The 72089-nt window shown below is 37.6% G+C and overlaps 1 long non-coding RNA gene across 1 annotated transcript; it reads right to left on the reverse strand.

The window, feature by feature from the left end:
- Positions 1-27188: 27188 nt before the first annotated feature.
- Positions 27189-40663, reverse strand: LOC128296295 (uncharacterized). Its single transcript, XR_008286855.1, has 3 exons — positions 40401-40663; positions 39442-39483; positions 27189-27241 (listed from the first exon to the last, which is right to left on the reverse strand). It is a non-coding gene; the product is annotated as an uncharacterized LOC128296295 (long non-coding RNA).
- Between the last annotated feature and the right edge of the window lie 31426 nt (positions 40664-72089).

Genomic DNA, 72089 nt, shown 5'->3' on the forward strand with positions numbered 1-72089 from the left:
CTATTGAGTCTCGAGTTTGTAATTCGGTGTCAAACCCCTTGGGTCATTACGTGCTTGTCAACAAAGTGTGTAAGAAAAGTCCCCTAGTGTTCCAAGGTTCTTGTTTTCCGGCGGACTTGATGCTTTTGCCGTTCGATGAATTCGACGTTATTCTTGGTTTGGATTGGTTGACCATGCACGATGCGGTTGTAAATTGCAAAAGCAAGACTATCGATTTGAGGTGCGCGAATAATGAGATAATTTGGGTTGAGTCTACGGACTTAAAGGGGTTGCCAGCTGTAATATCAGCAATGTTGGCCCAGAAATATGTAAGAAAAGGGTGCGAAGTGTACCTTGCATATGTGCTCGATGACAAGGAGTCAGAAAAGAAACCGAATCTGTGCTAGTGGTTTGTGAATACCCGGATGTTTTCCCTCAAGAATTGCGGGTTTACCACTGTCGGAAATAGAATTTGGCATCGAATTGGTACCGGTACCACTCAATTTCGATAGCTCCGTATCGTATGGCACCAACGGAATTAAAGGAGTTGAAAGCTCGATTGCAAGAATTGGTGGATGAGGTTTTGCTCGCCGAGTTTTTTGCCTTGGGGTGCGCCCGGTGTTGTTTGTGAAAAGAAGGATGGAACCATGAGGCTGTGCATCGACTATCGTCAGCTTAATAAATCAACGATAAAGAACAAATATCCGTTACCGTGTATCGACGATTTGTTCGATCAACTGAAAGGAGCCTCAGTGTTCTCGAAAATAGATTTGAGATCGGGCTATTATCAATTGCGAATTCGAGATTCGGACGTACCCAAGACTGCCTTCAGAATGAGATATGGTCACTACGAGTTCCTAGTGATGCCGTTTGGGCTTACTAATGCCCCTGCGGTATTTATGGATTTGATGAATCGGATCTTCAAACCATATTTGGATCGGTTCGTAGTCGTATTCATTGATGACATCTTGGTCTATTCAAGAAATGAGACCGAACATGCTGAACACCTGAGGTTAGTGCTGCAAATTTTATGGGATAAGCGGTTATATGCTAAGTTCAAGAAGTGTGAGTTCGGATAAGAGAGGTTAGCTTCTTGGGGCATGTGGTATCTGCAGACGGTATTCGAGTCGACCGAACAAAATTTCAGCCATACTTAATTGGAAGCCTCGAGAAATATTACCGAGGTTCGAGCTTTTTGGGCTTGCTTAGGTTATTACCGACAATTTGTAAAAGGTTTCTCAATGATAGCCATGCCAATGACGGCTTACTCCAAAAGGATGTTAAGTTCGAATGGACGGAGAAATGTCAGAAAAGTTTCGATCAACTGAAAACTTATTTGACTGAAGCCCCAATTCTAGTGCAACCCGAATCGGGCAAAGAGTTTGTCATTTATAGTGACGCATCCCTACTTGGGTTGGGTTGCGTATTGATGCAAGAAGGGCGAGTTGTGGCCTATGCGTCGAGACAATTAAAGCCACATGAGAAAAATTATCCGACCCATGATATCGAATTGGCTGCCATCGTATTCGCCTTAAAGATATGGCGACATTACTTATTTGGTGAGAAGTGCCATGTGTATTCAGATCACAAAAGTCTCAAATATTTGATGACCCAAAGAGACTTAAATCTGCGACAAAGACGTTGGCTCGAGTTGTTAAAAGATTATGAGCTCGTCATTGATTATCACCTGGGAAAGGCTAATGTGGTTGCGGATGCCTTAAGCTGGAAATCACTGTTTGCTTTACGAGCGATGAATGTACACTTGTCTATCTTACCCGACAATGTGTTAGTAGCCGAATTAAAGGCCAAACCACAGAAAGTTGATGAGGAGTTGCTTGCAAAACGAGCTGAGTGTGTTCTGAACAAGGAATCGGAGTTTCAAATTGATGATGATGATTGTTTGAGGTTCAGAAGTCGTCTGTGTGTTCCAAAGAATTCGGAACTTATTTCGATAATTCTGAACGAAGCCCATTGTAGCCGAATGGCAATCCACCCGGGGAGTACGAAGATGTACAACGATTTGAAACGTCGGTTTTGGTGGCATGGTATGAAACGAGACATCTCCGACTTTGTTTCGAGATGTTTAATATGTCAACAAGTGAAAGCGGAACATCAAGTGCCTTCAGGATTACTTCAGCCGATCACGATACCCGAGTGGAAATGGGATCGAGTCACAATGGACTTTGTATCCGGACTGCCATTGTCAGCAAGTAAGAAGGATGCGATTTGGGTCGTGGTAGATAGACTGACTAAGTCGGCTCACTTTGTCCCCGTGACGTCTGAATTTTTCAATGGACAAACTAGCCGAATTGTACGCGTTTCTCGATTGTGAGATTACACGGGTGCCTATTTCTATCGTGTCGGATAGAGATCCGAGATTTACCTCGCGATTTTGGAAGAAGTTGCAAGAAGCTTTGGGTACCAAGTTGCATTTCAAGACCGCCTTTCACCCCCAAACCGATGGTCAATCCGGCGGATAATTCAGATACTTGAGGATATGTTGAGATGTTGCATCCTCGAGTTCGATGGTTCATGGGAACGGTATTTGTCTTTGATTGAATTCGCTTATAACAATAGTTTTCAATCAAGTATTAGGATGGCACCTTACGAGGCTTTGTACGGTCGTAAATGCCGTACACCATTGTTTTGGACCGAGCTCGGTGAAAGCAAAATTTTCGGGTGGATTTGATTAGAGATCTGAAGAAAGTGAAAGTAATCCGTGAAAGTCGAAGATAGCCTCGATCGTCGAAGTCGTGACGCGGATCTCAAACGTAAAGACATCGAGTATCGTGGGAGATAAAGTGTTTCTCAAGGTTTCACCTTGGAAAAAGATACTCGATTCTACCGTAAGGGCAAGTTGAGCCCGAGGTTCATTGGGCCATATGAGATATCCGAGCGAGTCGGTCCGGTGGCATATCGTCGATTTTGCCCCGAACTCGAAAAGATTCACGACGTCTTTCATGTTTCGATGCTTGACGCTATAGATCGATCCATCGCACGTCATTAGTCCATCGAGGTTGAAATTCAAGCCAATATGAGTTATAAGGAAGAACCGATTCAGTATCCCGCACGTGAAGTGAAAGAGTTGCGAAACAAGCGGGTTCCGCTAGTGAAAGTGTTATGGCTCAAACACGGGATAGAAGAAGCTACTTGGGAAAACGAGAACTCTATGAAAGAGCGATACCCAACCCTATTTACCGGTAAGATTTTCGGGGACGAAAATTTCTTAAGTGGGGGAGAGTTGTGACACCCAAAATTGACCCTAGTCGGAAGTGGTTTGGGACCGCTAAACCGAAGTCACCGAAATGTTTGAATGTAAAATTTATTGTCTAGAATATGTAATTATGAATGTGTGAAAATTTCAAGTTCCGATTTAGCCGATTGCATGTGAATTCAGTTAGTAGGACTTGTGTGACACTTTTGAAAAGTGAAAGGCTAATCTATAAGGACCTAATAGTGCATGTAGTCAAAGGGGAGGACTTGCATGTCAAATTTCCCCCCCCAAGTTGTAGTGGCCGGCCATGACAAGGAATCATGGCTAAACATGTCATGAAACATGTTTTGTTGGGCATTAGGGAGAAATAATAAACAAATAAGCATGGGTAATAAAGAAAGAAAAAAAAATGTGAGTGTGAGTGTGAAACCCCATTGCCGTGTATTGTAGATGAAAAAAAGGAAAAAATTGTTCATCCAACCTTGCATTCTCTCTTGACCGAAAATACTAGAGGAAGGAAGGAATTTTGCTTCATGTTTGTTTTGGAAGAGGATTAGGAAGAGGTTGGCTAAACTTGCTTCAAGATTAAGGTATGTTTGAGATTGTGCCATGAAATTCATGAATGTTTTTAGTTGCTAGCTTGTTGTTCTTGGTAGCCCATGGTTCAAATCTTTGCAATGTCATGGGAATGAAATTCGGCCAAAGTAAATGTGGTGTAAATGCCATTGCATGCTAAATATCAAGCTTGATAATGATACATGTGATGGGGGGGATTGAGGACTCTTAGATTTTCTTTTAGCATTTTCGAATGAAATGCTAAGTTCTTTGTTTAATCATGTCCAAAATTATGGGGTTGTGATGTATTCGGCCATGGTACATCCATAAGTGTGATTTATGCTCATTGCATGGAAAGTAAGATTTGTGTATTGAAATTTTGTTCATGTTTAGTTACAATCAACTTGAGATTCGGCTCTAGCATATATATATGTATATACGTTTGCACACGATGTATTGGTATGACATATATGCTATTCCAAGGTGTATATTTGCTTGCGATGATGTCTCGACTATGAAGTAAATGAGAGATGTGCATTGAGCTACGATAAGTAATGCGTTAGTAGTAAAACGTATGCTGTTTTTGTGTGGTATTAAGTGTATAATTGGCCTCAACATGGACTTGTATATTCGGCCACATGAGAGGAAATTGGTGTGCATGCATTCGGTTAGAGGCAAGCATATTGATGCCTATTCTTGGCTTAGAAAAATTCGACTAAGAGGAATATTAACTAATGTGTTGAGTTCGATTCATGATTTTGTACATATGCGACTTTGATGCCTAATGAGTATATATATATATTGGCTAGGCATCTTGAATTCCTCTTTCGATGCTCAAATGATAAAACCAATTTATTTGTTAAATTAAGCTCAAGAGCAAAGGGGAGCTAAATCCGATAAGGGGAAGGAAAAAGTCGTCGAATAGCCGTCGAAATCGTTCGACCACGTCCGAGGTAAGTTCTTGAGTAATAGAGCTTAAATTCTGAATTGATTAGATCATGTTTAAAGCAAATTAAAATCATGCTCTTTGTGTGTGGCTATTGAGCGAAATTGCAAGTGTAAAAGTGCCTTGTGTTTGAGCTTTGCTATTGAAAATGAAATACTGAATGTGTCATAATTTATTGACAATTGTGCTCAGTTATTGAATGATGTCCGGCTAAGTCCCGAAGGCTTTGTGCTAAGTGACTATATCCGGACTAGGATCCGAAGGCATTCGTATGAAGTTAATAAATCCGGGCTAATCCGAAGGCTTTGTGCAAGTTACTAAACCGGGTTAAGTCCGAAGGCATTCGTGCAAGTCGCTATAACCGGCTTCGTCTCGAAGGCATTTGAGCGAGTCGTTATATCCGGTTAAATTCAAGGTACGTGATTCTAGAATAAGCAATTTTGCTGTAAAATTTCAGTTAATGCGCTTGAGAAAAATTCCAGCAATGAGGTATGTTCATATGAGCTTGAATCGTTGATTCCTTGAATAATATTCGCTCATCGAGTAATGAGTTTCGGTATGTGACTAAGATGATCCCTTATGTATGATCATAGGGGTTGAAATGTGAAATGAGTATGATATTGAGAGTTTGTACATATGAAATTATCCGTTAGCTTTATGAATGCTAAGCTTTTGTTGTGCTGGAATTTCTTGCCCAAACTTACTAAGCATAAATTGCTTACTCCGTTTCCTCTGTTTCTCTGTCTTATAGATTTTGCTCGTTAGCTATCGGATTCGGGATCCTTGAAGTTGAATTCATCCACACTATCAAAGCCTCCATTTTGGTATAATTTTGGTTGAACTTTGAAATGGCATGTATAGGACTACCCTTTTTGTTAAAGGTCATGTACCTTTCGGTTTTGTGTAAACTTGGTTAGCCATGCGAAAATGGCTTATATACGTTTTTAGTATAATGCTATAATCGTTGTATGTTGATCATGATGGGGTATGGAATTGTTTTGGAACGATTAGCCATTGGAATGGTTAATCATGATCACACTTTGTGCTATGTATGCAAAAAGGGCCAATTGAATCAGGGAAATCATGAAATAGGTAAAGCCTACCTTAAAAACAGATACTGCCAGCTGCAGTGATGTGGATGTGAAAAAAATCACCAAAATTTGTAGGAATGGTGTTAAATAGTGAATAAATTATGTGATCGAACCTTGACGAGTCTATTTTCATATGAAAGTAATGAAACGATCATATGAACAGTATACCGAGAGAAATTAAAGTTCTCGTGAGACAGGGCCAGAACGGTTTCTGGGTCCCCTGTCACGACTTTGAAAATTTACCATAAATTATCTAGAAAGAATTAGAAGTCATTCCTTACATGTGTAGGTTCCATTTTGAGTCTAGTTTCATTAGAAACAAACGACACCAGTATTAAAGCCCTGTACAGAGAGATATTCAAGTTGTAACACGCGAAGGTCAGAGCAGTCGACCCCTATAACATGGGTGACTTTAACTAATAAACTGTACCAATTGGCCCGAGCAAAAATTCTAGAAATAAATCCAACGATGGATACATGAGTCTAAATTCAGGGAAAATTTACGGAATCAGTTTCCGAGTTGTGTAACTCGAGATATTATTTTTAAGGCGACAGTGACGCAGATTTCCAACTTGTCTGGAAATGTCAAATTGGTCGGTGCAATATGTGGTTTTGGCTCGTTAACCCCTCGCGTCCGACACCGGCGACGGTCTCGGGTTCGGGGTGTTACACTCAACCTGTAGGCCTGTTCCCTTCCTCCAATGTTATGATCTACTGAGGATGTCTGTAAGACAATCTTTCCTTAAAATTGAATCGTTGGTTTTGTCCATTTTCCTTTTAGACTAGAAGAAAGAAATCCCTCGAGTTCCTTCATCCCTTACTTACGTGAATTTCTCGAACAATTGTCCTATTTTAGTTTCTTGTATTATCTAGAAATTCCAGAGTAATATGCAAAACTTCGTTTATGAACCTATTTAGTTCATCTATCATTATTTCAATGTAACATAATAATAAATCTCTAAGAATAATTGGATTTGAATGAATTATCGAAAAGATACAAAGGAAATTAATTTGAAAGCCTATCTTTAAGAAGAAATAGAATCTAAAGATAGTAAACAGGATAAAAGTTAGATGCCCAAGATATCGTAGGTTGAGTGTCTATACACCAGCTCCATGAAGTCTTTATTGAGTTCAACATGTGTTTAAAAGATCCAAAGTACTTTGTTGATGCCCCAATATGCAACGTTTCTTCATTCTTTGTTGAGCAAGATTACCGGATGCTTCAAAATTTGAGTCGCCCTTTCAGATTTTCAACTCAAAACCCCTTTGGTCACAAGGTGCCCTTTGCGGGTTTTCACCATGGCCTCTCCATTTTTTTTTTGAAAATCAAAAAATCAAAGCGCCCTTTGTGGGTTTTCACCTTGGATTCTCTTCTCCTTTAGACAAAGTATTTTTTAACTGAGTCTGAGTTCACTGGGTTGGGTAAACTTTTCCCATCCATTTCCATTAAGATCAATGCACTGCCAGAGAAAGCTTTCTTCACGACATACGACCCTTCCCAATTCGGCATCCATTTCCCCCTAAAGTCATTTTGAATAGGAAGGATCTTTTTCAGTACAAGGTCTCCCTCGTGGAACTCTCTTAGTCGAACTTTCTTGTCATAAGCTCGCATCATTCGCTTCTGATACATCTGACCATGTCAAATGGCTCTTAGCCTTTTTTCCTCAATCAAGTTCAACTGGTTATATCGGGATTGAACCTATTCAGCTTCATCTAACCTTATCTCTGTCAAAATTCGAAGAGAAGGTATTTCTACTTCAATAGGTAATACCGTTTCCATCCCATAAACTAACGAGAATGGGGTTGCCCCAGTAGAGGTTCTGACAGATGTTCGATAGGCCAGGAGTGCAAACGGTAACTTCTCATGCCAATCTCTATAGGTCTCAGTCATCTTCTCAACTATTTTCTTAATGTTCTTGTTGGCGGCCTCCACTGCCCCATTCATTTTTGGACGATGGGGAGAAGAATTGTGATGCTTGATCTTGAACTGGTCGCAAACCTCTGCTATCGTTTTATTGTTTAAGTTCAATGCATTGTCGGATATGATCCTCTTAGGCATTCCATACCGACAAATGATCTCCTTCTTCAAGAATCGACTCACAGCTGACTTAGTAACATTCGCATAAGAAGCGGCCTCTACCCATTTTGTAAAGTAGTCAATTACCACGAAGATAAACCGATGTCCATTCACAACTTTCGATGATATTGGTCCAATGACATCCATGCCCCACATGGAGAAAGCCCATGGAGAAGTCATAACATGTAAAGGAGAAGGTGGTATATGAATTTTGTCTCCATAGATCTGAAACTTATGGCATTTCTTGGTATAGTTGATACAGTCCCCTTCCATAGTGGCCTAATAATAGCCAAACCTCATGATTTGCCTTGCCATCGTGAACCCATTTGCATGTGTCCCACATACCCCTTCATGAACTTCTTCTAAAATTAGCTTAGCTTCCACAGCATCGACGCATCTCAAAAGTACTTGGTCTTTCCTTCTCTTGTACAGGATATCCCCGTCCAAGACATAGTCGCAAGCTAACATTCCCAAAGTTCGTTTTTCATTTTCATTGGCCTGTTTAGGGTATTTATGATCTCTCACATATCGTAATGTATCCTGATACCAAGGGTTATCATCCTTTTCTTCCTTCTCAATGTTACAACAATAAGCTGGAGCCTCGTAGACACTCATTTGAATTGGTCTTATCTCTTCCTCTTTATTCGCCTTAATCATTGAGGCCAAGGTTGCTAAAGCATCTGCCATCTGATTTTCGTCTCGTGGAAGATAATTGAAGGTGATGTCATCAAACTCCACAAGTAACCCCAAAACTATCTTTCGATAATTGATCAATTTAGGGTCTCTTGTCTCCCATTCACCTCTAAGCTGATAAATTACCAACGCAGAATCTCCATATACTTCTAGGGTTTTTATACCTCGCTCTATAGCTGCTTGAAGTCCCATGATGCATGATTCATACTCAACCATATTATTCGTGCAATCAAAGTCCAACTTGCATGTAAACGGGTAATGATCGCCTTTCGGGGATACCAAGATTGCCCCAAATCCATTTCCGACTGCATTAGAAGCCCCATCAAAATTTAACTTCAAAGGAGAATCTTCGGTCGTTGCTATACACATTAACTCCTCATTTGGAAAATAAAAGTTCAATGGCTCATGATCCTCTAGAGCCCTACTGGCCAAGAAGTCTACTACCGCACTTCCTTTTATAGCCTTCTGACTTATGTAGACTATATCAAATTCTGAAAGCAAAATTTGTCATCTCGCCATTCTTCCATTTAGAGCCGTTGACTCCATCATGTATTTCAATGGATCAAGCTTTGAGATAAGCCAAGTGGTATGGTATAGCATGTACTGTCTTAATCTCTTAGTTGTCCAAATCAGTGCACAGCACAACTTTTCAATTGGTAGATATCTCATTTCATAGTCAGTGAGTTTCTTACTGAGATAATAAATTGCCTTTTCCTTTTTCCCTGATTCGTCATGCTGACCAAGCACACATCCCATAGAATTACTGAACACTAACAAGTACAGTATTAACGGTTTATCTGGGCTAGGTGGAGATAATACCGGAGCATTCAACAAATACTGCTTGACCTTTTCAAAAGCATTCTGGCACTACTCATCCCAAGTACCTTGATTGTGCTTTCTGAGGAGGCGAAAGATAGGATCACATTTCTTAGTTAGTTGTGAAATGAACCTAGAAATGTAATTCAACCTTCCTAGGAATCCTCGAACTTCTTTTTGAGTTTGTGGAGGAGGCAATTCTCATATTGCTCTGACTTTGTCTGAATCAACTTCTGTTCCCTTTTCACTGACTATGAAACCCAATAGCTTTCCTGATCGAGCTCCAAAGGTACACTTTGCTGGATTGAGCTTCAACTGGAATTTTCTCAATCTCAAGAACAATCTTCTCAAGACCTCAATGTGCTCTTTTTCTGTTCGGGACTTAGCAATCATGTTATCAATGTATACGTCAATGTCTCTATGCATCATGTCGTGAAACAAGTTCACCATAGCCCGCTGGTAGGTTGCCCCTGCGTTTTCAGTCCAAACGGCATTACTTTTTAGCAAAAGGTGCCCCACAAGGTTATGAAGGTGGTTTTATCCATGTCCTCTGGATGCATCTTTATCTGATTGTACCCCGAGAAACCATCTATAAATGAAAACAACGAATGTCTCGCCGTGTTGTCTACCAAAGTGTCAATGTGCGGCAAAGGGAAGTTGTCTTTTGGGCTAGATTTATTCAGATCTCTGTAATCAACGTACATTCGTACCTTCCGTCCTTCTTAGGGACTGGCACAATATTAGCTACCCATTAGGAATACTTGACCTCTTGTAAGAATCCTACATCGAACTGCTTCTTAACCTCATCTTTTATTTTTAGAACAATGTCTGGCCGCATTGTCTGCAACTTCTGTTGGACTGGTTTGCAATCTTGTCTTATCGGAAGACGATGTACTACAATGTCAGTACTCAATCCAGGCATATCTTGATATGACCATGCAAAGATATGCTTGACTCTCAGAGCAACTCAACCAGATTATGCCTTGTGTCCTCGGTAATTAGTGTTCTAATTTTCAACTCCTTCCCTTCTTCTAAGGCTACATTTTCTATTGCTTCTTTATCATGCGGCATAATTCATTTTTCCTCATATTTTACCATTCTTAACAGATCAGGAGACACATCACAATCTTGAACATCTTCAGAATGCTGAGATTCCTCTAAACAAATGTCTTGCTCTCAAGAGAAATCAGGAGTTGCAGTATTAGTGCTCATATCATTGATATCCAGAGACCTGTGGGGGTAGGAAAGAATATACAAAGAATGAATGAATGTAAGAATGATTGTTTACGTGCTATGAAAGAATGAAAATTGCAAAAGTTTAACGAAATATTGATTGATAAAAAGAAACCATATTCATCCAAATTGATAATATAGTTATGTTTTATTAAAATAATAATAGATGATCATAAGCCTTTTTCACAAATGTAATCTTACTACTCCTAGGCCCTAGAGTAATAAACATGTTTTGAGAATTACTCTGAAAAATTCCTAAAGACTACAGGAAGGTCCTCCGTAGTCCAATTGTTCAGAGAGCTTCCCGGTTCGTAAAGGCGAATGCCCTCGAAGCTTCCTTGCTCCAATCCCTCATTGTATACAGCATTAATTTGATGACTTTCTTCTACCAGTAACCCTCCTGATTTAAAGGATTTGGATATGGATGAGAATGTCATTGGTTCCCACTGCACTTCTCCTCTATTCAAACGCGCCTTTCTTCTCACTTGGCGCTTCTCAATCTCTTGCCTCTTGTGCTTATAGTCTGGCTTGAAGCCCAAACCAAAGCGATCTTTCTTCTCAATCAATTTTGGGATTTGGACCCCTCCTTGCAACTGTCTTCCTAGTCTTTTTCCTGGCAATGCCCTTTTTCCCCATCATCATTTGCAGGGCCATCCTTGTGGCTCTAGACATTTTGGGTACGGGCACATCACTTCCTTCCATAATGAAGGTTGCATTGATGATTTCTAAAGAGCGGAAAGAACACTTAATAGCCTCTTCATTTGCCTCGACATAAAGGGCCTTACTAGTGACTGCTGCTATAATATCCTCCTCCACATTGATGGTTACTAACCGTCCATCTGTCACTAACTTTAATTTTTGATGCAATGAGGAGGGCACTGCTCCTACCGAGTGTATCCATGGTCTCCCTAATAAACAATTATAGGAGGGCCTTATATCCATCACCAAGAAATCAACTTCATATGTATTTGGCCCAATTTCCAAAGGGATGTCAATTCGTCCCATCACTTTCTTTTCGGTTCCATCGAAGGCTCTTACCATATTGTGACATGTTTTCATATGCGAACTGTCAATGGGTAATCTGTTCAATATGGATAATGGAAGGACGTTCAAAGCCGACCCGTTATCAATGAGTACACTTGGAAGCGTGTATCCCTTACACCGAGTAGTGATGTGCAAGGCCTTGGTTGACCCTATGCCCCCAGGTGGAATTTCATCATCATTGAAGTAGATGAAATTGTTAGCACTGATGTTATTTACCAACCGGTCCAACTTGTTAATGGATATGTCGTGGGTGACATACGTTTCATTAAGTACCTTCAACAATGCATCCCGATGCACCTCAGAACTCAGAAGTAGGGCTAATACTGATATACGATTGGTCGCCTCACGCGAATCGCCGACCACACTATACTCGCTGTGCTTAAGGAACTTTAGAAACTCCTTAGCCTTTTCTTCCTTTACCGGCTCCTTGACAGGTATTTCCACCTCTTTTCTTTTCTCAACGTCAACATTTTTTGTTTTCGTGGGCTCTATTCTGATGCCCTCCTTATCATAACGCTTCCCACTTCATGTATGGGAACCTTCATTTTGCTCGCCCCTAGATGCACTGACTATACTCTTTCCTTCAGGTACTGTTACACTGCAGTTATAGCTCCATGGCACCCTCTTGTCATCCTTGTAAGGGAAAGGAGTGGGTTTATAGATGACGACCTTGGGCCCGGTTTGCGCCCCCACTTCATTATTCCTTGGCAAGGAAATAATAATTCTTGGTCAGCTAGTTCCTTGTCATTCATTTTCCATCACACATATTTGTCTTTTCCAAGAACTATCCTCAAAAATCTGTAGCTCTTTGTTAACCATAAGGCCTTGTACCATGGCCTTGAACTCTTCACAATTTTGGATCATATGACCCACCTCTCCATGGAATTCACAATAGTTCCCCATTCTTTCTCTACCTTTTCCAGAGGTCAACATACCTCTCTTCACCATCTCCTTCCATATTACTTTCATGGATGTTTTCACCTTAGCAACATCTTCCTTGATTCTTTCTTCCCTGGTTTCATTAATGGCATTTACTCCTTGATTGCCATGATTTGGTAATGGATTTTCAGCATTAGTGGTACTGTCAAATTTCACAACCCCCATCGTGATAAGCCTCTTCAGACCTTCTTCAATCTAGTGCAGTTTTCAATCGAATGCCCCGGTATTCCCGTATGATATTCGTATTTAGCATTTGCATCATACCATTTGGGGTACGGTGGCTGTAGTGGTTTCAAGTGAAATGGAGCAATGGCATGCGCATCGTATAAGCTTTGATAAAGCTCACGATACGTCACAGGGATAGGCGTGAATTGCATCCTTTCCGAATTCTGTCTTGTGCCCAATTCCTGTCTTTGAGTACTTTACTGTTCGACCGCGGCTGCTTTGGGTTAACCAGCTGTGATTGCCCTCGAGTTGGTACTATTCATGTTATTCACCTCGTTGTCCTTTCTCATTGGGGCCGATCTTTTAGCCGTTTCCCCCTCAATTTTACCGCCCTTATGGCATTCACAATCATCTGTCCTGCCATAACTATATCCGCGAAACTTTTCGTGGTGCTTCCAATCATGTGAGTGATGAACGGCGCCTTCAAAGTGTTGATAAATAACATGGTGGTCTCCTTTTCTAACAATGGTGGTTGTACTTGCATTGCCACCTCCCTCCATCATTGTGCGTATTGCCTAAAACTTTCATTAGGCTTTTTCTCCATGTTTTGAAGTGTGATCCTATCTGGCGTCATATCAGTCACATGGTTGTACTGTTGCATGAAGGCTTTTGCAAGATCTCTCCATGAACCGATTCTTGCACGGCTCAACTGATTGTACCACCTAGCCGTTGCTCCTATTAAGCTATCTTGAAAACAATAGATCAATAGTTGATCATTGTTCACATACCCAGTCATTCTCCTACAAAACATTGTTATGTGTGCCTCTGGGCAAGTAGTCCCGTTGTACTTTTCAAACTCCGGCATCTTGAATTTGTGAGGAAGTACCAAGTTTGGAACCAAACTTAAGTCTTTGGCATCAATCCCATGATGATTGTCAGCGCCTTCCAAAACCCTAAACTTCTCCTCCAATCACTTGCAACGATCCTCCAACTGTTTTGAGGATTCAGTTGCCATTCTTTCCTTCTCCATCAGATCCAGATCAGGAGTGATAGGGTTGATCGGGCTATCGCCTAAATTATTTCTCGACCCAGATGGGAAATTCACGGGGATTACAGCATCAACCGGCCCATGTTGAGGTCTCACAGTAACAGATGGCCTTCTAGGAGGTGCCTTGGTTTGCAGTGGCACATGAGGCGGAGTAAAACCCGGAGGAGGACCCTCATTCTCCTCTTCAGTGATTGCCATGGGAGTTTTTCCTTTATCAGTAGCCCTTAACAGCTGAGCCATTTCAGCCATCATATTCCTCTAAGCCTCTAGCATTTGCTCCCTCATGTCATTCTGTATTTTGGCCAACTGTTCTTGCAATTGGTCTTGTGTATCCTTTTGCAATTGTTCGAACCTTTGATCCATACTCTTAGTTTTAGTGCGAGTGCCGTAAGGATGTGTGATTTCCAGATTTTCTTTTCTACCTCTCTAGAAGTAAACTTTTAACTAATTAGGGTCTTTCTATAACTTTGAATTTATATGATGTAGTGTAATGCAAATGCATGAATGCAAAAAGGCATCGATTCTGATTCAATTTCATTTATAAAACTTTATTTAAAAAAAGAATATCTTTACATATAAGAGGATTACAAATACGCTTTCGCCCTAGTGCCCAAAGTTTTAACTCTATCTAATAAAAGGGCTAACTCTCGTCCTATATCTGACGATGATCCATACATCAGACTTAATACATCAGCTCGTATTGCCAAGTCTTGCACATATTCAGCAACCTCTCGAATCTGGGCTAAGGCTTTACCAATGACATGATCCCTTTCTTTGACCTGTCCTCTAGACTGATGAAGCTCTCCCTTTAGATAATCTTCTCGCGCCTCGAGTTGCTCAATCCGAAGTTCACCATCATGCAATGCCACTTCCAGATCTTCAACCTTACTTTTTAGCTTTTTTAACTCAATCGTAGGATCATGGTTTCGATGCCAACGAAGGGATCTTCCAAGCTCAGTTACCTTGGTCTTCAACCCTTTATTCTCTTCCTCTAATGCCAAATTCTGTGACCATATCTCTTGGAACTTCCTCTCCCAATACTCGGCTCTAGCTTTTTCCTCTTGGACCTCTTTCTGCAACTGATCTGAAAACCCTCCTACTCTCGCTCTCCTCAAGGATACTTGTGCCTTTTTGTAATGCTCCTTTAGATCATCTCGATCTTCCTCAATCTTCCTCTTTTCTTTTCTCTCTTTCTCGACCTCCATCCTTTGAACGTCGATGTCTAAGCTTAAGTACATCTTTTCTTCTTCAAGCTTTGCTATCCTCTTTTCGAGCTCCAAGTTCTTTCTCTCGAACTCTTGCTTCATAATTTCTAACTCTGAGGGCATCACTTGCAAATATTCCTCTATCGGTCGAGCTCCTTCCACGCTTGGCTTAAGGATGTTATCATTAATTCTTCTGCCTCTCCATTCAACATACTCCGGAGTCGTAGCAGGGCTAATAGCTCCTCCTTTTAATCGAAAAGTTTTATTCCAAGAACTAGAGATCTCACTAACATTCCTCTTGTAGTCAGCTCCTCTATACACGAACTCACTTTGAGCCAGCCCATGAGTTGCTGGTACGAATTGCCTCAATCCAAGCTGCCTCAACACAAGCAAAGGGGTATAACCAATGGCACCCCAAATTCCCAACAGAGGAACCCAATCAAAATTGCCGCATTGGTAAAGAATCTCACCAGGAATCGTCCACGGAGCCTTCCACTCAACATCTTCTGATTGAAGGTTCTGAAGTAGCGCTATCCAATTCTCTTCCGGTACATCCACTTTCCTAGATGAGGCTACTATATCTTTCAACGGTGAGTAATCCTCGAAGAAGACTCGACAAACCACTTTTTCTATCAATCGGAAGTGACTGTAGAACCAAGCTAAAAGTAACTGAGCACAACCAACAAACCTACCTACACTGGCCCTCCTACATGCATTCAAGGACCTGAATGTCTCTGCCAAGATTGCAGGAATAGAAGTGACCTGTTTGCTAAGTCGATGGAAGAGATCCATGGTCGCCTCGTCTACATATCGCAAGGCCCTGGGGAACACTGTCAATCTGTATAAGCTTAAGGCAAAAATGTCTACCCTCTTCGCCTTGTCTAGATGCGTCTGGATCAGTTCTTTCAGAGCCCCCCACGGAATGCACTTTCTCTCACCCTTTTCCTTGATTCTAGCCATGATCCACTGCTCACTCATCCCCGTAATGGTCATCAGCTTCTTACCAAAGGCTAGGACACAAGCAGCTCGAGAATAAATCCTATCACACTGAAATCTAGGACACCAAAGTAAGGCGGTGTACTCCTCCACAGTAGGCACTAAATCCACCTCCCCAAAGGTAAAACAACTATATGGAGGGTTCCAAAACTGAGCGAGAGCTCAAAACAAGTGCTCATCAATCTGGATATCAAGTAAGTGAGGTAAATCTCCGTAATTACCGTAAAATGACTATTTAGTCTCATTGGCCCACTAATCCCAAATCTCTTTAAGCTCTTGCAGATTATTCTGTGTGACACTGATGCGAGTGTAGTCTGACAGCTCCGACATATACCCCACAGCTATACTATCCCCCTTTTCTAGTTGAGTTTGCTCAGACCATCTATGGACGTTAGCATTGCCTTCCACTCTATCAAGAAGTCCGTTCTTCATAATAAAACTTCCTAACTTAGAAACTGACCGTGAATCAATACCTTTGTAAATGCAAAATGACATGCAAACAAAAGAAAAGAAATAGTCAGTATCACATGATATCAATAAATCTCAACGATAGTTTATAAGGGTAATATCTAAAGTTTAACTCTAACTAAGTTGGGCTCTTACGGTTTTTCTATATGAGGTTGTTTCTAAAGTTTGAGGTACCCGAACCAGCAGATTCCTCGATTCTCACCCATTATTGGTTCATTTGAATCGAGTTCAATTCAGGGGAATACATTTTCCTATGGCTAAACGGAGATGAAAATCTCACGAAACCACAGGTACGGATGTATCTCGAAAGTGATCCACTATCCTACACGGAGGCGAAAACCTCACGAAGGCGTAGTTTCTCACTTCCACTTAAGGGTGTGACCACAACGGTCATGCAAATGCAATGCGTATCAGAATATAGCAACACATGCAATAATACAAACACATGTAATGCAAAGAGGATTAAATTTTAAAATTTTTAATTTTCGACATTAAGACAAGAGATAATCAATTACAAAACTTGACTCTCTTAGGATTCCCAATGGAGTTGCCAAGCTATCGAAACCATTTTTAAATCGAGTTTTGGAAAATGAGAATCGACTTTAAGAAAAACGAAAACGGGAGTCGCCACCAATCTTTTTAAGTGTGATTGGATCACCTTTAAAACATTTTTGTTTTAAAATCATTAGTTTTGGTCTACGAAATAACGAGAACGAGTTAGGGAGTCGGTTACGTACGAGGAAGGATTAGCACCCTCGTAACGCCCAAAAATTGGTACCTAATTAATTATCAAATATCTTTAAGGTCAGAAATTAAAAATTTTAAGATGCAATCTTCTTTTAATATTTTTTATTTTTGAAAATTAGGGTTCACTTATATCAAATAAATCGAAATATTACATCCAATAAGTTAGGACACAATATTTTTAAGATATTTGACACTAAGTTAGCCTTTTTGGAAATCCCTATCTCGCTTTTTGGAAATCCCTATCTCGAAACGACAAAACGCCACATCTAGTAAGTTAGGACACAACGCTTTGAAATTTCAAGACAGTTGCTCGTATTTTGAAAATTTTAAAAAACTTAAAAGCGTACTTGACTATTCGAACTCAACGAGAAAAATTGCAACCCAATAAGTTAGGGCACTACTTTTCTCGAAGCTTCCAAGCACCAAGCACTGCCTTTTTATTTTTGAAAACTTTGGAATCTTGTTTTTAATTAATGCATGGGGAATCATATTATCATTATGGAATAGAATATTGCAATAACAAGTGAATAAAACATGCATTTAAACGAAACGATTGCAATAATACAAAGATCATATTCTAGATACATACATATGTAAAAAGAATAATAAATATAGCAAATCTTAACAACATACGTACAAAGATATACATAGCATATATTGAAGATGAATAAACAAATCATACAAACATATAAAGTAATAATTAAAAATGATGCATGATATACAAATTAATATATATATAAAAATAATATAATATCAATGTACATGTTCATAAAATATAACATCAATCATAAAATATAACATCAAATAATAATTATAAAATAACATTAAATACATAAATGATATATACAACATAAAAGTATAAAAGAATTAGTATATAAAAAATAAAATGAGTAATTGTTAACAAAATATACATATAATACAAATAAAAATATGATATTTAATAAATTTTAAAATAGTATTTAATATATAATACACAATATATAATATATAATAACAAAAATTTATAAAAGAATGATAATTATTATATATAAAATAAAGATATATTGGTTTAAAATATATATATATATATATATATAAAATAAGACGTATGTAAAAGAATTTATCAAATAATTATATAATATATAAAAATATTAGTTAAAAATGAAATAACACATAATACATAAATAAATAATTAATAATGAAATATGTATATAATATGAGTTAAAATATAATTTGATAATAATAATTTACAAATTTTAAAATTATAAATAATATAATGAATAGTATAAAACATAAATAATGTAATAGATAATATATGATATACATAACATATAAAAGATAAGTAATATATATATTTATATATATATATATAAAATATAATAAATGTTATATAATAAAATATAATATAAATATATAGGAAAATAATATTTGATAAATAAAATTTTTATATAAACATATAAATAGTATTATTAATAATAATATATGTATATTTTTTAAAATAAATAAATTATATATATAAAAATAAAAAATTTGAAATAATAAAGAGAGGGCTAAAATTGAATTTAAATAAAATTATAAGGCTAATTTGCAAAATAGTAAAAATTCTGGGCCTGATTTGCAAGAATTAAAAAAACGACAAAGGACTCCCTGGGCAATTTGCCCTAATCCTAAACGATGCCATTTTCTGGATATTGTTTTAAAAATCACTTATGGGACCAAATTGAAACAAAATTAGAACACTAGGGCTAAATTAAGAAATAAAATAAAATCAAACTGAAAATTCAGAAAACACAGCAGGTCCAATCGGGCAATTTGCCCATTCTCCAAAAACACGCGGATCCTCCCCGGGTCACGGGTCAACGCGTCGATCCTGTGCTTAGAAACGACGTCGTTTTATGCTTAATGGACTAAGCCAAAACGACACCGTTTCATTTATGCTATATAGGTCAAACTTTTAGTTTTATATTCATTTTGCATTCGGTTCTAAAAAAAGGGAGTGAAATCCTCTGAATGAGGATCTGGGGCCGGCACCGGAGCTCCGTCGGGCCTTCGTTCTCAGGCGTTCACGCGCTCACGCGCCACCGTGAATGTCGCCATACGCGACGGTCGGAAACTAGGAAATTTCCCATTTCAGCGGAGATCAGAAAAGGTTCGTCTCCCTTTCCCCCTTTCCGTTCGCAACATATATGTGCATGTATTTAAAAGAAAATTTCACCTTTGTATATTCAATCGATTGTTATGCTTGCTGTATGTATGCGCAAGAATAAATTCTTTTGCTGAATCTCTATATTTTTTAATGATTCTCTCTGTGTATTTTTAGAACGTAAGTCCCCTTTTACAGATTTGAGAAAAGGCTTTATAGCCTTAATCTACTGCCAATTTTGGAAAGAAATCTATTGATTTCTTTCCTTACCCTGTTCTAATCTATTTGCTGTAGTTTTGCTTTGATTTCTTTCCTTTTCTTGCAGGTGACTGCGAGAATCTCGGTGGTTCAAGGGCTGCTGGTGTAGATGGAGGCATGAAGTCAGGTGGTGAGGATTCGTGGAGACGGTGAGGCGCTGATGGGACGTTGACAGACCCTAAGACAGTTCCTTGAATGGTGACTGTAACACTCCAAACCCGGCCCAGAAGTTATGGCCGGATCCGGCATGCCACATCAAAAACGTAAAAAAAAAAATTTTCATTCTAAGTCCAGAAAATCGTACTTGATGTTCAAAAGATTAATTCATTAAAGGTTAAAGTGAATGGAAGCTGTGCACCAGGTAGGAAATCGAAAAAGAAGTGGTGAGTCCTTCGGATTGCTTAAGTACCAAGCTCCCTTCGGATCCAATCCTAGACATGCATACCGCCATTGCCACACCTTAACATCATGGATATTTCTAGGAAACTGATTTGATTAAGTCATTTTTAGGAAAAGTGATTAATTTTGGAAAATACTTTCATTGCGGAAGCTTTGCTTGTTGTCGTGTTATTTTGAAATCAATTGCTGTTTTTGAAAACGAGCCCTAAAGCTATCCAATTTCAACAGTTAAAATAAGTATTACCTATCTTAGTAATACATATTAAAACCACCAAAAATAATTAAGCGGCCTTATTACATTTAAAAGCCCAAAAACTTCAAACGTAAATAAAAGGATGTCCAGTTCACCAGAAGAAAATCAAACTTTCAGAACGGGTGGCCACTCCGAATTCCCTCACAGCTCCAAGCCCACTATGGTTGGGGATTTCTGCGTGGATGAAAATAAAAGGGTGAGTTTGGGAAACTCGGTGTGTAAGGAAAACCCATTCAAAGCCCAAGTCACTCAAGCCCATTGGGCCTAAGCCCATTTAGGTAACAGTGGTACTAGGCCAGAGCCCTTTTCAGATTACAATAAACTGGGCCTTAGCCCCTTATTCAGATAACCGTATGGCCCATAGGCCCATTTCAAAATACATGAAACATCAGGAATCATACATAAGCCCATTTGGGTAACAGTGGTCTTGGACCGAGCCCTTTTCAGATTACAATAACCGGGCCTTAGCCCTTATTCAGATAATAAAGATGGCCCATAGGCCCATTTCAAAATAAATGCAACATCAAGAAACATATGCAAGCCCATTTGGGAGACTACTCAACCCACCAACCACTACACTCCACCCGTACCAGCCATACACTCCATGTGGGAATAGCTCAACCCACCCCGCCTAACACTCCACAGCTTGCACCTTTGTGCTCGATTATCGAAGAATTGAGGCAAAGCCTCCAGTACGTGGACAAGCCACTTTCAGTACTTCCTCCGTCAATATCCCAGTCCCATGCATTAGATAATAACAACATGGCATGCAGTAAATAACAACAGTCAAACATGCATTTAGGTCAATTTAACCCTAGGGGTATTTCGGTAATTTATCTCTTAGGGGTAAAACTATAAATTTTCCACTTTTAAAGGTATTTCAGTAATTTATCTATTTTAGGGTTTTTCATGCATATTCCTACTTTTCACGTACTAACAGAATCACGTGCCGAGGGTTCTTCTTGAATTGGGCTGTTGGCCCATCATTCCAATTTTGGCCCATTAAGCCCAAAAATATCGAGGGCACAGAAATCATGCACTTTGCAGTCCAAACATTGCAGCTTACCAAAAACATTAATCGATTTACCTCACGAGCATTTGCACACTCGCAAATCTACAAAATACCGGTTTTCGGCATTTCGGCTTTTCGGCTTTTGCCGATCTAGACTAAGAAAGAGGGTGTTAGTTACACACCTGTTTGCAACGATATGCTGACGAGATCCACACACGAACCGCGTACAATTAGATTACTAACACGTTAATCTAACTATTCAAATACAAACTACGTATTAAACCCTTACAATATTCGGCCAACCACACCTACAGATCATAGTAAGCTTATAAGAAAACAATAAGCAACTCATTAACAAATTTTTGTCAATGTTTACCACATAATCATAATTTCACTGCAAGCTGTCTTCCTGAGTAACAGTCACTAAATCATTTATAACTGGAGCTAAGAAACTCCAAATCAAGTTCCGTTAATTTTCCTTGAAAATAGACTCATATATCTTCTTTCCATAAAATTTTCAGAATTTTTGGTTTAGCCAGTAAATACCAGATTTTTCTCAAAATTTCCCATGTTTCACTGTTTGACTAATCTGACAACTCTTCATTACGAATCAAATATATCATTGTAAAGAATTCAAAATATGTTCTTGTTTATTTCATTAGAAACTAGACTCAATAAGCTTTAATTACATAATTTATTCAGCTTCTAATTCATCTCCCACAATTTATGGTGATTTTTAAAAGTCACGTTACTGCTGCTGTCCCAAGCAGATTTATTACCAAATCAACTCTTTCACACATACCTTGCATGCATGTTATTTAAACATGTATATCACTAATCAATCATCACATATCTATGATTTTACTTAAGTATAATCTCCATTTCATCATTTTAAAGCACAACATGTTAGCCGATTTTGCCCTTTAGCATCTAAGGCACATGCATGCTCATTTGTTTGGCTCAACTTCACCTATCTTCCATTTTTCATCAAAAGAACATGAAACAACAACCATTTCCTTCATTTTAATTCATGACTAAATGCTCACAACACAACTAACAACCAAAATATACTTCAAGAGTTAAGGTAGAATCAAGAAGAACTCATGAACCTCAAAATAGAAGCAAAGTACCAAGAACTTACCTTCAATTTTCCTCCTCCTAATGACCAAATACTCAAGAGCTTTCTCCTCTCCTTTCTCTTCTCTAACTTTCAGCTATGATGAACAAAGATGGACAAAACTTTGTTCTTTTCGCCCCTTTTTCTTTTATTAAAACTTCATATTTCTTCCATTTAATTCTTTAATACAAAAGACATGAAATTCTTATCATGAAACATTTACCTAACCCATTATCATGAAACATTTACCTAACCCATTATCATGAAACATTTACCTAACCTATTATCAATTTGTATCAATTTGTACCATAAATTATGGATATCAAGTGCACATTTTGTCTACAACAACATGATGCCTGGCCACTTCATGTAAAATGGGAGGTTTGTCATGCAAATCCTCCTATTTCGCACTCGTATTTATTTGGCCACTTCAATTTAGCCTATAGTATTTTCAAAAATTTTCACATAGGTTCTATTTCATAATTTCACCCCCTTTTTCTTATGGAACAAAAATTAACTAAAATTACCGGGTTCTATCTTAAGCTTGGGCCTTCTAGAGGCCCACTAACATAATTAAACCTATGCCAACATTCACAAGATTCTCGAAAATTGGGACGTTACAACTCTACCCCCCTTAAAGAAATTTCGACCTCGAAATTTACTTGATCCAAATAGTTGAGTGTATTTTTGACGCATAGTCTCTTCTGATTCCCAAGTAGCTTCTTCCCTTCCATGATTTCGCCATAGTACTTTTACCAACGGAACAGACTTCCTTCTTAGAACTTTAACCTCTCGATCTAAAATTTGTATGGTTTCTTCCTCAAAGGTCAAATCAGTCTGAACTTCAATTTCTGCAACTGGCAGGACATGAGCAGGGTCAGAACGATAATGCTTTAACATGGAGACGTGAAAAACATCGTGAATCCTGTCAACTTTGAAGGCAATTCCAACTGATAAGCCACTGGGCCTATTCGCTTCAAAACCCGATAAGGCCCAATGAACCGCGGACTCAACTTGCCCTTCTTACCGAACCTTAATATCTTCTTCCAAGGAGAAACCTTTAAGAAGACCATATCACCCATCGAGTACTCAATCTCCTTACGCTTCAAATCGCATATGACTTTTGCCTATCGATGCTTCTTTAACCGGTCCCTAATTATTCTGACCTTATCCTTAGTATCAGCTACCAACTCGGTCCAAGAATTTGTCGCTCTCCTAGTTCGGTCTAACAACTAGGTGTACGACACCTTCGTCCATCTGATGCTTCATACGGTGCCATTCGAATACTACCGGTAAGCTGTTATTGTATGCAAATTCTGCCAACGGCAAGTAATCCTCCCAACTACCTCGAAAGTCAATCACGCATCCCCTCAACATGTCCTCCAGAATTTGAATAACCCTTTCTGATTGACCATCAGTCTAGGGATGGAAAGCCGTACTAAAATTCAATCATGTCCCCAACGCCTCATGCAACCTTTGCCAAAATCGAGATGTAAATCTAGGATCCCGATTAGAAATAATTGAAACTGGGACTCCATGAAGTCGTACAATCTTCGCCATATACAGCTTGGCTAACTTTTGAAGTGAAAAGTCAGTACGAACAGGTATGAAATGGGCCGATTTGGTCAACCTATCCACAATCACCCACACCGACTCTTTCTTTGATGGTGTCAAGGGCAGCCCACTCACAAAGTCCATGGTTACCCTCTCCCACTTCCAAAGTGGTATCTTCACCGACCGTAATGATCCGGAGGGTAATTGATGCTCACTTTCACTTGCTAGCATGTCAGACATTTCCCTACAAACTCCGTTACTTCTTGTTTAAGTCCAGGCCACCAGTACAATTCTCGCAAGTCGCGATACAACTTATTCCCTCCAGGATGCATGGCACATAGTCCCCCATGAGCTTCCTTTAATATTGTCTGCCTTAAATCAGAGTCCTTCGGAACACAAATTCTTCCTCGGAAACACAGAACTCCATCACCATTTAAACCGAACTCAGAAGTTTCCCCTTCCTTAACTTGTTGAAAACGAGCAACCAAAGACTCATCTTCCAACTGCTTTTTCTTAATATGGTCCACCCAGGTTGGCCTTACTTGCAATTCAGCCAACAAATTGCCATCATCATACAGACTCAAACGAGCAAACATTGCTCTCAGATCAGATACGGTTCTACGACTTAAAGCATCGGCTACCACATTAGCCTTGCCTGGGTGATACTCGATCGAACAGTCATAATCCTTAAGCAAATCAATCCATCTCCTTTGCCTAAGGTTCAACTCCTTCTGAGTCAACAAATACTTAAGACTCTTATGGTCTGTGTATATAATACACCATTCTCCGTACAAGTAATGTCTCCAAATCTTAAGTGCAAATATCACTGCTGCCAACTCTAAATCATGAGTCGGATAGTTCCCCCCATGAGGCTTAAGCTGTCGTGATGCATATGCAACCACCTTACCCTCTTGCATTAACACGCAGCCCAAACCCACATGTGATGCGTCACTATACACACTAAAATCCTTCCCAGACTCCGGCTGAATTAACACAGGTGCTTTAGTTAGAACTTTCTGCAACTTCTCAAAAGCTTCCTACTGCTTCTCAGTCCATACAAACGATACTCCTTTCCTTATGAGTTTTGTCAGAGGTGCTGCCATCACAGAAAAACCTTCCACAAACCTTCTGTAGTATCCTGATTCAGACTTGCTGAACTTCACAAAGAGTTTCTTCTCCCTTAACTGATGATATCCAGATCGAAGGTCGATCTTGGAAAATACAGAAGCTCCTCTAAGCTGGTCGAACAGATCATCAATCCTTGGCAGTGGATACTTATTCTTTATCGTCAGTTTGTTCAACTGGCGGTAATCGATGCACATGCGTATTGTCCCGTCCTTTTTCTTCACAAATAGCACCGGTGCTCCCCATAGAGACACGCTTGGCCTAATGAAGCCCCTATCCAATAACTCTTGAATTTGAGCCTTTAACTTCACTAACTCCTTCGGTGCCATCCTATACGGTGCGATGGACACAGGTGCCATTCCAGGCAACAAATCTATTCCAAACTCAACTTCTCGGTTAGGAGGCAATCCTGGAAGCTCCTCCGAAAAAAACATCTTGGAACTCTTTTATGGTCCTAACCTTATCCACTGTCAGTCCCTCCTCTTCTGACTGACTTACAAATGCCAAATAGACCTCACAACCTTTCCGAATCCACTTTTCGGCTCTTAATACCGACACCACATTGGACAAATAATCCCTTCGCTCACCTATCACCATAACCTCCTCATCCTTTGTGGTCCTTAACACCATTCGTTTAGCAGCACAATCCGAGTCGCTTTATGCTTAACAAGCCGGTCCATTCCCAAAATGAGATCAAACTCTCCGAACAGTAACTCCATCGATCTCCGGGAAAATCTTACCTTGAGTTTCCAAGGGTACATCCCTATCTGCTTTGTCTACCCTAACCGAGTGACCCAAAGGACTTAGTACAGATACCCCACTCACAATCTCCTCAGAGCAGTCCAAGTTGTCTATAATCCGTTCTGTGGCCTCCAATCAATATTCTGCCACATTCGAGGCAATACCAGACACGTCCCTAAAGATCTCCGCTCCGTTAGCCCGAAGTCGTTCAGAAATAGATCCCCGAACTCCATTGCCCGTACTTGCCCCGACAACCCTTTCCAGAACACGAAGCATTGTCTGTGACAGGGCATCATCCCCGGTACTGCGGTCATGAGACTCTACCTCTGTTGCCGGTGGTATCGGTGCATCCACCGCCGGTATATGTCTCGAAGACGAAGATCTCGCTCGAGCACTTCCTCGGCTTCGTCCACGACCTCTTGTACTCATATCGCATTATCTTGATTACTTAATTTTTATGCATCAATTAATATTCCAAAGTGTTTATTACGGATGTTTTATAAATCGCATGATGAGTTCGGAGTTTGTTTTCGCAGAATCAAGTCTAGCTACGATTTGATCTCTTATCGATTTTCCTATGGTTTCAGTATCATCCTATCTAGAGTATCCTAGTAGGATTTGATCTGAACAGATAAGTCGGAAAAATATTGGAAGAGTTCGAGTAATACTTACAGACTTGGAGGAGATTTGGAATGCCACCTTCTAAAGATCTAAATTTTGAAAATCGAGTTTTTCGCATTCTTTATAAAATTTTCGTTTTCGAAAATTTTTGTTTTTGTAAACTCATTCCACAGCCGAGTTGTTGCAACCTAGGCTCTGATACCACTAAATGTAACACCCCAAACCCAGCCCAGAAGTTATGGCCAGATCCAGCATGCCACATCAAAAACGTAAAAAAAAAATTTCCATTCTAAGTCCAGAAAATCGTACTTGATGTTCAAAAGATTAATTCATTAAAGGTTAAAGTGAATGGAAGCTATGCACCAAGTAGGAAACCGGAAAAGAGGTGGTGAGTCCATCTGATTGCTAATACCAAGCTCCTTCGGATCCAATCCTAGACATGCATACCGCCATTGCCACACCTTAACATCATGGATATTTCTAGGAAACCGATTTGATTAAGTCATTTTAGGAAAAGTGATTAATTTTGGAAAATACTTTCATTCGGAAGCTTTGCTTGTTGTCGTGTTATTTTGAAATCAATTGTTGTTTTTGAAAACGAGCCCTAAAGCTATCCAATTTCAGCAGTTAAAATAAGTATTACCTATCTTAGTAATACATATTAAAACCATCAAAAATAATTAAGCGGCCTTATTACATTTAAAAGCCCAAAACTTCAAACGTAAATAAAAGATGTCCAGTTCACGGAAGAAAATCAAACTTTCGAGCGGGTGGCCACTCCGAATTCCCTCACAGCTCCAAGCCCACTATGGTTGGGGATTTCCTGCGTGGATGAAAATAAAAGGGGTGAGTTTGAGGAAACTCAGTGTGTAAGGAAAACCCATTCAAAGCCCAAGTCAGCTCAAGCCCATTGGGCCTAAGCCCATTGGGCCTAAGCCCATTGGGCCTAAGCCCATTTAGGTAACAGTGGTACTAGGCAAGAGCCCTTTTCAGATTACAATAAACTGGGCCTTAGCCCCTTATTCAGATAACAGTATGGCCCATAGGCCCATTTCAAAATACATGCAACATCAGTAAACATACACAAGCCCATTTGGGTAACAGTGGTACTAGACCAGAGCCCTTTTCAGATTACAATAAACTGGGACTTAGCCCCTTATTCAGATAACAATATGGCCCATAGGCCCATTTCAAAATACATGCAACATAAGTAAACATATGCAAGCCCATTTGGGGAGACTACTCAACCCACCAACCATTACACTCCACCCGTACCAGCCATACACTCCATGTGGGGAATAGCTCAACCCACCCAACCCAACACTCCACAGATTTGCAGCCTTGCTGCTCAGTTATCGATAGAATTGAGGCAAAGCCTCCGAAGACGTGGACAAGCCACTTTCAGTACTTCCTCCGTCAATATCCCGGTCCATGCATCGATATAATAACAACATGGCATGCGATAAATAACAACAGTCAAACATGCATTTAGGTCAATTTAACCCTAGGGGTATTTTGGTAATTTATCTCTTAGGGGTAAAACTGTAAATTTTTCACTTTTAAAGGTATTTCAGTAATTTATCTTGTAACACCCCGAACCCGAGACCATCGCCGGTGTCGGACACGAGGGGTTAACAAGCCAAGTTCACTTGTTTTGCCCATCCATTTGACATTTTCAGTCAGGCTGGAAAACTGCGTCACCGTAGCCTTAAAAATCATATCTCGAGTTTCAAAACTCGGAAACTGGTTTCGTAAATTTCCCCTGAATTTAGACTCATATATCCATCCATGGATTTATTTCTAGAATTTTTGGTTGGGCCAATTGGTACAGTTTATTAGTTAAAGTCACCCATGTTACAGGGATCGACTGCTCTGACCTTCGCGTGGTATAACTTGAATATCTCTCTGTACAGGGCTTTAATGCTGGTGCCGTTTGTTTCTAATGAAACTAGACTCAAAATGGAATCTGTAAATATAAGGTATGTCTCCTAGTTATTTTTGGATAATTTATAGTGAATTTTTAAAGTTTCGACAGGGAACCCAGAAACCATTCTGGCCCTGTCTCACAATAGCTTTAATATCTCTTAACATGTAACTCCTATGACCATTTCGCTTCTTCCATATGAAAATAGACTCATCAAGGTTCATTTACATAGCTTATTCACTATTTAATTCCATTCCTACGAATTTTGGTGATTTTTCACATTCACGTCACTGCAGCTGGCAGCATCTGTTTTTAAGGTAGGTCTTACCTATTTGGTAGTCTCCATGAACCAACTAGTCTTGCCATACATAGGTTCATATATGATCATTTTAACCATGCCAATGGCTGATCATATGACCAACATTCCCATTTCAAGCCATAGCCACATCATGACACCAAATATAAACATACAAACCACAATTATTCTAAGTTCATGTTTCCCTTTTGAGCCATTTTCGCATGGCCGTACATACTTACATCACAACATATTTAACAAACAAGGGTAGTCCTATACATGCCATCTCAAGTTCAACCAAAATTTATACCAAAATGGAGGCTTGATAGTGTGGATGACCTCGACTTCAACGATCCCAAATCCGATTGCTTGAGCAAAATCTAGAAAACCGAGAGCCAAAGCAACGGGTAAGCATTTTTTATGCTTAGTAAGTCTCAAGGAATATAATCAACTCTAATTACAGCAATACATTCACATAGCCAAATGCATCATTTCATTAATACACATTCTTACTTCACACTTCATCATTATATAATTTCACAAAATATCAATCAATTCACTAACTGAAATTCATTAGTCGATTGAGCGAATGTTGCTCAAACATGTCGACTTTCAATGCACATATAACGTACCTTATCCTTTGGGCTTTTCGAGTGTACTAATTGAATTCATTACAGCAACCAACACTCACCTCCAGCCCAAGATTCTTGAATATAACCGGATATAATCACGTGCACAAATGCCTTGGTCTTAGCACGGATAGAATATCTCGCACGAATGCCTTGGTCTTAGCCGGATGTAGCCACTAGCACAATTGCCTTGGTCTTAACCGGATATAATTTCAGCATAATTGTCTTGATTTAGCCGGATATCATTCAATTTCCATGAACACATACATCAATTATCATTGGACATACATAATTCATTTTAGTTACTAAGGCTCAAACGCAATTATAGTCACAAGCATATTCGCCCGGGACTTAGCCGGGTAGAATTCAAATACTCATGCATACATAATCAATAATCAATACACATCCATACTTTATTTCACACAATTCAAGTAGGGTCACTTCTTGAGGACTTACCTTGGATGTTGTCGAACGGCTTTTTCGGCTATTCGATCACCTTTTCCTTCCCCTTGTCCAATTGTGGCCCTCTTAGCTCTTGAGCTAATTCAAACAAATTCAATTTATTAAAACCTCATTGTGCTAGCTTATGGCGAATATGACAAGGAGTTTAAATGGTCATATGGCCACCCTTTAGCTTGAATACACAATGGTCATGCACATTTTATACTACATCAAGCAATTCAATACAATTTATTCGAGCATCAAGGAAATGCTAAGGCCTTCAATAGGCTACCCAAGGCCGAATATTCATGTACATGTTGAGGTCAATTTTGCACTTAATACCTCACAAAACAGCATGCAATTTACTAATTAATGCTTTGCACATTGTATTTAAAACTTATAATATAGCATCAAGCACTTATATGTGTGCTAGGCGAATTGTGCTTGCAATTTCACAAGCATTCTTCACATCTTCTTCTTTAAACCAATATATTCATCACTTAGTTCATAACCAAAACATAATGTGCAATCATATATATGCATATATGAGCATGGCAATTTCAAGGTGTCCATAGCCATCCAAAACACAAATTTTAACTAACATGCAAGAAGCATGAATCATGCTCAAGAATGCATCATGGCCGAATATGACAATCATGCTCCTTTTCAACTTCAATCATGATAAAACAAAAAAAAGCTCAAAATCTTACTCATGAGTAGAAAATCCATCATTGCATGCATCATCATCAAGCTTCACACTTAGCATGCAATGGCTTTATCACCATAACAACTTTGGCCAAATGCCATTTCCATGGCATAACAAAGATTTGAGCCATGGCTAACATGCACATCAAATTAGCAACCAAAACATGCATGAAACTCCCAACACAACCTCATACATACCTTACTCTTGATGCAAATTTAGCCAAATCACCTTCTAGATCTCTTCTAAACAAAGGAAATGAAGCAAAAATCCCTTCTTCCTCTTAGTATTTTTTTTTGGCCAAAAAGGGAGAGAGCAAGCATGAACAAATTTTTTTTTTTGTTTTTGTTTTTTCTTCTTGGTTGCACTAAGCAATGGGGTATGCTACTCTCTCACACACATTTTTTTTCATTCTTTTCTTACCCATGCCTATTTGTTTACTATTTCTCCCTAATGCCCAACTTCATGACATGTTTAACCCATATCTCTTTGTCATGGCCGGCCATCACTTGTAAAAAGGGGGAATTTGACATGCAAGTCCATTATTTTGCATGTATGCTTTAATTAGTCATCACCCCTTTCCCTATCGTATTTTCAAAGTTCACTACTAAGTCCTTTCTAGTGGAATTCACCTTTATAACACTAAATCAATCATCAAAAATGTCATACATGAATACTCACATATTATAGGCATCGAAATAAATTTTAAATTATTGTTATGCCTCGGTTTTGTGGTCCCGAAACCACATTCTGGCTAGGGTCTATTTTGGGCTGTCACAACTCCCCCCCTCTTAAGGAATTTTCGTCCCCGAAAATCTTACCGGTAAATAGTTTTGGATACCGTTCTTTCATAGAGTTCTCAGTCTCCCAAGTAGCTTCTTCTATCCCGTGCTTGAGCCATAACACTTTCACTAGCGGAACCCGCTTGTTTCGCAACTCTTTCACTTCTCGTGATAGGATACGAATCGGTTCTTCCTCATAACTCATATTAGCTTGAATTTCAATTTCTGATGGACTAATCACGTGCGATGGATCGGATCTATAGCGTCGAAGCATCGAAACGTGAAAGACATCGTGAACCTTTTGAGTTCGGGGGCAAAATCAGCGATATGCCTTTGGACCGACTCGCTCGATATCTCATATGGTCCAATGAACCTCGGGCTCAACTTGCCCTTACGGTACGAACACGAGTATCTTTTTCCAAGGCGATACCTTGAGAAACACTTTATCACCCACGATACTCGATATCCTTACGCTTCAGATCCGCGCACGACTTTCGACGATCGGAGGCTATCTTGAGACTTTCACGGATTACTTTCACTTTCGCTCAGCATCCCTAATCAAATCCACCCGAAAATCTTGCTTTCACCGAGCTCGGTCCAAAACAATGGCGCACGGCATTTACGACCGTACAAGGCCTCGTAGGGTGCCATCTTAATACTTGATTGAAAGTTGTTGTTGTAAGCGAATTCAATCAACGGCAAATACCGTTCCCATGAACCACTAAACTCGAGGACGCAACATCTTAACATATCCTCAAGTATCCGAATTATCCGCTTGGATTGACCATCGGTTTGGGGGTGAAAGGCGGTTTGAAATGCAACTTGGTACCCAAAGCTTCTTGCAACTTTTTCCAAAATCGCGAGGTAAATCTCGGATCTCTATCCGACACGATAGAAATAGGCACCCGTGTAATCTCACAATCGAGAAACGTACAATTCCGCTAATTTGTCCATTGAAAATCCGACGACGGGGACAAAGTGGGCCGACTTAGTCAATCGATCTACCACGACCCAAACCGCATCCTTCTTACTTGCTGACAATGGCAGTCCGGATACAAAGTCCATTGTGACTCGATCCCATTTCCACTCGGGTATCGTAATTGGCTGAAGTAATCCTGAAGGCACCTGATGTTCCGCTTTCACTTGTTGACATATTAGACATCTCGAAACAAAGTCGGAGATGTCTCGCTTCATACCATGCCACCAAAACCGACGTTTCAATTCATTGTACATCTTCGTACTCCCCGGGTGGATTGCCATTCGGCTACAATGGGCTTCATTCAGAATTATCGAAATGAGTTTCGAATTCTTTGGGACACACAGACGACCTTTGAACCTCAAACAATCGTCATCGTCGATTTGAAACTCCGAGTCCTTGTTCGGAACACACGCAGCCCGTTTTGCAACCAACTCGTCATCGACTTTCTAAGCTTCTCGAATTTGGTGTGTCAATAATGGTTTGGCTTTCAATTCAGCCACTAACACACTGTCGGATCGGATAGACAAGTGCACATTCATCGCTCGTAAAGTGAATAACGATTTACGACTCAAGGCATCCGCAACCACATTCGCCTTTCGGGTGATAGTCAATGATCACTCATAATCCTTTAATGACTCAAGCCAACGTCTTTGTCGCAGATTTAAGTCTCTTTGGGTCATCAAATATTTGAGACTTTTGTGATCCGAGTATACATGGCACCTTTCACCAAATAAGTAATGTCGCCAAATCTTTAAGGCGAATACGATGGCTGCCAATTCGAGATCATGAGTCGGATAATTTTTCTCATGTGGCTTTAATTGCCTCGACGATAGGCCACAACTCGACCTTCTTGCATTAATACGCAACCTAACCCAAGTAGAGAGGCGTCGCTATAGATGACAAACTCCTTGGGACTCGGGTTGCACTAGAATTGGGGCTTCATCAAATAAGTTTTCATTGATCGAAACTTTTTGGCATTTCTCAAATCCATTCGAACTTAACATCCTTTTGGAGTAAGCCGTCATCGGCGTGGCTATCGTTGAGAAGCCTTTACAAATCGTCGGTAATAACCAGTAAGCCCCAAAAAGCTCGAACCTCAAGTAATATTTCTGAGGCTTCTAATTAAGTATGGCTGAAATTTTATTGAATTCGACTCGAATACCGATGCAAATACCACATGACCCAAGAAGCTAACCTCTCTTAACCGAACTCACACTTGCTGAACTTAGCATATAATTGCTTATCCCGTAAAATTTGCAAAGACTAACCGCAGTGTTCAGCATGTTTGGTCTCATTTCTTGAATAGACCAAGATGTCATCAATGAACACGACTACGAATCGATCCAAATATGGTCTAAAGATCCGATTCATTAAATCCATAAATCTGCGTAGGGCATTAGTGAGCCCAAAGCGGCATCACTAGGAACTCATAGTGACCATATCTCGTTCAAGGCGGTCTTTGGTACGTCCGAATCTCGGATTCGCAATTGATAATAGCCCGATCTCAAATCTATTTTCGAGAACACCGAGGCTCCTTCAGTTGATCGAACAAGTCATCAATACGTGGCAACGGATATTTGTTCTTTATCGTCGCTTTATTGTCGGCGATAGTCGATGCACGATCGCATGGTTCCATCCTTCTTCTTCACGAACAACACCGGCGCACCCCAAGGCGAAAAACTCGGCGAGCAAAACCTCTATCCACCAATTCTTGCAAGCGAGCTTTCAACTCCTTTAATTCCGTTGGTGCCATACGATACGGAGCTATCGAAATTGGAGTGGTACCGGTACCAATTCGATGCCAAATTCTATTTCCGACGGTGGTAAACCCGGCAATTCTTGGGAAAACATCTGGTATTCACAAACCACGCACAGATTCGGGTTTCTTTTTCGATTCCTTGTCATCGAAAGCACGACGCAAGGTACGCCGCACCCTTTTCTTACATATTTCGGGCCAACATCGGCGATATTACGGTGGCAACCCTTTAAGTCCGTAGACTCAACCCGAATTATTTCATTATTCGCGCACCTCAAATCAATAGTCTTGCTCTTGCAATTTACAACCGCATCGTGCATGGTCAACCAATCCAAACCAAGAATAACGTCGAACTCATCGAGCGGCAAAAGCATCAAGTCCGTGGGAAAACAAGAACCTCGAACACTAGGGGACTTTTCTTGCACACTTTGTTGACAAGCACGTCATGACCCAAGGGTTTGACACCGAATTACAAACTCGATGAGACTCAATGGGCAAAGTCTTCTTTGGATGCTAAGGTTTCACATATATATGAATGAGTAGAACCGGGGTCAATCAAAGCAATCACATTTGTATTGAAAAGAGTGAAAGTACGGTAATAACATCCGGAGAGGCAAGCATCCTCGGCGTGCGCGTATGGCATAAGTCCTAGCGAGAGCACGAGCCTCGGATCGATGGTAGCATCTCTAGATCCTCTCGACCGCCATCGACATTGCCCATATTTCTAGGTGGCCTACCTCGGCGATGGTAGCACCGGGTTTGCACTCGACTTACATTCTGCTCATGCATCCTCGGGCAATCCTTCATAAAGTGGTCGGCCGATCCACACTTATAGCGAGAGCGATCACGAAACCAACAGCTCCCGAATGCCATTTGCCACAATGTGGACACTCCGCCCTCTCTCGGCGATCATTTCCACCATGGCGATCGAAGTGACTCGTGTGGTCACGGGGATCGATCGCGTCCTCGTCTAGAAAAGCCCAAACGCCTCTAGATCGGCTCGCATCATCTCGAAATCTCTTCGATGCTTGTTGAAGAGACTTTCCGAGGACCTCTTTCGAATTCTCCGGTTCCCACATCAGCTTTTGTTTCTCCTTTCTAAGCTCTTGACTTTACAAGCTCGCTCAACAAGTACTACGAACTCTCGTATCTCGAGAATGCCAACAAACATCCTTATATCATCATTCAGCCCATCCTCGGCGTTTACACATAATAGCCCGGACGAAATGCATTCTCGTGCGTCGGCTAAACCTCACAAACTTTCGTTCGTAGTCTGTAACGGACATAGAACCTTGCTTAAGATCAAGAAATTCCCTCCGCTTTTGGTCGATGAATCTCGATCGATATACTTTTTTGAACTCGGTTTGAAAGAATTCCCAAGTCACTTGCTCTCTAGGCACCACAAGTCGAGTACTCCACCAATAGTAGGCGGACTCGCGTAGCAAGGAGATGGTACACTTTAAGCACTCATCGGGTGTACAGGATAGCTCATCAAGCACCGGATAGTGTTATCTAACCAAAATTCAGCTCGCTTCGGCATCATCATCATCCGTAGCCTTAAATTCAGTGGCCCCATGTTTTGAATCCTATCGATCGGGGCTTACTTGACCTTATTTGGTCGATCCACGGAGGTATTGTAGGTCGGGGTTGCATTTGTCGGGAATGGAGGTTGTGGAACAGCCGTGTTGGTTCGAATGTATTGATTAAACCATTCGCTCATCACACTATAAAAGGCTTGCCTAGCCTCGTCATTAGGATTGCTGGCCATAGGTTGAGAGTCCGCGTATTTGTCCCTTGCGCGGAGCAGCGCCACACTCTCCACATCATCAGCTATCGCTTTCGGTTGGGATCGGGATCCATTGCTATAAACAAACACAAAGTCAAATTGTCGTAAATCATCACACTATCGATTCATCATTTAATGGCATGTATAGCTAGACCCCAAACACATCACGGTAGTCCTAGAATCGACTAAACCTGGCTCGATACCAATAAAATTGTAACACCCGAACCCGAGACCATCGCCGATTGTCGGACACGAGGGTTAACAAGCCAAGTTCACTTGTTTTGCCCATCCATTTGACATTTTCAGTCAGGCTGGAAAACTGCGTCACCGTCGCCTTAAAAATCATATCTCGAGTTTCAAAACTCGGAAACTGGTTTCGTAAATTTTCCCTGAATTTAGACTCATATATCCATCCATGGATTTATTTCTAGAATTTTTGGTTGGGCCAATTGGTACAGTTTATTAGTTAAAGTCACCCATGTTACAGGGATCGACTGCTCTGACCTTCGCGTGGTATAACTTGAATATCTCTCTGTACAGGGCTTTAATGCTGGTGCTTGTTTGTTTCTAATGAAACTAGACTCAAAATGGAATCTTTACATATAAGGTATGTCTCCTAGTTCTTTTTGGATAATTTATAGTGAATTTTTAAAGTTGCGACAGGGAACCCAGAAACCATTCTGGCCCTGTCTCACAATAGCTTTAATATCTCTTAACATGTAACTCCTATGACCATTTCGCTTCTTCCATATGAAAATAGACTCATCAAGGTTCATTTACATAGCTTATTCACTATTTAATTCCATTCCTACGAATTTTGGTGATTTTTCACATTCACGTCACTGCAGCTGGTAGCATCTGTTTTTAAGGTAGGTCTTACCTATTTGGTAGTCTCCATGAGCCAACTAGTCTTGCCATACATAGGTTCATATATGATCATTTTAACCATGCCAATGGCTGATCATATGACCAACATTCCCATTTCCAAGCCATAGCCACATCATGACACTAAATATAAACATACAAACCACAATTATTCTAAGTTCATGTTTCCCTTTTCGAGCCATTTTCGCATGGCCGTACATACTTACATCACAACATATTTAACAAACAAGGGGTAGTCCTATACATGCCATCTCAAGTTCAACCAAAATTTATACCAAAATGGAGGCTTGATAGTGTGGATGACCTCGACTTCAACGATCCCAAATCCGATTGCTTGACGAAATCTAGAAAAGCGAGAGCCAAAGCAACGGGTAAGCATTTTTTTTATGCTTAGTAAGTCTCAAGGAATATAATCAACTCTAATTACAGCAATACATTCACATAGCCAAATGCATCATTTCATTAATACACATTCTTACTTCACTCTTCATCATTATATAATTTCACAAAATATCAATCAATTCACTAACTGAAATTCATTAGTCGATTGAGCGAATGTTGCTCAAACATGTCGACTTTCCAATGCACATATAACGTACCTTATCCTTTGGGCTTTTCGAGTGTACTAATTGAATTCATTACAGCAACCAACACTCACCTCCAGCCCAAGATTCTTCGGAATATAACCGGATATAATCACGTGCACAAATGCCTTCGGGTCTTAGCCCGGATAGAATATCTCGCACGAATGCCTTGGTCTTAGCCGGATGTAGCCACTAGCACAATTGCCTTCGGGTCTTAACCCGGATATAATTTCCAGCATAATTGTCTTCGGGATTTAGCCCGGATATCATTCAATTTCCATGAACACATACATCAATTATCATTGGACATACATAATTCATTTTCGTTACTAAGGCTCAAACGCAATTATAGTCACAAGCATATTCGCCTTGGGACTTAGCCGGGTAGAATTCAAATACTCATGCATACATAATCAATAATCAATACACATCCATACTTTATTTCACACAATTCAAGTAGGGTCACTTCTTGAGGACTTACCTCGGATGTTGTCGAACGGCTTTTTCGGCTATTCGATCACCTTTTCCTTCCCCTTGTCCAATTGTGGCCCTCTTAGCTCTTGAGCTAATTCAAACAAATTCAATTTATTAAAACCTCATTGTGCTAGCTTATGGCGAATATGACAAGGAGTTTAAATGGTCATATGGCCACCCTTTAGCTTGAATACACAATGGTCATGCACATTTTATACTACATCAAGCAATTCAATACAATTTATTCGAGCATCAAGAAAATGCTAAGGCCTTCAATAGGCTACCCAAGGCCGAATATTCATGTACATGTTGAGGTCAATTTTGCACTTAATACCTCACAAAAACAGCATGCAATTTACTAATTAATGCTTTGCACATTGTGGCCCAAAACTTATAATATAGCATCAAGCACTTATATGTGTGCTAGGTCAATTGTGCTTGCAATTTCACAAGCATTCTTCACATCTTCTTCTTTAAACCAATATATTCATCACTTAGTTCATAACCAAAACATAATGTGCAATCATATATATGCATATATGAGCATGGCCGAATTTCAAGGTGTCCATAGCCATCCAAAACACAAATTTTAACTAACATGCAAGAAGCATGAATCATGCTCAAGAATGCATCATGGCCGAATATGACAATCATGCTCCTTTTCAACTTCAATCATGATAAAACAAAAAAAAGCTCAAAATCTTACTCATGAGTAGAAAATCCATCATTGCATGCATCATCATCAAGCTTCACACTTAGCATGCAATGGCTTTATCACCATAACAACTTTGGCCAAATGCCATTTCCATGGCATAACAAAGATTTGAGCCATGGCTAACATGCACATCAAATTAGCAACCAAAACATGCATGAAACTCCCAACACAACCTCATACATACCTTACTCTTGATGCAAATTTAGCCAAATCACCTTCTAGATCTCTTCTAAACAAAGGAAATGAAGCAAAAATCCCTTCTTCCTCTTAGTATTTTTTTTTGCCAAAAAGGGAGAGAGCAAGCATGAACAAATTTTTTTTTTTTGTTTTTGTTTTTTTTCTTCTTGGTTGCACGGCAATGGGGTATGCTACTCTCTCACACACATTTTTTTTTCATTCTTTTCTTACCCATGCCTATTTGTTTACTATTTCTCCCTAATGCCCAACTTCATGACATGTTTAACCCATATCTCTTTGTCATGGCCGGCCATCACTTGTAAAAAGGGGGAATTTGACATGCAAGTCCATTATTTTGCATGTATGCTTTAATTAGTCATCACCCCTTTCCCTATCGTATTTTCAAAGTTCACTACTAAGTCCTTTCTAGTGGAATTCACCTTTATAACACTAAATCAATCATCAAAAATGTCATACATGAATACTCACATATTATAGGCATCGAAATAAATTTTAAATTATTGTTATGCCTCGGTTTTGTGGTCCCGAAACCACATTCTGGCTAGGGTCTATTTTGGGCTGTCACATATCTATTTTCGGGTTTTTCATGCATATTCCTACTTTTCACGTACTAACAGAATCACGTACCGAGGGTTCTTACTGAATTGGGCCTGTTGGCCCATCATTCCAATTTTGGCCCATTAAGCCCAAAAATATCGAGGGCACAGAAATCATGCACTTTGCAGTCCAAACATTGTAGCTTACCAAAAACATTAATCAATTTACCTCACGAGCATTCGCACACTCGCAAATCTACAAAATACCAATTTTCGGCATTTCGGCTTTTCGACTTTTGTCGATCTAGACTAAGAAAGTGGGTGTTAGTTACACACCTGTTTGCAACGATATGCTGACGAGATCCACACACGAACCGCCTACAATTGGATTACTAACACGTTAATCTAACTATTCAAATACAAACTACGTATTAACCCCTTACAATATTCGGCCAACCACACCTACAGATCATAGTAAGCTTATAAGAAAACAATAAGCAACTCATTAACAAATTTTTGTCAATGTTTACCACATAATCATAATTTCACTGCAAGCTGTCTTCCTGAGCAACTGTCACTAAATCATTTATAACTGGAGCTACGAAACTCCAAATCAAGTTCCGTTAATTTTCCTTGAAAATAGACTCATATATCTTCTATCCATAAAATTTTCAGAATTTTTGGTTTAGCCAGTCAATACCAGATTTTTCTCAAAGTTTCCCATGTTTCACTGTTTGACTAATCTGACCACTCTTCATTACAAATCAAATTTCTCATTGTACAGAATTAAAAATATGTTCTTGTTTATTTCATTAGAAACTAAACTCAATAAGCTTTAATTACATAATTTATTCAGCTTCTAATTCATCTCCCACAATTTATGGTGATTTTTCAAATTCACGTTACTGATGCTGTCCCAAGCAGATTTATTACCAAATCAACTCTTTCACACATACCTTGCATGCATGTTATTTAAACATGTATATCACCAATCAATCATCACATATCTATGATTTTACTTAAGTATAATCTCCATTTCATCATTTTAAAGCACAACATGTTAGCTGATTTTTCCCTTTAGCATCTAAGGCACATGCATGCTCATTTGTTTGGCTCAACTTCACCTATCTTCCATTTTTCATCAAAAGAACATGAAACAACAACCATTTCCTTCATTTTAATTCATGACTAAATGCTCACAACACAAATAACAACCAAAATATACTTCAAGAGTTAAGGTAGAATCAAGAAGAACTCATGAACCTCAAAATAGAAGCAAGGTACCAAGAACTTACCTTCAATTTTCCTCCTCCTAATGACCGAATACTCAAGAGCTTTCTCCTCTCCTTTCTCTTCTCTAACTTTCAGCTATGATGAACAAAGATGGACAAAACTTTGTTCTTTTCACCCCTTTTTCTTTTAATAAAACTTCATATTTCATCCATTTAATTCTTTAATACAAAAGACATGAAATTCTTATCATGAAACATTTACCTAACCCATTATCATGAAACATTTACCTAACCCATTATCATGGAACATTTACCTAACCTATTATCAATTTGTATCAATTTGTACCATAAATTATGGATATCAAGTGCACATTTTATCTACAACAACATGATGGCTGGCCACTTCATGTAAAATGGGAGGTTTGTCATGCAAATCCTCCTATTTTGCACTCCTATTTATTTGGCCACTTCAATTTAGCCTATAGCATTTTCAAACATTTTCACATAGGTTCTATTTCATAATTTCATCCCCTTTTTCTTATGGAACAAAAATTAACTAAAATTACCGGGTTCTATCTTAAGCTTGGGCCTTCTAGAGGCCCACTAACATAATGAAACCTATGCCAACATTCACAGGATTCTCGGAAATTGGGGCGTTACAGTGGCTTTGATTCAGGAGCTGGACAGTCGCTCCCCGAACTTTCAGAAGCGGTGACGAGGAGAAAGAAGGTAGAAACCCTTGGGTTTCCTGCCTTGGTGTAATGGTTTGGGCCAGTTGGGCCACTTTAGTCCTGGGTCTGTCTAGTTTAAGTTGGGCTACGGGTGTATTTGGGTATACGGGTAGTGGGCTAGTTGGGTTTTAATTTTTTAATTTTTTTTGGGCTGTGGTTAGTGGTATTTGGGCTCTGTATATGGATTGTTTAAACAAACAAACATGTATTTATTTATTTCATTCGGTTTTAAGGCCCGGTTCAGCTATTACAGCTTCTAGAATACACTTCCTCCGTCATATATCAAATCCTCCCCCAATGCACATGCTCTAACCTACTAACATATAATCGTAACGAATAAGAAATGCGACATGTTTATGTAAATGTCATTATCAAAAATTATATCATATAGCCTACACCAAATTTGTTAATCTGAGTTATGCATATCATACATAATCATGCTTTCGAAAGTATTAGAACATGGAACGTAAATGTATTTTTCACGTGCCTTACTCATAGCACATATCAACAGATGTCTTATATTGAGTCTTATTTACCAAGCGAACCCCATAAAAGGTCTAAATACGAATTTCGGAGTCATATGGGCCTAGATGAAATTTTCCAAAAAAAAATGGTCCACACGACCTACTCGTTCAGACTATGTAATCACACATACCCGTGTACTCCACACGGCCTGGGACACGGCCAACCACACTCCCGTGCGCTGCACACAGCCTACCTGAATTGTCCGTGTAATCATACATGCCTGTGTGCTCCACAGGGCTGACCACATGCCAATGTGGTGCACATGACCATCCACACGACCGTATGATGTACTGCAGCTTCAAAACAACAACTTTTTATCGAGTTTTTTTGAGTTCTAATCGCATTTTTGGGTTAGTGTCACACACCTGATTTTCTCTCGATGAAGATTCGCGAATGAGCAATCCTGTAACCTAATGATAACTCACAGAAATTAATCAACACGATTTTTTTGCTAACCCCGAATGATCAAATCAATAACACCAATGTAAGAAGAACTTTTAATTACAAAACAAAAACAACTGCTATATGGCGAAACTACTTACCCTCGAATGTAACAATGATTGTTTGCCGAAGGTTTTACTGCCTCACGATCTTTGCCTATTTGTATCAAAGCATAAAGAGTTTCATAAAAAAAAATTACTTTATTTGCAAAGCACCTAAGAAACACAAAGAAACATCAATAATAAATAAATAAATAAATACCCAACCTCAAATATGCACTGGATTTTGATGAAAAGAGAAAGAATAAAAAAGAAAAGCTTTGAACGATAGCCATCTTTGGAAAAAAGGGTAAGGAAAAAAAATAAAATTGCAAATGAAAATTTGAAGAACAAAAACAAAACAAAATGACATAAAGAAAGAAAGAATAGAAAGAAGAAAAAACAAAAAGAATGAAGAAAAATGGAGTGGGAATGTGGGCACAAAAATGGGGAAAATTTTAAGGAAAAAAATATTATTATATTAGGAGAATAAAATGAAAATTAAAACTAATTAAAACTAGCCAAAACCCCACTACCTGATCCTTATCCAGATATTCGAATACAAGACCAAATGGTAAGTTGAAGCCTTATAATTGAACCAGTAGGCCTATTCTTATCATCAGTTGAGCGCAAATATTATTTATGTCAGATGATTTAGGGATAGGATTAGGACAAAAATAATGGAAATTTAACAGAGAGATATTTGAACACAAGACCTCAAATACACATCTAGAACACTTATCCACTGAAACAAACCAATTTACTTGATAACATTTTTCACAATTTTAACTCAGAAGCCAGACATAACCATTCTTGGTTTCACTAACCTAATTTCCTCTAACCTAGTTTTTGGGATGGGACACTCTCTTTTAACAAGTTTGGAATTGCCTTCGATGAGTTCCACTTGTTCATTATAGGTTTATAAGTTCACGTAAAAGAAGCAAAATAAGGTGGAAAGCCCGTTGAGTCAAATGATTTTTCTACAAATTGTCTAGTGACTCAATTCATAACTTAGGATTGTAACACCATGGTTGCATAAACCCACAAGCAAAGATAAAAATAAGCAAGCTTAATCTTTTAAAACAACCACAAAAAAAAATGTCTATTACATACAAAAGCTTATGAACTAGCTTAGTAATCATTTTTCTGATTTTGTCCAGCCTTATATTCCCTTCCAAGAAAATGCAAAATTCCAACTTAAGCATCCACAAAATCTTTACTTCCTTGGTTGCATGTTTTATGTAAGTTTATCCATTTATTTATTCTTAAATACCATGCCATATTAGCAGTAACTTGTCCTAATTTAAAATATAAAGCTAGGGAAACCTATAGGCCAAAAGCAAATATTTTATGGTTTAAATACTATTCTATCCATAAGACTAACAATTAAATTAAATATGAGTAGCATGCATAAAGAATAGGAAAAGTAAACAGAAAGATGCATATTTACATGCAAGGATCTACCACTGTGAATGGTAGTTGTAGGAAAATCACTCACGCATACAAAAATGTTCCAACAAATCAAATTCCTTTTTGTTTCAACAAAAGCTTCATGTACAAGCTTACTCCAAGAATAAGATTAAAATGTTAAATAAAATGGAAAATACAGCCAAATTCACAAAATCATAGAGAAGACAAATGATTTACAAGTGCATCTAATCTGAGTCATACAGGAATTTCCATTAACATCATTAGAATGAGTATTAGAAATAGAAATCAATAATATTGTAACCACCCAAGCCCAGTCTAGACGTTATGGCTAGATTGAGAAGGTTACATTAGCCACTGAAATGGCTAAGCTAACTTACGTTACTTTTTATAACTTTAAATAAACTCATTCTAGAGAAAACCATAGTTGTACTTTGAGTTAGCTTAAAAAGCATTCATTCATTAGGTCATGTATGCTTAGGATTCATTTTATTGTTGATAGTGTTGTTTTAGAAAAACCATTTGCTTGTCGCTCTTCTTAAAAAAAACTCGAAGTTAAACTAATGCAGCGGAAAAACCATTTTTCAAGTCCTTTTGGAAAATTAAGAGCCTTATCGATTTGTTTTTCAAAAATAGTTCCTTTGCAATGTAGTGGAAACTAGGGAACAATATCAAATTTTAATTAAGCCCAATATCATGCATTATCCGGTTATTATGGTTGAGTAATCCATGCATGCAAAAATCACCAAAAGAAAAATTACCAAGTCACAGACCAAAAATAATTAAAAATAAAAAGCCAAAGCCAATGAAGACTTAATAATACTTAATTAAAAAATAATAATTCGAGGTCCAAGTTCATTCTGCGAAAGCCGAGTTGAGTTTTAATTTTGAGTTTTACCTAAAAAGTTAAACACTATTGGAGGTGAGCTTATGAAAAGCTCAGTGTGAGTTGAATAATTATTTAAATAGGTAAAAACATCAAATACAATGAAACGTGTAAGCATTAACAGAAGAAAACAGAACCATTATAGGAATTTCATGTCATTACATACCATTACATACCATTATCAAATTTATGTTAAACAGTGTATGAGCATAGGTCATCATTAATTTGAGTAACAATAATTAGTTTCGATACCATTCAATACAACAAAATACAATGCGTAGCATAAATCAATAACATTCGAATATGTCGTGCACATGATGCAATGCAAAAAGGTTCTTACCCATACCATCTACTACACACCACGAGTTCCCCATAACCCATCATCCGAACTCTAAAACATTATGGGCTTAAGCCCGTTGTGGTTAAAACCACTGATAATAATATGCAAAAAATTCTACCAGTAATAATGCAGACAAACTGCTAGTAAAAACATGATAAATTGCTATTGCCCTCAGTACACTAGGTGCAGTGCATTGAATACTAATAATGCAAACTTAATATTCCACCGGTACTCCACGAAACTCCTTCGTCAACCACAAAATCCCAACCCAATGCATATGCAATATGTCACACAATCTCATAAACAATCATATCCCAATAATTTTTACATTCATTTGACATTCTTAGCGTGTCCTCAATAATCACATACTTTCATTAAATCGAAATAATGTTCCAAACTTTCAAATTACCATTGTGGTGGTGTCAATCAATATCGTTCAATTTCACATACTTTGTGGATTTTCATTATGCATAACTAGCACCCTTTTCAGTACACAATATAACAAATATCTCATGCGTTTAAATCATAAATAAGCTTAATATCTCAACACATTATATCATTCAGTCAAACATTCTCATATCTCATAACTCAAATATGCAATTACGAACTCAATCAAACATTCATACTATCAAACTAGCAATTTTGCCAACATGTCAATCTTTTAAGGCTCAAAACATACTTGGTTTGGCTACTCACAAAATCAATAATTTGGCTATGAAGACAATCCAATCAGAAAGCTAATTTATCATATGCAACATGATATTTAACATTTTCAAATAGTTTTATGAGTTTAGGACCCACATCTTATTTTTCGCTTTCTCACAGCACACTAGCGAATCTTCCAATTTTCCTTAATAAGTCCTTAAATGAACCTAAACCAAAATTAAATATAAATTCAATGAATTTACCATTAAACTAACCCCCAAATACCCACTTATGAGTTCAAACCAATCATTGAAATTATAACTATTTTATGATACCAAACTAGTCAGATTCCTTACATTGTATCGATGCAAACAGTACGTACAATTGTTCTTTGCCTTTACGGATGATTTGGGATGTTTGGGTCAGTACCTAATTCAATAATATACTGGAAAATCAGTATCTAATTAATGATTAAATTTCTTCATTTAATCAATTCATAACCTTTACCCAACAACAATGTCGAAATAACAAACTAGTTACCCTTAATTGCATTTACTCTTCACGATTTGTGGGATCCGAATGGCCAATCGAACAAGAATGCTTTTTCCTAATTGAAATGGTTTAAAATCTGATTAGGAAGGGTCAAAAACTCAAATTAATGCTTGAAAAATATAGGCAAGAACCAAGAAACAAAATTGCCCCCTTTCTTGCACATAGGTGCACGCACCGTCACCCATGGTGGCCAAAACTGGGGCTAAATTTTAAAATGGTTTGAGATCTCATTAAATTTTGGAAAAATAAATTTGAAATAATTTAAAATCCCCAAAATTCCAGATATGAAAGTTTACATTTTTAATGGACAATATTAATTAAGAAATTGAAGAGAGAGGAGACCTTACCCATGCTAGTCGAGAGAAACGACGATGGAACTTTCTTGTAAATTTTTGGGATCGATCTTGGAGTTCAAGATTTCAGATTTGGGGTTGATTTTAATGAGGAAAAATGACAACAATATGGTGGAGAATATGTTAACAAATCTTGTGGCAAAAAAGAAAAAGAAAAAAAAGAGAGAAAAAGATGGTAAAACTAGGTGTAGGCGACGACAACAATGGAGAAAAGGAAAAAAATTAAAATCATAGAGAATGAGAGGAGGAGAGGAAGGGCTACGGAAATGAGGAGGAGGATTAAAGGCTGATTATTAGTAAAAAATTAATATTTATACCTAGGTTAACTAGACTTGGATGGCCCACGCATTAAAATAAGGGTTTTTGTCAAAAGATTAAATTATTTACATGAGAAGGGAATTGAAGTTAAGACCTCAAGGATAAATTCACTAATATTTAACTATCAAACCAATAAATCATTCTTAATATAATTTGAAATATTTATTTTAAAAAACAAGACATATCACATACTAGGGTTTAAGGCATGATCACTCTCTTTCAATTCACAAACCTAATTCTATTAACCCCGATTTTTAGGATGTTACAAATACCTTGCCTTGGACACCATTTCCTTTCTGAGCATAAAGAAGGTCCATATGGTGACTTCTTTTGTCAGATTCATGAAAAAAATTCTATTCTCTTTACAATCAAATCAGTGCTAGATCCAATTCTGGTCATAGCCATCAAAATATATTTTGCGAGAAAATCGGAGGCCATTTTCTGCATGCACAGAAAATCAAAAGCCTGAATAGAAACAGTCTAAACCTTAAAGTTAAGAGTGAACATAAAACATGATTGAAAACCAACAAACTATAAAACAAAAGTATGCCAAAAAAAATCAATTTTATTTCCCTAAGAGCAAACAAAACATATAGTTTCACTCTGACTAGCAAAATTAGAGTGCAATATTTTTCTTTTCTAGGAGTTGATATTATATCACTATTAGGTAGTGCTAATTAAAGTAAAAACAAATAATGAAGGTTAAAATGAAAGGAAATAGGTAGGATGGAAAAGTACCTTTTTGTTAATAGGTGCACCTCCATAAACAACAACTACCGTAGCATCGATTTATAAAAGAACTTTTAGCCTTCATCATGTATCTGCAATAATAGTCACAAAACATAAATTCAAAGAAATTAATAGAAGAAAAATTTGTAAATTTCAAAAACATGACACGTATTTGCATTGAGAGCTCTGAAATGAGAGAATAAAATGTAGTAGGTATATTGTACGTGCCTCAGTAATGGCCTTTAAGGAACCTAGCCTTTCATAATTCCACTAATGATTGGAAAACAAAAAGCATATGGCTTTTTAGAATCAATCTAGGCACATGCCATCAAATCCCACCCTGCAAGTCAAATGGGGATGGCATACCATTGAACAGGTGTTGGCTTCACATACATGCACCTTGGGATTTTTAGATTTAGCGTCTTGCCAAAATCAACCTCCACAAAATTATTGATAGGTGGTGGCACATTATCGCCACTTGTTTCCACAAGAATGTCTTCAAAGGCATCAAAACTGATCCCAGTACTCTCTTACTCACTAAACACCTATTTTACATCATCATTTCCAAATGGATTGGCTGCCTTTTCTCTACAACCCCTACCACCAGTTCTGCCACCCCATTCACCAATTCGACTACCACCACCACTATTACCATACCCTGATCAGTTGTTATAATCATTCCTTGGAACAATCCAAGGAGATCTGTAACACCCCTAACTCGTGACCGACGCCGGTGTCGGACACGAGGGGTTAACGGCCAAATCCTCTCTAGATACAAACCAATTTGACATTACCAGTCAGGCTGGAAAACTGCGTCACCGTCGCCTTAAAAATCATATCTCGAGTTTCAAAACTCGGAAACTGGTTTTGTAAATTTTCCCTGAATTTAGACTCATATACCCATCCATGGATTTATTTTAGAATTTTGGTTGGGCCAATTGGTACAGTTTATTAGTTAAAGTCACCCATGTTACAGGGATCGACTGCTCTGACCTTCGCGCGTTACAACTTGGATATCTCTCTGTACAGGGCTTTAATACTGGTGCCGTTTGTTTCTAATGAAACTAGACTCAAAATGGAATCTGTACATATAAGGCATGACTCCTAATTCTTTCTGGATAATTTATGGTAAATTTTCAAAGTCGCGACAGGGGACCCAGAAACCGTTCTGGCCCTGTCACACAAGAACTTTAATATTTCTCAGTATACTGCTCATATGGTCGTTTCGTTTCATCCATATAAAAATAGATTCATCAAGGTTCAGTTCCATAATTTACTCACTATTTAATTCTACTTCTACTATTTTTAGTGATTTTTCAATCTCATCTCACTGCTGCTGTCCGCAACAGTTACTGCAGTAGACTATGCCAATTTCATGAATTTTCCCTTGGCCTTAATCATCCATCATACATGACACAAATTATGGCCACCTTATCAAAATTAGAGTTTCTAAGACTCGTGGCTATAGGCTCTAGCATCCCACTCGACGACCACATAGGCCATTTTCGCATGGCTTAAAGTTTACAACCCACAATTCGACAAAATATAATAGCCTATACATGCCAAATGTTCTACAACAACAAAAACAATACCACAAGATTTCAGCCGTTGTGATGACTTCAGCGACGGTCCCGATCACGCAAACAATACGAGTCCGAGAGACCTAAAATGGGTGACAAGAAAAAAACACCGAGTGAGTTTACAACTCAGTAAGTCATAAGCATTCATCAATCCACATTTCATATTCTACACAACAAGAAAATCGAAGCATTTTTACACATTAACTCATTTTCCAGCACAACCATACACATTTCAATCATCACATAGATTTAAGGCTTACCAATTTCAATCCCCAAGCATGAACGAATTCTCTATTCGTCATGAGCTCGAGGTACTTACCCGATCCGCTGTCCATACTCAATTCAATGGAGACACACCTCCTATATATAGAGTACGCACACACAAGTGCTTACTACTCGATTTCGCACACTTAGTGCCACGTAATTTAAGCTCGCACACACAAGTGCCATACCCTCCGAACTCGCACACCCAAAGGCCGTATTTTTCCAGCTTGCACACTTAGTGCCAAATATTTCCAGCACGCACACTTAGTGCCATATATTTCCAGCACGCACACTTAGTGCCATATATTTCCAGACGCACACTTAGTGCCAATCTCGTCACCATACACACGTATTGTTCAAGACACATAGTGCCGAAAGCAAACTTTCTACACATTCCACTATTTCTTTTACATTCAACAATTATCCTCATTCCATACACATACAATTTCATTTATACATATATATATAGCATTCCATTAAACACAATTGCATAGATTTTCCAATCATTTAAGCGATATCAAACATATGTGCTTAATGACTTACCTTGTCTGGGTAAATAATTCCAAGTCGGCTACTCGATGATCTTCGATTTCCCTTGTTGGACGCCTCTCCTTTAGGATCTTGAGCTTAAACAAATAAATTAACTCATTCAACCGCTTTGGTACATATATTGGTATCCACATTTTAATGATCTTATGACATACGGAACGACATGGTAAAATTTTTATCTTACTACCTTACGTTTTAGCTATTCGCTAATAGCCTTATGCAATTACCATACTATCAATAATCCAATCATACATACACATATACATATTCGTATATTAGGTAACTACCCTTACTAATTACCCATTTTAGTCAATTTTATACAATCGAAGGCAATATCATAAATGGGTATACTTATATAGCCGAATGTGCTAAATTTGATCTAACATCACCTATACACTTGATTGAATGGTGAATACCTATACTATCAATTATAGTGTCACTTTTATTCTTTCAAGCACATAGTTTCCTCCCATGAACACTTGGCGAATTTTCTTTTCTCTTCTAGCATAGCTTCACATCTCAAAATTAAGAGTTGCAAATTACAATTAGGTTATAACAATGCCCATAATTGACCGAATGCTTAAGCTCAACTAAGCCAAAATTCATTAAACATCTTTTTAATTTGCCCTTCACTATTTTCTTCAATTCATCAAATACAAAGTGGTTTACATCTAATATTAAACCAAACTTGCTAGCACACAACATTCCTTAACCGAATGTTATAAACCCAAGCTACATATATTGTTCATTAAGACCCTTCGATGGCCACATTCGCACCCCCTTTATGAACAAACCAATTTCAACCTTCAAAAGAAAAAAAAACATATGTACCAAGAGCTTCAACTACTTGGCCGAATATCAAACCTCCAAACAACAAAATTTAATCCATGAAATGAGTAGAACTTGAACTAATCACCTCATTTATACCTAAATTTCCAAGGATTTCAAAGTGCTTACCTCTTCCTAAGCATCATCCAAGCCAAATCATGAACCAAAGAATTCCATTCTTCTTCCTCCTTCAAGTCACGGCAATGGAGAAAAGATGAGCATTCTTTTTTTTTTTTCTTTTTTCTTCTTTTACTAACATTATTTTATCTCCAATGACCCATTCCTTATTATTAAAATCTAATTAAACATATATATTGCCCATCAATATCCCATCTTGGCCGGCCACCATTAATAAATTGGGCAATTTGACATGCAAGTCCACCTTTGTGTTAACATGCACTAATAAGCCATTTAAAACTAGCCTATCATATTTCACCATGTCTCACATTGATCCCTATTTAATAATTTCTCATACAATTGGTAAAATTAGAGAATGAAACTTCCACATGTGCATGTACACACACAATAAGCATAGAATATAACAATTAATTATTTTTATGACTCGGTTTTGTGGTCCCGAAACCACTTTCCGACTAGGGTCAATTTTGGGCTGTCACAACTCTCCCCCACTTAAGAAATTTTCGTCCCCGAAAATCTTACCGGTAAATAGGCTCGGGTATCGCTCTTTCATAGAGTCCTCGAGTTCCCAAGTGGCTTCTTCAATTCCGTGTTTATGCCACAACACCTTCACTAACGGGATTTTCTTATTGCGCAACTCTTTTACTTCACGCATCATAATGCGAACCGGTTCCTCTTCATAGCTCAAATTAGGCTGAATCTCAATCTCAGATGGAGCAATTACGTGCGATGGATCGACCTATATCGTCAAGCATCGAGACATGAAAACATTGTGAATCTTTTCGAGCTCGGGGCAAAATCAAACGATACGCGATCGACCGACTCGTTCGGATATCTCATATGGCCCGATGAACCTCGGCTCAATTTGCCCTTACGGCCAAATCTAAGCACTTTCTTCTAGGGTGAGACTTTGAGAAATACCTTGTCTCCAACCCGATATTCAATATCTTTTCTTTTCAAACCGCATATGACTTTTGGCGATCCAAGCGACTTTCAAACTTTCACGAATTACTCGAACTTTTGCTCGGCATCCTTAACCAAATCAACCTCAAGATTTTTCCTTCACTAAGTTCGTCTAGAATAATGGGTACGGCATTTACGACCGTATAAAGCCTCGTAAGGCGCCATCTTGATACTTGATTGAAAGCTATTGTTGTAAGCGAATTCAACCAAAGGTAAATACCGTTCCCATGCACCACTAAACTCAAGGATGCAACATCTCAACATATCCTCGAGTATTTGAATTATCCGTTCGGATTGACCATCGGTTTGGGGGTGAAAAGCAGTGCTAAAATGCAGTTTGGTACCCAAAGCCTCTTGCAATTTCTTCCAAAACCGCGACGTAAATCTTGGGTGTCTATCCGACACGATAGAAATAGGTACCCCATGCAATCGAACAATTTGGGAGACGTATAATTCTGCCAACTTATCGAGCGAAAAATCCGTGCGGACAGGGATAAAATGAGCAGACTTGGTCAGTCTATCAACAATGACCCAAACCGAGTCTTTCTTATTCTGAGTCAATGGTAACCCAGACACAAAGTCCATTGTTACTCGATCCCATTTCCATTCGGGTATCATGATCGGCTGAAGTAATCCCGATGGCACTTGATGTTCCGCTTTCACTTGTTGACATATCAGACACCTTGAAACAAATTCAGAAATGTCTCGTTTCATACGGGCCACCAAAACCGACGTTTCAGGTCATTGTACATTTTAGTACTACCCGGGTGGATTGACATTCGACTACAATGGGCTTCATTTAGAATTATCGAAATAAGTTCCGAATTCTTTGGAACACACAGACGACTTCTGAACCTCAAACAATCGTCATCATCAATTTGAAACTCTGATTCCTTGTTCGTAACACACTCGGCCCGCTTTGCAAGCAACTCCTCATCAACTTTTCGAGCTTCCCGAATTTGATGAGCCAACAATGGTTTGGCCTTTAATTCGCTATTAACACATTGTCGGGTAGAATAGACAAGTGTACATTCATCGCTCGTAAAAGCAAACAAAGTGATTTCGACTTAAGGCATCCGCAACCACATTAGCCTTTCCGGGTGATAATCAATGACGAGTTCATAATCTTTCAACAACTCGAGCCATCGTCTTTGTCGCAGATTTAAGTCTCTCGAGTCATCAAATATTTGAGACTTTTGTGATCCGAATACACATGGCACTTCTCACCAAATAAGTAATGTCGCCATATCTTCAAGGCGAACACGATGGCAGCCAATTCGAGATCATGGGTTGGATAATTTTTCTCATGTGGCTTTAATTGTCTCGATGCATAGGCCACAACTCGACCTTCTTGCATCAATACGCAACCTAACCCAAGTAGGGAGGCATCACTATAGATGACAAACTCTTTGCCAAATTCGGCAGTACTAGAACTGGAGCTTTCGTCAAATGGGTTTTCAATTGGTCGAAACTTTTCTGACACTTTTCCGTCCATTCAAATTTGACATCTTTCTGAAGCAGTTTTGTCATGGGTGTGGCCATCATCGAGAATCCTTTTACAAACCGTCGGTAGTAACCGCAAGCCCCAAAAAGCTCCTAACTTCGGTAACATTCCTTGAGGTTTCCAATTGACTATGGTCGAAATTTTGTTCAGTCCACCGACACCGATGCGGACACCACGTGCCCCAAAAGCTAACCTCTTTCAACCAAAATTCACATTTCTTGAACTTTATGTATAATCGCTTATCTCGTAGGATTTGCAACACTAGCCTTAGGTGTTCGGTATGTTCAGTTTCATCTCTCGAATAGACCAAAATGTCATCGATAAATACAATTACGAACCGATCCAAGTATGGCTTGAAAATTCTATTCATTAAATCCATAAACACCGCAGGGGCATTAGTGAGCCCAAACGGCATCACCAAGAATTCAGAGTGACCGTACCTCGTTCTAAAAGCGGTTTTGGGTATGTCCGATTCTCGGACCCTCAACTGATAGTACCCCGACCTCAAATCTATCTTTGAAAACACCGAGGCTCCCTTTAATTGGTCAAACAAATCGTCAATTCGTGGCAATGGATATTTATTCTTTATCGTCACTTTATTGAGTTGACGATAGTCGATGCACAACCTCATGGTTCCGTCCTTCTTCTTCACAAACAATACAAAGCGCCCCATGGAGAAAAACTCGGTCGAGCGAAACCTCTATCCGTCAATTCTTGCAATTGAACCTTCAATTCCTTTAATTCCGTTAATGCCATACGATACGGGGCTATTGAAATCGGCGTAGTACCCGGTACAACTTCGATGCCGAATTCCACTTCTCGAACCGGTGGCAATCCCGGTAACTCCTCAGGAAAAACATCTGAATACTCACAAACCACTGGTACCGATTCGAGTTTCCTTTCCGTCTCTTTACTTCCAAACACATACGCAAGGTATGTTTCACACCCCTTTTTCACATATCTCCGAGCAGTCATAGAAGATATTATCGCTGGCACTCCTTTTAAATCAGTAGACTCGACTCGGACTACCTCGTTATTTGCACTCCTCAAATCAATGGTTTTCCTTTTGCAGTCCACCACTGCATCATGTACGGTCAGCCAATCCATACCAAGAATTACATCGAATTCATCAAATGGTAGAAGCATCAGATTGGCCGGAAAACAGGATTCTCGAATTATTAGGGGGCATCTCTTGCACACTTTATCAACTAGTACGTATTGACCCAAAGGGTTTGACACTGAATTACAATTGAGAGACTCAACGGTAGAGTCTCTATGGATGCTAAGGTTTCACATACATATGAATGAGTAGAGCGGGGTCAATCAATGCAATCACACTAGTATCAAAGAGAGTAAAAGTACCGATGATGACGTCAGGGGAGGATGCCTCCTCTCGTGCGCGGATGGCATATGCTCTAGCAGGAGCACGGGTCTCGGATCGGACAGCAGTATTAGAGGCTCCTCTCTGATTACCACTCCTACCTCCAGAGATTCTCGGGGGCCTACCTCCAGCCGTCGTTCCACTAGGTCTTGCACCTTGCGTCTTATTCCTCTCATCTAGCTCCGTGCAATCTCTAATGAGGTGGTCCTTCGAACCGCATCCATAACAGGCCCTATTAACAGACTTACCCCAACATTCACCTAGGTGTCGTCTTCCACATTGGGGGCATTCAGGTCTCTCTTGACGATTATTGCCCACACTAGCTACTGAAGTAGCTCGGGAGTCCGTCAATGGTCGGGCTCTAATGGAAATTCCCGCAGTCGTCCTCGACTTACTGGTGTCCTCCCTGAACCTCTTTATAGCCGAGAATGGAGCTTTACTCGTCGATCTTTTACGGTAATCTCTTGCTTCAATTTCAGCCTTCTTCTTCTCCTTCCCAAGTTCTTCCGCCTTGCAGGCTCGTTCGACTAGTGTCACGAACTCCTTTATCTCCAAAATTCCCACTAGTAACTTTAACTCTTCATTCAATCCTTCTTCAAATCTTTTGCACATCGCAACCTCATCAGCCACACACTTCCGAGCATACCGACTAAGTCTTACGAACTCATGTTCGTATTCAGATACGGTCATCCGGCCTTGCTTGAGTTCCAAGAATTCCTTACGCTTCTGATCGATGAACTGTTGACTAATGTATTTCTTTCGAAATTCGGATTGGAAGAAATCCCAAGTAACTCGTTCATTTGGGACTATGGAAATTAAAGTCCTCCACCAATAGTAAGCTGAGTCTCGCAACAAGGATATAGCACACTTAAGACATTCATCGGGTGTGCATGACAGTTCATCTAACACTCTAATGGTGTTATCGAGCCAGAACTCGGCCTTTTCGGCATCATCAGTAACTATGGCCTTGAACTCCTCGCCCCACGCTTCCTAATCAAGTCCACGGTGGTTTACTCAGCCTCACGGGATCGAGAATCGGAGGCATTGCGGGCTCTTGGGTGGAGTATTTAAATTCGGGAATGGTTGGACAGCCGGGTTGGTTCGGGCATATTGCGCGACCCACTCATTCATCATGGTGAAGAAGGCTTGTTTCGCCCTTCATTTTGATTATTCGCGGATGACCGAGGCTCAACGGGTGGTGTCCCTTGCGCGGAGAGCAGCCGCTACACTTTCAACGTCATCCGCCAAGGGTCTGTCTACCGGGTTCCATTGCTAATCAAAACAAAAATTCCAACCGTCAAGTCATCATATTATTAAGTGCTAACAATTTGGCATGTATAGCTAGACTCACACGCGCTATGGTAGTCCTAGAACCGACTAAACCATAGCTCTGATACCAATAAAATTGTAACACCTAACTCGTGACCGACGCCGTGTCGGACACGAGGGTTAACGCCAAATCCTCTCTAGATACCAACCAATTTGACATTACCAGTCAGGCTGGAAAACTGCATCACCGTCGCCTTAAAAATCATATCTCGAGTTTCAAAACTCGAAAACTGGTTTCATAAATTTTCCCTGAATTTAGACTCATATACCCATCCATGGATTTATTTTTAGAATTTTTAGTTGGGCCAATTGGTACAGTTTATTAGTTAAAGTCACCCATGTTACAGGGATCGACTGCTCTGACCTTCGCGCGTTACAACTTGGATATCTCTCTGTACAGGGCTTTAATACTGGTGCCGTTTGTTTCTAATGAAACTAGACTCAAAATGGAATCTGTACATATAAGGAATGACTCCTAATTCTTTCTAGATAATTTCTGGTAAATTTTCAAAGTCGCAACAGGGGACCCAGAAACCATTCTGGCCCTGTCACACGAGAACTTTAATATTTCTCAGTATACTGCTCATATGGTCGTTTCGTTTCGTCCATATAAAAATAGATTCATCAAGGTTCAGTTACATAATTTACTCACTATTTAATTCTACTTCTACTATTTTTAGTGATTTTTCAATCTCATCTCACTGCTGCTGTCCGCAACAGTTACTGCAGTAGACTATGCCAATTTCATGAATTTTCCCTTGGCCTTAATCATCCATCATACATGACACAAATTATAGCCACCTTATCAAAATTAGAGTTTCTAAGACTCGTGGCTATAGGCTCTAGCATCCCACTCGACGACCACATAGGCCATTTTTGCATGGCTTAAAGTTTACAACCCACAATTCGACAAAATATAATAGCCTATACATGCCAAATGTTCTACAACAACAAAAAACAATACCACAAGATTTCAGCCGTTGTGATGACTTCAGCGACGGTCCCGATCACGCAAACAATACGAGTCCGAGAGACCTAAAATGGGTGACAAGAAAAAAACACCGAGTGAGTTTACAACTCAGTAAGTCATAAGCATTCATCAATCCACATTTCATATTCTACACAACAAGATAATCAAGCATTTTACACATTAACTCATTTTCCAGCACAACCATACACATTTCAATCATCACATAGATTTAAGGCTTACCAATTTCAATCCCCAAGCATGAACGAATTCTCTATTCGTCATGAGCTCGAGGTACTTACCCGATCCGCTGTCCATACTCAATTCAATGGAGACACACCTCCTATATATAGAGTACGCACACACAGTGCTTACTACTCGATTCGCACACTTAGTGCCACGTAATTTAAGCTCGTACACACGATTGCCATACCCTCCAACTCGCACACCCAGTGCCGTATTTTTCCAGCTTGCACACTTAGTGCCAAATATTTCCAGCACGCACACTTAGTGCCATATATTTCCAGCACGCACACTTAGTGCCATATATTTCCAGCACGCACACTTAGTGCCATATATTTCCAGCACGCACACTTAGGCCATATATTTCCAGACGCACACTTAGTGCCAATCTCGTCACCATACACACGTATTGCCCAGACACATAGTGCCGAAAGCAAACTTTCTACACATTCCACTATTTCTTTTACATTCAACAATTATCCTCATTCCATACACATACAATTTCATTTATACATATATATATATAGCATTCCATTAAACACAATTGCATAGATTTTCCAATCATTTAAGCGATATCAAACATATGTGCTTAATGACTTACCTTGTGCTGGGTAAATAATTCCAAGTCGGCTACTCGATGATCTTCGATTTCCCCTTGTTGGACGCTCTCCTTTAGGATCTTGAGCTTAAACAAATAAATTAACTCATTCAACCGCTTTGGTACATATATTGGTATCCACATTTTAATGATCTTATGACATACGAACGACATGGTAAAATTTTTATCTTACTACCTTACGTTCTTAGCTATTCGCTAATAGCCTTATGCAATTACCATACTATCAATAATCCAATCATACATACACATATACATATTCGTATATTAGGTAACCACCCTTACTAATTACCCATTTTAGTCAATTTTATACAATCGAAGGCAATATCATAAATGGGTATACTTATATAGCCGAATGTGCTAAATTTGATCTAACATCACCTATACACTTGATTGAATGGCCGAATACCTATACTATCAATTATAGTGTCACTTTTATTCTTTCAAGCACATAGTTTCCTCCCATGAACACTTGGCCGGATTTTCTTTTCTCTTCTAGCATAGCTTCACATCTCAAAATTAAGAGTTGCAAATTACAATTAGGTTACAACAATGCCCATAATTGACCGAATGCTTAAGCTCAACTAAGCCAAAAATTCATTCAACATCTTTTTAATTTGCCCTTCACTATTTTCTTCAATTCATCAAATACAAAGTGGTTTACATCTAATATTAAACCAAGCCAAATCATGAACCAAAGAATTCCATTCTTCTTCCTCCTTCAAGTCACGGCAATGGAGAAAAGATGAGCATTCTTTTTTTTTTTTTCTTTTTTTCTTCTTTTACTAACATTATTTTATCTCTAATGACCCATTCCTTATTATTAAAATCTAATTAAACATATATATTGCCCATCAATATCCCATCTTGGCCGGCCACCATTAATAAATTGGGCAATTTGACATGCAAGTCCACCTTTGTGTTAACATGCACTAATAAGCCATTTAAAACTAGCCTATCATATTTCAACATGTCTCACATTGATCCCTATTTAATAATTTCTCATACAATTGGTAAAATTAGAGAATGAAACTTCCACATGTGCATGTACACACACAATAAGCATAGAATATAATAATTAATTATTTTTTATGACTCGGTTTTGTGGTCCCGAAACCACTTTCCGACTAGGGTCAATTTTGGGCTGTCACAAGATCTATCATATCTAGGTTGGTCATTACTTGAAGCAAGGCCAAATGAAGTGGGAGCAAGTGGGTTTGCAGAAGGTGGATGGTCTCGAAGATGTGGAGGAACGTAAACTGGTCAACCACCAGCGGAGGTGGTACCAACAACTCAATTGCCAGTAGAAGAAGAACCAACATCTATATTCTAAGTTGCATAATCCGCAACCAAATCTACCCATGATGTTTGTGTAGTTATCACAATTCACAAACACTAAGATTCCAAAAACTTTAACAAACCCCCCCTTTTTTTTTCAAAATACAAGAATTCACTTCAATGTCCTGTCAAAATCCACCAAACTATTTTCCAATATGGAAATTGTCAAACCTAATCAAATCATATAAAGAAATTAAAAAGAATCCATGAAACAAATGATACTATGAAACTTACATCATCAGTCACCCAAATGCAACATATCAATCTAAAGAAAATCGTCTTGCTCTATTTGGTAGCTTCATAAAATAGAATGTGGAATCAACAAATTAGTATGCAAAAACCTCTATTTATTACAAAATTGATTGGCAAAAGACAAAACAATAACCTGTCACATAATCAAACCAAAAAAACTATTGCAAAACTATTAAGAATATATATATATATATATATATATATATATATATATATAAAGAGAAGGGAAAAAAAAAGGGAGAATTGATATGCTAAGACTAAGAACGAACAAAAAGAAAATGCTACTACTCATAAAGGTTCAAATGAATTGATGAATTGAAGTTTTATCTACAAGGAAAGAATGAAGAGGGATGGAAACCTGAACACGAGAAAGCCTGGAATCTAATGTTGAATGAAGAAAGATCCCAACACCAACTAGGAAAATAACCTCTTAATATTGTTCAGACACGTTGATAATAAAATGGAGGCGAAATATTTTTGTTTAGAATAATAAATATTTCTATAGTAAGTACTATTGTTAAAATCATTTATTAAGTTACACGCAAAGTTAAATAAATTTTATTAACAAATAAAAATATATATTAAGTTGATTTTAAAAAATAAAAAAGAAATTACTTTTAATATATATTAAGGTTAATATTTATACATAATCATTAATCACTTTTACAAAAATTATTATAAATTTATATGTATTACTACAATATAATATTTTGTATAAAAAGGTCAACGCATTGTTGTCATACATTAGTCAACTAGAAATCTTATTTTAATTTTCATAATGTTTTGTGTAAAATGAATTTCAAAAGAAACTATTGCACATTAATTATGACAAATTTTATAATGTTTTGTTTACGTTAGACGAATTATTATAGTGTGTGTGATGTTTTCTACAATTGCACAATGAAATTATATATAGTTATATAATTGAATAATTGAATAATTGAATTTTTAAAATTATATAAAAATAGAAATATATCAATATAATTTTAAAAATTCAAAAAAAATAATTATAAAAATGAGAGTTTTATTAAATTTTTAAAAATTAAAAAAACAAAACAAAACATTTTAATTAAAAATTAAGAAAATATAACTTCAGTAGTTATTTTTGAATTGATTTATTTTTAAGTTAATTCAAACAAATATATTTGATTAACTTGACTCAATCTGAAATTTTTTCAAATTGAGTTGGATTGATAAAATAGGATTCATTAACTCGGCTAACTTGAACTTTTTTCACTTGATTCGGTTCGACTCGTTTCAATCAAACACTCACCTTCTAGCCATAAATGTCCACAAACTTGTTTTTTGATATAAATATACTTCAAGAACACTTTAAGATTAAAGAGAGAGATATCCAATCATTAAGATCAAGAGAAAATTATTCAAATATTTATTCATTCATTTTTCTTGTAAATATTATCTAGGAGCTTAGTGTCAAATCTTTTATCATTCACATATCTTTGTATTGATAGCTCAATTATTGTAAACACACACCTCGTAGAGGTCTTTTTGTTTACTCTCTTTCATATCACCAATTGTAATTCAAGAGAGTTTTAGTTGAGTCATTAAAACTAAGAAATATTTTATCTAAGCCTTGTGAAAAAGATAGGGACTGTAAAGGTTATACATTTTTCTTAAAAGGTGTCAATTCTAGTAGTGAATTGGGAAATCCTTAGTGGTGGAATGTTAAGATAGTGGAAGTAGACAATTGGAATTGAACCACTATAAATCAAAATGTTAGCTATTCTCCCATTCTCTTTTATTTTAGAATAGTTTGTAGAGATTTTTAAAATACCAATCCACCCCTTCTTGGTACTTTTAGGCCTAACATTTTTCAAAGTTATTTTATCTCAAATTCATTTCCTTGCACATGAATCCATGGTACGAATTTGTCAAACTTTTATTTTCTACTATGCTAACTTTTCTTTGACGGCCCAATAGTAGTAGCAAAGCCATTTATGTGATACAAATTTCAATTATTTTCAATGGATTGTGATTTTGTATGAGATTTATTCTATGATATGTTATTACTTAATCTAAATAACTATATCTCATGATTTCATGTCCAATTAAATGTTAATAAAATTTATAACATATCTTGTTAGCCAGAATATTAATGGTTAATTGATTAATTGAATACTTGTGAAAATCGACAATCGGATGATTCATACGTAAACTGTTAGTTGAATGATAACTAAAACAATGGAACAGATAACACTCCAAACCCGGCCTAGTCGTTATAGCGAATCTGAAGTGTTACAATAATATGTTGAAATCTTTACTTTCCTAAATCTGGCTCGATATGAAATCGTAGATCAAAGTTTTAAAAAATCGCCACAAGTATTTGATAGAAAAGCTTGCTACTCTTAAAACACTTATGTCACTTGCTTTATAAAACTCGTAATTCTAAATAAAACTTTGCAGCAGAAATTTTAGAGTTGGTAATTTGAAAACCATGATCATGATATGCAGCAGAAATTTTAGAGTTGGTAATTTGGAAACCATGATCTTGATAAGTCAAAACGTACAGTTCGCCAATTGGACATATTCTGAAACATTCGTTATAAATTTTTCATAAAACCCATTTCAAATTTTTAGCTAAAAATCCTTAGCTTGTCTTAGTTTTGAAAATCGAAATCTATTTTTGTTAACTCGTATGATTTTGCAATTTTACATTAGAATATCAAATACCAAAACCAAAAACTTAGTCCAAAAATCAAAAGTTCAAAAAAATTAATTAACTAAAAATAATCAAACCAACTTAAGCATAAAACCAATCCAAGCTTCCGCATGCTGTCTGGTCCTAAACCATAAGTTAACCTGAAATGTATTAAACAAATAAATGAGCTAGAAACCCAGTGTGTGACTTGGCCTACAAACAAAATTTTATTTAACAAGAACATATGTAAATGTCATCAGAAAATTTTACTTCTAATGTACAAATATCATATTAGAATGTTGTATTACCAAAAACATATAGCAGATCATTATGTCATATTTTCGGAACATATTTTGGATCGGAATATCATATTTTCATAAACATATATTAGACCAGATTGTTAAGTTTTTAAAAACACATATATCAATAGAATGTCATATCAGACCAAACAACTGCAGACATAGATCCTACCCCCATCGGCTACACGCCAATTCCGCCCAACCAATTACATCAGTTAGGACAACAATAGTCCATCCATCCAATCGCATCGGGTAGTGGTGGTATGCCACTCATAATGGTGCAGTTGAGTTGTCAAACATATATTACGGTTTAACTGCCAAAAATTATAGTATTACTGCCAGAAAACACTTCCTCCATCAAATCAGGACCCACCCCAATGCATATGCAAAATCATGTTAACATACATACTTATAACATAGGTTGTATGGCATGCATGCATAAGTAGATATTATACGAAGTGTAACACAACACATAACTTATATAAATCATAACATATCATATTGCGTATACTAACAATTATTTTTACTACAGGTATCATGCACGTTTTTACACGTAATTATACATAGATTTATGAAAACACAAATCGTACATAAGTTTTTCACCTACCTCAACCATAGCACGTACTAACACATCTTGATAGATGTCACATTTCAAGTCTTATTTAAGTCAAATGGACCCCCACAGAGAGTCTAATTAATCATTTTTTAGTCAAATGGGCATAAATGAAAATTTCCAAAAAAATGGACCCACACGGCCCAACTAGCTAGCTCGTGTAGCCAACACGGCCCAAATAGCCTACACAGTCATGTGAGGCATAATAGTTTCAAAAACAACCTCTATTTTTGAGTTTTTCTGAGTTTCAAACATCGTTTTGAGTTAGAATCATACACCTATGATGAAATTGATTAACCACACAACTGGGAACTCATGAATCCTATAAGAACCATAAAATCACACCAATTAAACATCGAAAAGCCAGATAAGACATTCTTTTGTCAATATTTTAGTTACCATACAAAACAAAAAAATATTAAAACCACCCCATCTTGATCTAAAGAACGAACTAAGAATGGAACTTCAAAAAAAAAAAAACAACCAAACAAAACTTACACTACGAACGAATTGCGAACTTATAGCAACACCCAATAGTTAGCAAAAAGAGAAGAAAGAAATCCAGAGAAAAAAAAGGGTAATGAGGAAGCGGGAAGGAATGGGCAGTAGAAGTGGGGAGAGAATTAGGGGAAAATAGAAATTTTTTTTAAACAAATCAACCTATTAACCCCTACTAAATCTGGTAACTAACCACCTATCAGGTCCTTTTGAATTCAAAAGAAAAACAATTTTTTTCCAATTTGCACACACAAAGTTTCAAACATAAGACCTCTAGGTAAGTTGACAACTTACCACTAAACCAATAAGCTTATTCTATTATAACTTGCACAGAAATATCATTTAAGCAACAAGTTCAAAGATAGGGCTTTAGGCAAAAATAGCAAAAAAAAATTCAAAGAAAAGGAATTGAACCTAGAACCTCACACACAAAAGTGCAATACTTAACCACTAAACTAAATTAACTCACTTGATAAAATTTTCACAATCTTAACTCAAAAATTAGGGTGTGACCACTCTTGGTTTCACAAACCTAATTTCTTCTAACCCCGTTTTTGGGATGTGATAGAATAAATGTTCGTTTGAAAAACATTTATTTTGAATTTGAAATGTTCAAATTTGGGTTAGAATAAATTTGGGTTAGAATTGCTAAATGTTGGCAAACATAAATCAGTTTGTAGTTTCTTTGCATAGGGTCATTAATCATAGGGACATTGATAAGTTTCATGTTAATAAACGTTTTAAAAAGAATATATTGTGGTTGAATGCAAATGCATATAAATTGTTTGTTTGTACGATATTTTCTAGTGCTTAGTTATAGCCCAAAAGGGAAAAAGTTTAATAAAATTTACTAAGGTTGTAAATTTTATAAATACAACTCATGTGTTGTGCTTCTCTATTATTTCTATTGTAATTCTTTTATCATCTTACTCCACTCGTATGTAAAACAAGTTTATGCAATATGCAATATGTACATGTTGATGAGGACTTGAGACTATCAAAGCTAAACTACTTGTAGAGGAAAATAAGCTTGAGATATTATTTAAACCGTTATGTTACCTTGCAGTTTTCCCATTGGATTGGGAGGAATCGTTGAAGTTTTTTGTGCTATAACTATAATACATTTACTGCTTTATATTATTCATGTGTGTCTTACAATGGATGATGATTATAAAATGTATGTTTAAATTTGGTTTTGATAACTCTCATTTTTTAAATTTTTTTAATATAATTTTTTTGGTGTTTTAGTAGCAAACTTTAGCGTTTAGGTTAGCTTTTATTATATTTTATAGTATTTTCATGTTAATTATGTTTTATTTGAATTTTGTTTATTTCCCATCATTTCTAATGTTAATTTGAATTTAATTATTATTTTCTTTTAGCTATTGTAGGTCTGAATTGAAGAATGAAAGGGTTGGAGCATAAAGCAAGAAATGGTGAGGAAAAGTCATTCGCTCTACTGGATAAAATGTAACACCTTGACTTAACCAGAATAGCCCAACTTGAACCTAAAATGTCACATTAACCACCAAAGTGACTCCCCAAGCAACACCCATCAAACCTTCAACACTCCACACACGAGTAGGTTTATATATTAACATGCAGTGGAAAAGTCATGGAATGGAATAAGTTATGAAAACTCAAAGATTTCATTCTTAGGGTTCGCTCTCCATGGGATTCACAGATTCTTACTTCGTAACATTGTTTTGCACTAAAACTGGTAGCTAAGAATAGACTTTGCGAGCTTACCTTGCCGATAGAACCTTGCAAACCATACCTTGCAAGGTGTAACGTCTGGGAACCCTAGTGTGAATGCAACTATTTAACTTCTCCATGAAACCAATTTTATAGGCAAGTGCTAAGTGTAAAAGAAATTATAAGACCCTAAATTATGCAGAGCAGTTTAGTTAACAATACTGGTTTGTCGAATATCCAATGTTTTGAAAGAAGTCTAGTTTTATGATTAAGGTCCACACCTTGCACAGATCGTGAGAGAGTATGAGAATGGTGTATTTTTAGTGAATACTTTAAAAGCTCAGTGAACCTTCGATTGCGATCTATTTAGCCTTGGAGGGATTCTCATGAACCCATCTGATACACGAGCTGGTACATAAGAAAGACAAATATTAGTTAAGTAAAATTTAATCTACGAGTTGGTGTAATTGTGGCTTTGTATAAAACAACTTATGATGTTAAAAGTCTTCATTAGTTGTGAAATGTGGTCGTTAGGATTATTAAAACAAGGGTAAATACCTTTTAAAAAAAATTACATCAGTGTTTCTATCTTATATAAAATTTTAAATGGAAAACAAGAAGGGGTTTCGCAAATATCTAAAATATTTTAAAGAAAATAATAAAGAATAATTTCACACTCGAGATAGATTTTGGCCCACATTGTCTCTATGTTCCATAAATCAACCTTTCCAAGTACTCAAGAAAATTATGTCGGATCTCTGGCTCCACCATGTGCCCTCACTCAACACTATCTATCTAAAATATTTTAAAGAGTGTATGAGTTCACAACTCAGTGAATGAATAGAAAAACCACATAGCACTCACAAATACATAAGTTAAAAGAGAGTTTATCTTTTAAAACTTAGGATAAAGCCCTAAGCTCTTAATTAACACTATGATCCACACATACAAACGACGATCCCTGAACACTCACCAGTTTGTTGAAAGCTTCAAACAAGCTTCACCTTTCCCTTGTTTTTGCTTGTAGATGGCTCTTTCAGGTTCACAACTTCACAAATATAAACAAGTCATTAATAGATGAAGCACATTAAAACTCATACATAAATGAAAACAAACATAAGTTCATGCATACTAGCCTTTTCAGTGAACCTAGTTTCCTTTGTTGCGAACTTTCTTGAAACCCAATAAAGAAACATAGTCTTACCTTGAATCTTTAAAAGTGGACTTGGCTTTTGGTTTGTAAAAACTCAATAGAAAACAAAGTGAAAGAATTCACTAAATATTGGGCTAATAGAAGAGTTTTGGTATGCATAAAGTTTTAAAGCCTGCATTATATGAGTTTTAGATTTAAATTGAATTGCATTATGTGATGTTTAAATACTTGAATTGTAGTTGAATGGTAATTTTTAATTATTAACTATATGAGCTTACTAAGCTTTATAGCTTACTCTATTTACTTTTCCGTGTTTTATAGTGATTATCGAAGCTAGATCGGATTGGGCGTCATCGGAGATCTCATCACACTATCCAACTGTCATTTTGGCACTTTAGAACTTAAGTATTTGGTTATATGGCATGTATAGGAGTTGTGGTAAATATGGTTTGTATGTTTATAATGGATTTAGCCAATTGATTTGGCTTGTAAATGATGTATGTTTTGGTTATGTGTATAGCCATGTGATTTGGATTATTTTTGTATATTTGGTTATGTATATATATGAGCAAATGGCCATTGTGGTGTGGTTTAAAATTGCTATATGAATGCTTGTTGTGGATTGGTATTTTGAGTACCAAATGGTTGAATTTTGAAATATGGTATGCTTGTGGTTTTAGGCAAGATAATGCATATATGAAGTTAACCATTTAGGTGATTTGTGAATGTGAAATTGGTATGTTTGAGAATGGAAAAACATGATGTTATGAACAATATAGTTTTTGGTATGGACATAGCATGATTTCAGCTTTGATGAGATTGGTTTGAATGCCTATTGATGCTATGTTATATTCCATTTGATTTGTATAGGTGAATGCAAATTTGGGTGAGAAAGATGGCTTGGTAAATAGTCTATTTTTTTCTACATGGGCAGAGACATGGGAATGTGTCTCAGTCGTGTGTAACACACAGTCTGCTGACACAACCGTGTGTTCCCTAGTGTTTATTTAGAAAGTAAGTCAGTATGCTCCACACGGCCTAGCACACGGGCGTGTGACTTGGCCGTGTGGCATAAGTTGATATATCCTACAATTTTGTCACGGCCTAGCACATAGCCTGGCACACGGGCGTGTGAGGCTATTTCAAAGGGTACAAGGGCTAGTCACACGGGCGTGTGGTTGGGCGTGTGACCCAAGTCAGAGAGTTACACAGGGTAGGACACGGGCTGGGACAAGGCCATGTGATCCCATTTTGAATGTCCATACAGCCTGTGACACGGGCGTGTCTTTGGCCGTGTGAGACACACAGCTAGACCACATGGGTGTGTCCCTTGTATTTTGAAAATCTTCTATGTTTTCCAAAATTTTTCCTAAGTTATCGGTTTAGTCCCAAACCACTTTTAATGCATGATTTGGGCCTCGTAGGCTTGTATTAGGGACTGTATGATTGATTGTGAATAACTTTTATTTGGGAATGTAAAATGTATGTGAAATGTATGATTGTTTATGAAATAATTCTGGTAATGCTCCGTAACCCTATCCTGATGTTACAAATTATGTATGCGATGTCCATATTTTCTAACACGTAGATAATATCTAGTCCATCAATTAAGATCATATCACTTGGGGAAACATATTTGGAGAATCAGATTGGATCAAACCTATTAATTCCTTGAATTAAGGAAGTTGGATAAAATTGAAACATTGGATTCTTAGCTGCCAACAGTCTTTTTTTACCTTGATGGTCAGTATTCTATTGTATTTAGCTATTTCAACTATAGTTTAGAAAAGATCATGATTTATTTTCATTATGTTAGCAAGTATCAAAAACTCTATATAATTGAGAGACTTGAATAGGTTGATGCACTCAATTGAGAGCACTTAATCTGTTCAAGTGGGGAACATTATTTGTAAGAGTGCATATGATTATAGGGGAGAATTTACTAGTAAGAGTTCTAGTGTTCAAAAGTGTAAAAGTGAGGAAATTGTCACTGGATGTGATAGTTTTAGGTTCACTTATTGTAAGTGTTTGAAGATAGTAAATATTTCTCACTGATCTAGGCTCTGTAGACGTTGGGAAATCGAGTTGCATAAACATTTGTTGTGTCCCTTGTTTTTGTTTTATGTTTTGTAATGCTTGGAGAAGTGCCAACTTACCTAACTACTTCTGGTACCACTTAGCTTGTTACTTAGCAATTGTTTTAGCTCAACAATTGGTATTAGAGCCTCCCACTTAACAGGACTAATGGGGACTTATGGTGTTGCTAACTACAAGCTATAAAAGGATCATCTACCTCATGTCCCTCGAAGTTGGAGATTGGCCATTATGCTTACCCTAAAGCACACTAAAAGAATATATGAAACCCATCGATGAAAAGGCTCAAGAAGAAGTTCTTACCGAATGGGAACCTTCTATGATTGACACTGAAGATGGGATAATGGCAAAGCTAGAGGTACAATAGACCATTGAAGAAGCAAAGGTTGCAAATGCCAGCTCTAAGCCTTATACGTCATATCTTGTAGCGTAGATTTGCAAGAATTTAGAAGAATTGAAAAATGCATTGTTGCCAAAATTGTTTGGTATTTTCTGTAGACTACACATAAAGGAATCACACTATCAATGATGGCCGTTGAAACCACCAAAAATAATTCCTAAAATAAAATAACTTTAAGCAGTAGTAAAGAGTAGTAGAGTCTAGTCCATGGGGATTGGATATTATGATCAACTTTCGTGTTTTTCTTATGAACGAAATTTCGGTCGAGCTGATAATCGTGGCAATAGTCATGCCCGCGACTCCAAATAGACCTACTAAAAAATAAGTTAAATAAATTAGGGGAGTTGTCAATGTCTAGAAATTAAATAATTAAGATAGTAGAAATAAGCAATTAAAGAGACCAAAAGTAAAATTAAATTAGAAAATAAATTTGGGTTTTGATAACACAAAAAGTAAGCCTTAGCCTTAGACTCAGTGAATTCTGATATCAGAATCAATCCTTGAAAATTAATCTTCTCCCCCAAACAATAAGCTATTTATAGTGGCTAAGAATGGCCTAACCGCCAATTCTTCCTCTCATAGTTGGTCCCGATACGATCTGCAAACCAACCCTTACCGATTATCTAACCGAGATACACATGTTCCCGATTCAAGATTCTGACAGCCTTGCGCTCTGAAGAACCCAACTCGGATTAACGGCCTCAATAACGTGGGATGTTTAAACTTGATCACTATCTCCCTTAATTTGTTCTCAGAGATATGAATATAGCATGGCCGACTCTTTTCCCCAACTGTTCACGAACACGACTCCAACCCAATGCGCTTTTTGATTTGAAATCAAGTTAACTTTAAGGGATGAATTTGTCAATTCCGATATTTAGGAAAAATAGTGAATATCGATTGGGAGGATTTTTAGTATGGATATGTATCTCACGATTCTTGATCAGAAAGAATATTGGCCTAAAGCTAAGTTTGAATTTAGTGAAGCATGAAATTAATCATGCTTTTGTTGGTTTATGGCAAAAGATTAAATGGTAGTGGAGATTGATGGGAAAGGGATTTTGAAAGCAATTAAACTAATTTTCAAAGAAACAAGCAAATGGAAATGGAATGGCAATTTGTTATACACATAAAATTGGAAGGGAAAAAAATGGTTTAATTTAATTGCTGAAGCAAATTCAAGTGTATTTTCAAGCTACCACAAATGCCCTATTTATATACAAATAATTTACTAAATTTGGTCTAACTACACACTACACAAAATTAGAATTAAATAAAAATAAAATTAGATTTTCTTCTACTTTTTCTTTTACAATGTCAAAAGAAATCTAATAAGTCCTTGATTATTTCCAAGTTTCTGATTCGGCCCCACTTTATTGATTATGCTGCAAATTAGACCTTTTCTACTCGTTTTTGACTCATAGCATCCCAATTGCATTCCTGACAAGATGAAAACATAAAATTACTAATTTACCAGGGATCAATTCAAGAATTAACCGATTAAACACAAAGAATTATGCAAATTTAACATGTTATCAGATCCCCCTACTTAGCTCATGTTTGCCCTCAAGCATATTGTACTTTCATACATTAGAAATTATTTAATAACTTATTAAAAATCAAGCCTATTTTCCACATCCATGATCAATACAAACAATATAAGAAAAAAAAATAAGTAAGTGCTCAAAATACCTAGTTTGATCAACAAGTGTCCATAAAATTGAAACATAAAATAAAATCATTTCAGTAAATTGAGTTTGAGCCAAAATTTGCAAGGTATTATTCTTAATTAATCATGCAAATGATTTTTTTTCTGGACATAGTCAATTCTTTTTAAATGAACTAGGATGGCAACCCAAGCACCCTACCTCGATTAATTAGTTCAAACGGTCTTTTTTTAGCAACTCGACTAGGGAATGTTTGCAAGTTTTCAGTTCGTCACTTGAACCTTATTTATGCGTGATGAGTTGACAACCCGAGTAACTCATCCCGTTACTAAATTTGGTCAATTTTCTAAAACTTTTACTCATAACTTGAGCCTTTATTTATTTATTTATTTACAAGAAATTTTTTTTTTCAAACAATCAAGTTTCATGAAAAATCTAATTACATATATCAACTTTAAAACACACATATCGATTAATCTTAAATATTTAAACACTTTAATTCAAAAATTACCCAATTGTTCAAATTTACTTAGTAATGAAATTAGAGCCTCAATGTCAAATAAATTATCGAATAAATCCAGCATAAGATTAAACATATGAAAAAGAGAAACATGCATCAAAAGACAATCAACCATGCATACATAACATTTCAATCCCCCCCACTTAACCTATGCTTGTTCTCAAGCATGTTTTATATGAAATAAAGTATAGTAACTCAAACAACAAGCAAAGAGAAAGGTTAAGAATACTCCTCATGTGTTTCTATTGATGTTGTTGGCATTAGAAAATAATTGTCAGCATTTAGCACGGCATGCCCACGCCACCATCAATATTTGATTTTGGGAAAATTGACAACCTCCATTACATACCTAAAAATAAAACATTAACCTAAGTAAATAATAATCTGGTTATTATTCATTTTATTTTCAATCCAAATTAAATTGAAATTCAAAAATTCAATAAATTAAAAATAAAATTCGGTTGCCTCCCAAAAAGCGCTTTTGTTTAACGTTGTTAGTTTGACAACCTGTACATTTATTCAATTGACTCTTTGAGGATTAATTCCTCAACCATGTGGACTTTAAAATTTTCATAGAAAGGCTTCAACCACTGTTGTAACAGCCCGGTTTTGGGCCTAGTCAGAATAGTGTTTCGGGACCACAAATTCGATGGGAAAAAATTATTTTTATTCTACTTTTATGGTCTAAAATTTCACAGAATGATTTTTTGAAAATTTCATTCGAAAATTTCGACGTTTGGGCACTCAATTTAGTTAAAAGGACTAAATTGTAAAAAGTGCAAAAGTTGAGTTCTACATGTTAGAGGTGTCCAATTGTTATGAAATTTTAAATTGGAGGTCTTTAAATGGTAATTAGACTATTGGTTAATTTGTTAGACAAAAATGGACATGAAATAGGTGAAATAGAATATTTTTAAGTTAGGGGCATTTTGGTTATTTAGTAATTAAAATGAATTAAAAACAAAATTAAAAGCCAATTTTTGTCCATCTTCAAACCCATGGCCGAATTTCACAAGGGGAAAGCATGGTAGGGTTTTTCAAGCTTCCAAGCTCAATTGTAAGTCCGTTCTAACCCCATTTTTAATGATTTTTACATTTTTGAGATCCTCGTAACTCGGTTAGCTATTTCTACCATTATTTTGAGCTAGGGTTTATGTTTAAAAATTTACCCATGGATGACATACATGTGTTTCGATGTTTTATGGATGAATATGAA

Source organism: Gossypium arboreum, chromosome 8, assembly GCF_025698485.1.
Source record: "Gossypium arboreum isolate Shixiya-1 chromosome 8, ASM2569848v2, whole genome shotgun sequence".
NCBI lineage: Eukaryota > Viridiplantae > Streptophyta > Magnoliopsida > Malvales > Malvaceae > Gossypium > Gossypium arboreum.